Below are 72,089 nucleotides of genomic sequence, written 5' to 3'. Positions count from 1 at the left end.
ACAATGAAAATGTTAGCCTACACCTTCACTAAATAGGAGGCTATCTGGAGGATTTGCAGGCCAACACTGTGCTAATGCTCAAATTATTGCAGTTAGACTTTAACATATTTAATAGTAGACTATGAGTTTTGTGCAGAACTTCATCCTTGCTAGGTTGGAGGTCACTCACATGTGTGTGAAAGAGAAAGAGAGACAGAGAGAGAGAGACGGGGGGGGGGAATTGCTAATAATAACAATAATAATAATTAAGAATAAATTTTTACCAAGGTTATTTGCTTCCATGCAGGTTACTGTGGTTTAATGTTTGAAACAAAACAGTGAGCGTATCTATCCTTTGATGTGTCCTATGCCTCAGCATATTGTTTAAATAATCATGGTGGGCCGCTATGGCCAAAAATGCCAGGGCCGTTTTTTGGTCCCAGTCCAGCCCTGGATCTAACCCGTTATCGAATTGTGCATTTTGAACATTGGGAGATGGTACATTCTCCTCATCGACATCTATTTGCACATTTTGAACAACAGGGAGTGGTACGCTCACCTCAGCTTTAACTATTTGAGGGTTTGAAGTATTAGGGATGTGTTGATTATCAGTTACAGAGTTTTGTGAAACGTTGACAGGGGTATCGGTTAAGTTAACCAGATTGTCATTTAACATTTTAAGACTTTAAATAAGATCATGAAACAAATCTAGAGGAGGTAATGGTTCTTGAGATGTTTCTGGAGATGTGACGTTAATGATGCGATATTGAGAAGGTAAGGTCAATGTTTCGTTCAAACGATTGACGGCTTCAATTAAATCTGGGTTTAACTGTGTAGATGACGGTTGATCATTTAGGCTATTTTGCAACTTTAAGAAATTATGATTTAATTGGGTACATTTGGGACTGAGTTTTGGCTGAAATCTTCAGTCCAAGTATGAAATAGTAACTTTCATTTAGCTGGTTGACTGCATCGATTAAATAAGGGTATAACTGCATAGATAACAGTTGATCATTTAGAGCCTATTTCGCAACATTAACAAATTACAATTTAATTAAAAAAAAATATTTCCTGCTGCCTTGTTGGTGTATTGGGAGCATTTGGGAGCATTTTCTAATTTTTTTATTATTACTCTCTGCTACCAAAATGTTATTAGAACGCTTCTCTGCCATAGCTAATGATATTTCCTTAACAAATCTACAATACTTATAACACACCTATTCAACGATTTAAGATTATTATGCAACAATTAAACAATCTCCGCAGGTGAACCGTTATGAACCACGTTATGAAGATGATAAAAATTTTCATTCATAACATACATTTGATGTCGAAAATCATCCAGTGTTTTGTAAAGCCTGGATTTTTCTGGATGAAAATCCTCTTCTACATCACTGGCATGTCTGACACTGTTCGTACCTAAAATTAAATATTTAGAGTTTTTGCACTCAAAGGACACCTGACATTATATATTAAAGCAAAATATGTGTGATAGCAGCTCACCTGAAACACTTAATTCCGTCTCCCTGAAAATATCTTCAAATTCGGTATCATTGGGTATAACTAGAACAAAATATATTACGAGTAAACTAGACGGCTTTACAATGTTAAAATAATAGTATTATTTTCATCAAAGGTAGTTCAGAATGGTTGAACAAATTCTGTAACATCGGTACCACTTCGGTCCGGGGGAAAAAGATCTGGGTCTCCGGATTACTAGCCGTAGCTTTGTCACCCCCTAGTGTGTCTACATGTGTACTTGTCCCCCGGTATCTGTATTAGCACAAGACCAAGTTCACCTGTGTTTACCCCTGTGTGTCTCTATATATACCAGCCGAGCCCGTAGCCTTTGTCTGTTCACCGTTGTGCACTTGTGTTTTTTCATGTTCTCGACTGTGCCCATGCTGACGACTCTGTCCCCCTCCTCCAGGAGTAAAGGTGTAGTTAAGGACTGTGAAGAGTCACGGCCCGCCTGCAGACCCAGTGGGGGAAGCTGCAACAGATCGGGCTGAGCCTTAGTTTGTTTGTTGATTTAGTTAAGTTCTTTTGTTTAAATAAATAAATATTGGTTTCCTGCAACCCTGCATCTGCGTCTGTCCAATATCTCGACATGACAGATGAACAGACCTTCAAAGACGCAGCAGGGACGCCCCTGCCGGACGAGGAAACGCCCACACTGGATTATATTGTCAGGCAGCAAGGGCAGATTGACGCATTGGCACGAGCGGTTTGCGATATGGCACGCAGCGTGGAACGGCTCTCACTGAGATGGAACCAACCCCCCGCCGCTCGGCCGCGCTCCGCACACTCCCCACCACGCGCCGCCCCGCCGGAAAGGTATGCGGGGAATCCCGAGGGATGTAAGCGCTTCCTCCTGGCCTGTGAGCTCTACCTGGCTGATTATCCGGAGCTCGCGGACACAAAAAAGATCAGTTTCATCACCCAGCAGCTCACAGGTCCAGCGATGGACTGGGCGGCCGCAGTGTGGAGCGCTGGTGGGACCGAGATGGCGGATTACGAGCAGTTCCTCGAAGGCTTTCGCGCGGTGTTTGTTCATCCTGACCATGGAAAATCGGGGGAGCAACAACTGCTGAGGCTGAAACAAGGTAGTCAAACGGTCGCGGACTACGCGGTGAAGTTCCGCATTCTAGCCGCGGAGAGTGGCTGGTGTGAAAAGAGCTTGTTGGCCAGGTTCAGAGACGGGTTGCAACCCGACCTCCAACTAGAACTATCTTGTCGCGACACCGGCTTGTCCCTAAACGACTGTGTCAGCCTGGCCATCAAGCTGGACCAGCACCTCCGCGGTCAACGACGACTTCCCCCCGCGAGGAGTTCCACGGGACGAACTGACCACGGCCGCCGCGACAGCCTCAGCAAACCCCCCAGCGAACCGCGCGAAAGCAGCCATCCGGAGCCCATGGAGATCGGTACGTCACACCTCTCGGTCCAAGAGAGACGAAGACGGATCTCCGCAGGATTGTGTCTGTACTGTGGGGGGGGAGCGCACAGAGTCAGCAACTGTCCCTTGTTAAATGTAACCACACACACACCTCCTCGCACTCATCACTCCTTCTGTCTACATGCCAGTTTGTCTTATCATAATCACACTGTGTTTGTTTTTCCACTAATAGATTCGGGATCGGCTGGTAACTTCATCTCATCAGCACTTCTTTCCGAGCTAAAAGCTCCAGTGTCGAAGCTTCCATACCCGATCTCAGTCAAAGCTCTAGATGGCCGAAAATTAAAACAATCGCCTGTTGAATTAATGTCCGTGCCCCTACGTTTAACTTTCCCCGGTCATACCGAGGAGCTAAAATTTTTCGTGCTACCTCAGGTGGACCAGTCCGTCGTGCTGGGCCTCCCCTGGCTCAGTTATCATAATCCTAATTTTGATTGGGCTCAATCACGCATCACATCCTGGGCTCCTAAATGCGCTAAATTATGTACACCATCAGCTTTGACGGTCCAAACAACAACCATAGAAAGTCCAAGCGCCCAAATATCGGTCACTGTGCCATCGGAGTACCAAACATTTCAAGATGTATTTAGTGTTAGAGCCGCAGCACGACTTCCCCCCCACCGTCCGTGGGACTGCGCGATTGAGCTCCTGCCGGGGAAAGCACCACCTTGCTCGCGCATTTATCCATTGTCCGTGGTGGAAACCCGTGCCATGGAGGAATACGTGAGTGAGGCTCTCCAGCAGGGGCTCATCAGCAGGTCCACGTCTCCAGCTTCGGCCGGATTTTTTTTTATTGAAAAGAAAGGGGGGGGACTTAGGCCATGTATTGATTATCGTGGTCTAAATACAATAACAGTAAAGTACAAGCACCCACTGCCCCTGGTACCGGCCGCTATCGACCAGCTCCGCGGCGCCTCTATCTTTACAAAACTCGACCTCCGCAGCGCTTACAATCTCGTTCGTGTTCGTAAGGGTGATGAATGGAAGACTGCGTTTAGCACGACATCTGGGCATTACCAATACAATGTAATGGCATATGGACTGGTAAACGCACCTGCGGTGTTTCAGGGGTTCATGAATGACGTGTTTCGACATATGTTAAACCGTTATGTCATAGTATACTTAGATGATATCTTGGTGTACTCGCGGTCATATGCCGAGCACGTCCGTCATGTAACAGCCGTCCTTCGTCAGCTGCGCAAACACGGGCTCTATGCGAAGGCAGAGAAATGTGATTTCCATCAAAGGGAGATTGCATTTCTAGGCTATCGCATAGGACCACAGGGGGTCGCGATGGAGGCAGCCAAGGTCCAGGCGGTGCAACAATGGCCGGAACCCAAGTCAGTTAAGGCGCTACAGAGTTTTCTTGGGTTTGCCAACTTCTATCGGCGATTTATTCGGGGCTATAGCACGGTGGCAGCACCTCTCACAAGCTTGTTAAAGGGGAAACCACAGCGGCTGCGCGAATTCCCGCTGGAGGCACGCGCAGCCTTCCAGCGGCTCAAAACAGCTTTCACTTCTGCGCCTATATTAAAGCTACCCGACCCAGATAAGCCCTTCTTAGTAGAGGTCGATGCGTCGGAGGTGGGACTGGGAGCGGTGCTGTCACAACGCCACGGCAACCCAGAAAAACTCCACCCCTGTGCTTTTTTTTCACGAAAACTAAATCCAGCCGAACGCAATTATGATATTGGTAATCGTGAACTGCTAGCAGTAAAAGCGGCGTTAGAGGAGTGGCGGCATTGGTTGGAGGGAGCTAAACACCCCTTTACTGTACTCACTGACCATCGTAACCTCGAGTACATTCAACAAGCAAGGAGACTAAACTCTCGCCAAGCCCGATGGGCGCTGTTTTTCACGCGTTTCCAATTTATTATTACTTATCGCCCCGGCTCACGTAATAAGAAAGCGGACGCGTTATCCCGCTATTATCCGACGCCGGATCGAAACCCCGATCCAGAAACCATTCTGCCCGCGACACTCGTGGTGGCCCCGATCGTATGGGACATCGACTCGGAGATAGCCCAAATGACACGGTCCCATCCCGTGCCTCAGGGCTGTCCTCCGAATCGAACATACGTTCCGGAGCCATTACGAGAACGAGTGACGATCGAGGCACACACCAGTCTATCATCTGGCCACCCCGGCGTGTCACGCACCATCCACCTGCTGGAACCAAAGTTCTGGTGGCCAAAACTGCGGGAAACCGTGAAAACAGTAGTTTCGTCTTGTACAGTCTGCGCCGCAACCAAGAGTCCCCGCTGGTTGCCAGTTGGAAAATTAATGCCCCTGCCCACGCCGCACAGACCGTGGTCCCACATTGCAGTGGACTTTGTGACGGATCTGCCGGTGTCAAAAGGGTACACGACAATTCTCGTAGTGGTGGATCGCTTTTCTAAAGGAAGTCGTTTTCTTCCGTTTAGCTCTCTCCCATCAACCCTCCAGGTGGCAGAAACCCTATTCGAGACAGTGTTTCGTTACTACGGTATCCCGGAGGATATTGTTTCTGATCGTGGTCCCCAATTCATCGCAAAGGTCTGGAAAGCTTTTTTCCAGAAATTGGGAACCACTGTTAGCCTAACGTCAGGTTATCACCCCGAGTCTAATGGGCAAGCAGAGCGGACTGTCCAGGAACTTGGAAGGTTCCTCCGAGCATACTGCAGTAGTCGACAGCATGAATGGGCAGACTGTTTAATCTGGGCGGAATATGCGCAGAATTCACTACGTCACTCCGCGACCGGCATGACGCCGTTTCAGTGTGTGCTAGGGCATCAGCCGCCGCTCTGTCCCTGGGATGCCACTCCCACCGATATCCCCGTGGTGGATCAGTGGTTTCAAAGAGCGGAAAAAGTATGGGAGGAAGCGCACACCAAGATCTCCCAAGCAGTTCGCAGATTCAAAAAATTTGCCGATAGACGGCGAAGGGAAAGTCCGCCGCTCCAGGTAGGGGATCGAGTATGGCTCTCGACACGGGACCTTCACCTTAACCTCCCATGTAAGAAACTCACTCCCAGATACATTGGTCCATTCCCCATTCTCACACAAATAAACCCTGTCACATTTAAGTTACAACTCCCAAGGCATATGAAAATTCACCCTGTTTTTCACATTTCCCTTCTCAGGCCGGTGGTTCGGGGACCCCTGGACGGAGGTGTCGCAGAGCCTTCGATCCCCGGGGCTGTGGAAATAGCGGGCGCCCCCGCATTCAGAGTAAGAGAGTTACTAGACTCCCGGAGAAGAGCGGGCTCCCTCCAGTATTTGGTGGACTGGGAGGGGTATGGTCCGGAGGAACGGAGCTGGGTCCCGGCCCGAGACATTGTGAGTAAGGAACTCATCACAGATTTCCATCTAGCTCGGCCGGATCGCCCGGCACCGCGACCACCGGGCCGACCCGCCCGCCGGCATTTCCATCAGGCCGGTGGGTCCCGACTCCCTCCGGTCAATCGGAGTGAGCGCCCGCACCCCCCTCGGAAAGCCGGTCCTGGGGGGGGGGGGGTACTGTAACATCGGTACCACCTCGGTCCGGGGGAAAAAGATCTGGGTCTCCGGATTACTAGCCGTAGCTTTGTCACCCCCTAGTGTGTCTACATGTGTACTTGTCCCCCGGTATCTGTATTAGCACAAGACCAAGTTCACCTGTGTTTACCCCTGTGTGTCTCTATATATACCAGCCGAGCCCGTAGCCCTTTGTCTGTTCACCGTTGTGCACTAGTGTTTTTTCATGTTCTCGACTGTGCCCATGCTGACGACTCTGTCCCCCTCCTCCAGGAGTAAAGAGGTAGTTAAGGACTGTGAAGAGTCACGGCCCGCCTGCAGACCCAGTGGGGGAAGCTGCGACAGATCGGGCTGAGCCTTAGTTTGTTTGTTGATTTAGTTAAGTTCTTTTGTTTAAATAAATAAATATTGGTTTCCTGCAACCCTGCATCTGCGTCTGTCCAATATCTCGACATGACAAATTCATACCTGTGTTGTTTGGAAATACTGGATACGGGGTAGGGTTAATTGGCTCTACTCGGTCATCGACTTCCTCTTCTAGTACAATTTCTAAATAGGCAATAAATGAAAAATATAAATATGCAAAAGAAAAAAAGACATTATAGTATTGAATATTTATTCTTTTATTTGTAACTCACGTATAGGTCTCACAGTTGCTATGGGTCTTTGTAATGAAGAGGTATGCGCTGTAATTTCAACCTCGTCGTCGGAAATTACAACAATTTCATTTTCTAAAAGATCAGTAAACCTGGAAAACACCCTCACAGTAACCAATCAACAAGTTTTATTTCACTACACACATCTATGAGACAAAATAAATTACCTAGTAAGTTTGTGTTAATTTGTAACAATACCCTACAAGCAATCTTACTCTGTAATTAATAAATATATGAATTTAACAATTAGTTAAAAGTAAAAAGTACATGTAAATTTACAGCTATTTTAATAAGTCAACAGAAGATAGAAGTCAAATTAGGTTCTTATTGTAAAATAACTTGAATATCATTAAACAGGGAGAAGTGTTTCTTCTTACTGTTTAGAAAAAGAGGAAATGATGTTCTTTGGAGACTTGGTGAAAGTGAAGGCCTTGACTTGAATGGGTGCCGAGTTGACCAGCTCTCTACATTTAGAACATGTTTAGATTGGCTGTCGGTGGGGGGTACTGTACAGTAGATCACACCCACACACGCTTTTCCAAAAAGTTAATTTTATAAAATATATATCTTTATTACAACAGTTACAGGAACGAGCAAACCAGGTAAAATGATTTTTTTTTGTTAATTTGTATTGATTGTGTAATATTTAAGCTGAAGGAATATGGAAATGATTAATGTGTTATTAATGCATAAGAATTTGCTGTTTCAGTAACAGTGATCTATGATTATTCTCATTCCCTTACCATCATTAACTTAGTGGTGTAGTTTATCCTAACATAAATTAAATTTTGTGTTATGCTTTTAAAGAAAGTTTAGGAAACATTAGATTGTGTGTTAACATTAATGCGTTAATCTGTTTAATTAAGTTTGCTGTAAAGGAGACACCAATTTTCTTAATGACTTAAACATGTGTTGACTTAAATTGTGAAAATTAGTTTGACGTTTTTATATCTCAGGTGGAAAAGAAGTTAAAAACTTTTTCTTTTACGGGAAAGGACTCAACTACCCTTATTGGCCATTCCATATGTCACCTTTGACCTTTAGCTGTCAAAACTAGTTTGATGTTTTGTATACCCCCCAGATGGGAAACATTTACTTTTACAGGAAAAGAGACAACAATTTTCTGAATGACTAACACATGTGTAAACTTTCACAGGAAAGACACAACTACTCTTAATGACTTTTCCTTATGACACCTTTGACCTTTAGCTGTCAAAAATTAAATATAGTAATCGTAATATAAATAATATCACCTTTGACATGACCTTTGACATGACCTCTGACCTTTAAGCAATCAATCAAATTTATTATACTTTTGACGTTTTCACCCAGGTAGTCCTCTCTCCGAGGAGTTTAAGAGAGGAGAGGTTTAAGTGAAGTCGTCTAACAGTAGTAGACTAACTCCTGGTGTTGACGCCGAGTACACACCGCAGTGACGGGGTTTGATTCCTGATCTAACACGTTTATACCAGCTGATGTTATACACAACATAAAACAGTGGATCTGGACTGGTGGGTCGTGAGCAGCTTTAGGGTGGATGTTTAGTACATTCTTCAAACAAAAGAGTACATCTGCTTCTGTGTTCCAGCTGCACAGCCTTGAAATTCCTGTAAAAAAAAAAAAAAAACTCCAGTCTGGTTTGGAGCAGCAACAAAACAGGACAGGAACAGACTGCAGAAAAGAGTAAAAACTGCAGAATAAATCATTGAAGCTCCCCTGCCCTCTCTCCATGACTCCACTACAAGAACCAGGAAATGGGCAGAACAAATCTCTACAGACCCGTCACACCAGGACACAACCTCTTTCACCTCCTCCCTTTGGGGAAGCACTACAGAACCCTGAACAACAAAACTGTCAGACACAGGAACAGTTTCTTTCTGCAAGCAATCACCCTCATAAACAATTAAACTGGATCTTACAAACATCTGTAAATCATTGTTATTCCCACACATTGAACATCCAGTATCGTACTGTATGTTGTGTGTGTTCTACATGCACATTACATCACTAATACGTGCTTTTTTGCACTTCCCAGTATAGTACATATGATGCACACAGGGCTACTTGCCCTTTTTGTACACTCTACTGCACATACTCAGGATTCCCCCACCTTATTTAATTTGTAAAGTTATTGAATGTTGTGTAATTACTGTGTATAGTGTTTTTGTACAGTATGTTGGTCTTTACTCTAAAAGATACAAACAGCCAGAACCACATTCCTTGTGTGTGTCAACATATTTGGCAAATAAAACCTGATTCTGATTCTGATTACACTTTCAAAACTGAAATAGATGCTGAAATGAGTTTATTAAGAATAATTTTTTTCACCACATGATTTGATGAAAAAGATGCTCAGACAAAACTAATTAAATATCCTCCTGCTGTTGCTGAATACATGATTTAAAAACAAAATCAACAAAAGTGTAGAGTGAGATGATCTTCCTTTAGGTCAGACTTGTCCATGGTTCTCTCCTAATTGCAGAAGTCCGTCTGACAGCACTTGACGTTGTAGATAAAACTTTCGTGGCATTTCTTGGGTGGCATGCATCGTTTCCTCACGAGTACAGCTACAGCTGTAGGACATAAAGAGCATCCAGCTGTGATCCTGGTGTGATTAGCATGCTTTCATTTAGATCAGGTGTGTGTGTGTGTGTGTGTGTTAAATGTTGATGTCATGTAAAATAATAAAATGTGCTGCCTTAAGATCAGCTGTACCGTTGTGTTAAATTACTGATAAATAACCATAAGATAAAACATACGGTGATAAGAACGAACTTCATAATGGCCACAGACTTCGCCGGCATTGCACGCTACAGGAACGGGGTTACATTTTTCACGCACATATGGGATACACCAGTTGCATTGCAGAGCAGAACCTGCAACAGAGTGCAGAAGAACAACAAATATAAACTTTATATATAAAGTACTTCTAAAAAAAACTTGTTTGTTATGCATTCATTCATTCACCGACCACTTAATCCATTAAATCAAATCATGTATGTGTTTAAATCACTCACATTACGTTACCAAATAAACCTCAGCTCATTATAATACTGTGAATGTATAGTGTACTTTAAACTCACAGACATTGTAATGCATTTTTTTCTGGTTTGTGTAAAATTATTAGGAATATTACTAAACCAGTCTGTGGACCAGTGAGGTGAACTGGTTTAGTTTTAAGTCTCAGTTGAAATAAGTACTAGCTCGAGTGAAAGTGGAAAAAAGAAATGTGCATTTTATTGAGACATTTGAAAGAACACATAATTGTAGGAATATATAATTTTTTAAATCAGGAAAGACTATGGAGTTAGAGGGAGTGTACAAACTTTTGGCTGGTAGTGTCTATACACAATCAAATACAGCACCTTTACAGAAGTCAGGATACAGATTTAGATTCTTTATGTACATGTGAGAGGTGACAGTGCTGAAGAAATCATCTATGTGCTTTTACTTCACATTGACCATAACGTGTCCCAAATAAACAGAACAGATTGGAGTCAGCCTCGTCCTCTGATTGTTCACTACAGGTCGTTTTTATTTGAAATATGCATGTATAAAATTTTATTTTCATTTGATCTGAAACCCAGTCTACACTCACCGCTCATCAGCATCACAGCAAAAACCAGAGATAGGAACAGAATCTTCATCTTTATTCTACAGAATAAGAAAGATTTGATATTAAAAAAAACAAACATACCACAACAACAACAACAACTAAAAATCGAATGAGATGAGATTGTCCAAGAACTTACCCTTAGTGTTTGCGAGTGTAGTGAAGGGAAAAGGAGTCTCTGAGCTTCACCTGTCTATCAGTTCTGATCCCATTACATTATTGTCTCTTCTTTAAATCCATCTAGTGTGTGAGTTCCAGCCCTCCTGGTTTTCACAGTCACTACAGACTTTCAGACATCAATCAACTAAAGGATACATGATTTCACACTGAGGTACAAAACAAATCACGCTGTTACAGTTAATCATGTGGTTTCTTGCAGTCTGCTACACAATGTTATTCTATCTTTCCATAAGAATCACTCCCTTTTGTTATAATGTAGAGACTAAATGTCTACAGTAAAAACAAAACCATCTGTAACAAGTGTAACTATGATAACTTTCATATTCCAAATGTAGCCAACATAAGATATAAAACTAACTAACAAAGGGAATGGTGACTACAACTTCAAAAGACCCTGTACATCTGATGACTGATGGAAAAAGCTTTTTATGATATTATCTGGACATTTTGGTTCTGAGAGTCACATCTACTGGCACAGATTCACTGCTATGAAACTCTACATGAAACAGTCCGAAACAGTCAAATTCAAGGTCGAGTGAAGAACACATGCTGTGTTATCAAGTGTGAATGACGTTATCAAACTGATATCATGCCAAATTATTAGGCGTTCAAGTAAGCAGTTTGACTTTACTTTATACAATTAGTAATGAAGTAAGGAGGACTTTGTCCAAACCTTTAGTTATAGTTTAAGTATGAGAATATGAAAATATCAATATCAAAATATGAGACATGATAATGAAAAAATACATTCACTCTCACTCACTCATTGTCTGTACCGCTGTATCCTGTATTCAGGGCAGGAGCCTATCTCATGAGACTTTGGGCACAAGGTGGGGTACACCCTGGACAGGGTGCCAATCCATCGCAGGGCACACACACACTCACACACACACACACACACACACACACACACACGCACACACACACACACACACTATGGGCATTTTGGGAGAATGTAAACCCGTTGGACCAAGCACATAAAGGACACTCAGCAGTCAGTGCATGATTCTATACAGAACCTGATGTAATTAACATGCTTCTATTTAGATCAGGTGTGTGTGTTCGTTTGTGTGTGTGATTTAGTGCACATGTGCGATAAAAGGTGTTTTAGGATGAGAAGGATAAGGACTAATGTGGCACATTTTAACTCTGTTATTTTACAAATTTGTGCAATAAGATTTTGTGTGTGTGTGTGTGTGTGTGTGTGTGTGCCAAACAAACCTGTGCTAAAAAAAATTCTCTCCCTGCTCACTCTGAAGGCTCCCTACAGATGCAGCATCCCCTTGTGCAGGTGTGTGAACCTGCAGGGCCACCAGATTCAACACGGTGGTGAATTAAATTAAACAAATTATTTTAAATTAAGGGTGAATTCATGAATCTTGTGCTCCTGCCACATTATAAAAGCAGTGTGGGGAGCTTTATTCACGGTCCAAAGTCCAGAGTAACAAAATCACAAGTGTAACATCAGAATTTAAGGCTCAGAGTCTAATGTTGTTTGCGGCAAATGCTAAAGGTGATGTTTAGCATTTATCATTTTTCCTGTCTCACCTCCTTTTTATGAGTGCTGACATTGAACCCTGATAGGGATTCAGGTATTAATGAAATGGGCGAAAAAAAAAAATGTGATGGTGGTAACATTTGCATGATTGGTTTCATATTGCAATGAATAAATAAATCACCAGGTACTGAGTTTAGAGTAGGGATCCTCCAGTAGGGATCCTGACCTCAGCTAGGGATTGGCAGCTTTTGGTGGACCTTGAACGACAGCTGAAGTTCCCCAGCCACATTGCTGTTACCACCCTTCGACCAGACATTGTACTTGTGTCTGAGGCTACTAAGCAAGCTGTGCTGTTGGAGCTTACAGTCCCATGGGAAGACCGCTTGGAGGAAGCCTTTGAAAGGAAGCTATCCAGGTACGCGGGACTGGTCAGTGACTGTCAGCAGGCTGGGTGGAGAGCAAGGTGCCTTCCAGTGGAGGTAGGATGCAGAGGTTTTGCGGCCCGTTCCTTAGCCCGAGCTCTAAGTAGTTTAGGCATCATTGGAGAGCGAAAGAGAAGAGCTATCCGCAGTACCACCGAAGCGGCAGAGAGGGCCTCAAGATGGCTGTGGCTTAAGAGAGGCCAACCATGGAGTCATGGTAGCTAGTTAGCCATCTGGACACAAGCTAGGGTCTGATCAACCCTGGCTGGGTCACCTGGTTGAGGGTGTATGATGTTGAAAGACCCGAAACACCCAATGATTCCAGGAACATCACTGAAGATGTGTCCAGATGCATCAGCAGATGTATTTACATAGTGTACACCCTGAGACATCAGTGACAGCCAGGAAAGACTGGATGACAACCATGAATAGTGTGGTGACTACTGGAGAGACAGTGACAGCTTGGAGAGACAGCAACCAGGGCAGAGTGGGCTGGCAACCCATTCTGTGTCCACCGAGAGGAGGACACCAATCTAGCTACTACGAATTCATTAGGAAAATACCCCCAGGGGTGCCCGAGAGGGGGGGAGGATGAGCATCCCAAACTGATGGACACATTGGTAACAGACACAGGCAACGGACAAACGACAATGAGCAAACAGTGTACATGTGGTAAAGTCTGCAAGAACATCCATGGCTTAAAAATCCACCAAACAAAGATGAAGTGTTTGTTGGGAGCAGGAGCAACACAACGCACAGGTGCTCAACCTGGTGAGACGCAGGAGGAGCCTGGCCCGGAGTCACCCCACAGTGCCCGGAACCTCCAAGTGCTGTCGACTAATCCCTTAAACATCAAGTCAGGTCGGAGGCGGATTAAATGGCCTGCAGCCACCATGACGTCATTGTGGAAACAGTTTGACGATGATGTTGACCAAATGCTGGAGATAACAACAAAAGGAGAGGCTGACCGGAAACTTCAAGTTATGACTACCATTATTGTCAGCATTGCAGCTGAACGGTTTGGTGAGGAGGAGAAGCGAAGCTCCGGGACTTCTTACATAAAAAATCAGAGAGCAGCGAAGATACATGACATCAGGAAGGAGATGAAAGCTCTGAAGTCCCAGTATAAGGGGGCAGGGGAGGAAGGACGCATTGGACTTGCCCAGTTAATGTGTATCCTCCGGAAGAAGATTAGGGTTCTCCGCCGGGCAGAGTGGCACAGGAGGCGACGCCGCGAGAGGGCACGCAGACGAGCAAGCTTTATTGCCAACCCTTTCAAGTTTACTAAAGAGCTGCTGGGGCAGAAGCGCAGTGGAAGACTTGGCTCTTCTCAGGAAGAAATTAACCATCACCTCACGCAGATGTACAGTGACTCCTGTAGAATGCATGAGCTGGGAGAGTGTAATACTCTCATAGATCCACCAGAACCAGAGGTGCAGTTTAATACATCAGATTTGCAGCTAAAGGAAGTCAGAGAGGTTGTACACAAAGCAAGGGCGAGTTCTGCTCCGGGACCTAGTGGCACTTCATACAAAGTGTACAAGTACTGTCCCAAACTCCTACAGCGTCTGTGGAAAATTTTGCGAGTCTTCTGGAGGAAGGGAAAGATCCCAGATCAATGGCGAGTGGCAGAAGGGGTGTGGATTCCAAAGGAGGAAAACTCCACCCATTTAGATCAGTTCCGCATTATTTCCTTGCTGTGTGTGGAGGCAAAGATCTTCTTTAGTACCATTTCCAAGAGGCTGTGCACCTACCTTACAAAGAACAAATATATTGATACATCAGTGCAGAAGGGTGGCATATCAGGTATGCCTGGCTGTGTGGAGCATACTGGTGTGGTGTCACAGCTAATTCGGGAGGCCAGAGAGAACAAAGGCAACCTGTCAGTGTTATGGCTTGACCTGGCAAATGCGTTCGGCTCCATTCCACACAAGTTAGTCCAGCTCACTCTGATAAAACATCATGTTCCAAATAGGTGCAGAGACCTCATAGCTGATTACTACAACAATTTCAGAATGAGGGTCTCTTCAGGAACAACCACATCAGTTTGGCATAAGGTGGAGATAGGTATCATCACAGGTTGCACTATCTCTGTGATGCTGTTCTCCCTGGCCATGAATATGCTGACCAAGTCCGCTGAGTCAGAGTGCAGAGGGCCCCGAATGAATTCTGGACAACGGCAGCCATCCATCAGGGCGTTCATGGATGACCTAACAGTCACGACAGAATCGGTGCCAGGCTGCCGATGGATTCTAAAGGGACTTGAGAAGCTAATGGAATGGGCCCGGATGCATTTCAAACCTTCCAAATCAAGGTCTATGGTGCTGAAGAAAGGCAAGGTGGACGACAAGTTCCGGTTTTACATCAAAGGTATAGCCATACCAACAATCTCAGAGAAGCCAGTCAAGAGCTTGGGCAAGGTTTTTGACAGCTCTCTGAAAGACTCATCATCTATCCAGTCAACTTGTGCTGAGTTGGATGGCTGGCTGAAATCTGTGGACAAGTCTGGTCTACCTGGAAAGTTTAAAGCCTGGGTCTACCAGCATGGCATCCTTCCCAGAATCCTGTGGCCCCTCCTCATCTATTCTGTTCCAATTTCTACTGTTGAGATCCTAGAGAGGAAAGTCAGCAACCACCTGCGGAGATGGCTTGGGTTGCCAAAGAGCCTGAGCAGCATCGCACTTTATGGGCGTAACAACATACTGCAGCTGCCCTTCAAATCCTTGGAAGAGGAATTTAAGGTAACAAAGGCTAGAGAAGTGTTGCAGTACAGGGACTCTAGTGATCCAAAGGTGGCTAAGGCTGGGATCCAAGTGAGGACAGGCAGGAAGTGGAGGGCAGAGGAGGCAGTCCAGGAGGCTGAGGCAAGGCTACGGCAGAGGAGCTTGGTGGGAGCGGTCTCAAAAGGCAGAGCTGGCTTAGGATCCTTTCTAACTTCCCAAATAAACACCAGAGGGGAGGGTAGGCGGCGTCTTGTTCAAGAGGAGGTAAGAGCAGCAGTGGAGGAGACGAGATCCTGCAAGGCTGTAGAAATGAGGCTACAGGGGGCTTGGACAAGATGGGAGAATGCGGTTGAGAGGAAAGTGACCTGGACTGAGATCTGGAAAGCCGAGCCGCACCGCATTAAATTTCTTATTCAGGCAGTGTATGATGTGCTTCCAAGTCCATCTAATCTACACACATGGGGCATTGCAGAAACACCAGCATGCCCTTTGTGTTCCAAGAGAGGCACCTTAGAGCACATACTCAGCTGCTGCAGTACGGCACTTGGAGAAGGGCGATACCGGTGGAGACATGATCAAGTCCTGAAGACCATCGCTGAAGTTATCAGCACGGGACTGGTGTGGGCGAAGCAGTTTCGTCCCTCCAAGAAAACAATCGCCTTTGTTAGAGCTGGGGAGCAGGTAACCTCAGTCAAAAGAACTCCAGTAGGGATCCTGACCTCAGCTAGGGATTGGCAGCTTTTGGTGGACCTTGAACGACAGCTGAAGTTCCCCAGCCACATTGCTGTTACCACCCTTCGACCAGACATTGTACTTGTGTCTGAGGCTACTAAGCAAGCTGTGCTGTTGGAGCTTACAGTCCCATGGGAAGACCGCTTGGAGGAAGCCTTTGAAAGGAAGCTATCCAGGTACGCGGGACTGGTCAGTGACTGTCAGCAGGCTGGGTGGAGAGCAAGGTGCCTTCCAGTGGAGGTAGGATGCAGAGGTTTTGCGGCCCGTTCCTTAGCCCGAGCTCTAAGTAGTTTAGGCATCATTGGAGAGCGAAAGAGAAGAGCTATCCGCAGTACCACCGAAGCGGCAGAGAGGGCCTCAAGATGGCTGTGGCTTAAGAGAGGCCAACCATGGAGTCATGGTAGCTAGTTAGCCATCTGGACACAAGCTAGGGTCTGATCAACCCTGGCTGGGTCACCTGGTTGAGGGTGTATGATGTTGAAAGACCCGAAACACCCAATGATTCCAGGAACATCACTGAAGATGTGTCCAGATGCATCAGCAGATGTATTTACATAGAAAAGAAGGAAGAAAGAAGAAGAGGAGAAACAGGCAAAATATAGGTGTATACAGGTATTTTCTCTTTATGAGAATAACATTATGCATGTAATTAAATTTGCTAGAATATTATTCATTTACATTAAACTATGTTAAGATGTTGCGCAAAGTTTCATGCAGGAGAAAGTAAACACTGATTTCATAAACTTTCCCTTAGGTGAAAAACTTCCATTTATACAAAATTCCTATTTTTGCAATGATTCAAGATGGGCAGAACTGCGAGAAAACATCCTGCACTGTTTAGAATGGGCAAATCTTAAGGAGCCAGACGACAACGCCTTAAGCCAAATGAGTGTGTGGATGCACTGCCCTTGGCGGCAAGTTTATTTATGGGAACCTGATACCTGTGCATTTTGTGCAATCATTAAGTAGCACTGGTAAGGTATCAACGCCAAGAACAAAGACAAAACATGCATCAAGTTCAAGATAAACACAAAGGGCAAAAGACCCAGCCAAAGTCTCCTAAAGCAGCCAGTGTGATTGAGAGACAGAGAGCAGAACACCATCAGTTCAGCATGGCCTCTCAGTTTAAGTTAAAGGTGCAAAGCACAAACAAAAATCACACATAAACCCTTAGTAATGGTCGACTCGTCCAAAGTTTATTTTTAGTTTTCAGAGCCTCATTCAGTCTCAAGGAGATAGTGGAGCTCTGTTTATTTTGTGTTTCAGTTTTCTTAAGCTTCTTTTTAGTTCCTAAGTAATAATTTCATGCTATCTCCAAAAACAAGCAGCTAGGGCATTTATTGAACTAAAGAAATGATTCACCTCTTGCCAAATTCTTCTATAGTCTCACCCTTTCCTCCAGTTCATGGTCGAAGTGGATTCAACAGATTATATCGCAGTGGTCACCCGAAGACAGCAAGCTGCATCCATGCTGTTTCCTCTCTCACCGACTCTTCCATACAGATGGAAACTACAATATAGGTGTTCAGGTGCTATTGGCAGTAAAGCTAGCACTAGCAGAGTAGAGGCATTGGCTATAGGTTACAGCTATATGCTTCTGATTGGGACAGACCACAAGAACTTTAGATTCCCTGTGGTCCCTGTTTTTCTTACACTTAAATTTTCTCACCTCAATCAACCCTCTCTTTTTCTCTCTTAGATCTTTGCCTTTGTGTCCATTTGCTTTAAAACCAAGTGAACAAGAATAACAAACCCAAGACCAATTCAAACAAACCAAACGTGTGTTATACAAAACGTGTATTGAAACAAAAAGGTGCACCAACCAAGAAAACCAATAAAGAAAACAATATTTACAAAATATATACAGACGAAAACTGGATGTGTGTGAATGTGTAAAATGTCCAAAGTCTGTGTTATTGTAAGAGTGTGTAAGAGAGATGAATCAGTCTCAGCGGAAATGATGGAATGGATAACCCGCAAGGAACAGCCTTCGTCAGTCTCTTGTGTAAATCTGTGACAACAATATAAACAGCGCGCTGTATCTCCATAACTCTCCCTCCGCGAGTACTTACCCAGGCCGGCTTTAATATCCAGGTCATGTGATCCCGTGCAGCACCATCTTCTCATGCCGACCAGAAATGCAGCCTCGCGAGAGTGGGAGCGGGAACCAATACATAGGGGCAAATAAACCTACTCGGACACGATTACTATGGTACCGCAGCTCATTTTATCATTAGGCCGGTTTACTCTCGCCCTATACAAGTGTCTCTTATGTGGCTGCGCTACCAAATAAATCTTTGTTACCAAATTAATGTTAAAAATAAAAAACAAAGGTATGTCAAATTCTCGCCTCCACATGAGATCAGCGCCTGTACTCAGCGCTCAATTCACATGCAAGATTTCTGTAAACGTCTCTATTCAGATGTAAGTACAGTATTTAAACCCAATAATAAAGCTTTTTATCCTCAGGAGGGGACATTACATTGTTTTAGCATAGATCTGCTCCATCTAAAGCACTGTCACGCTAAAAAAAATCCGACAGTTCAGAAGCTTCAAATAGAATGAACGAACTAATAAATTTTCTCAAAACGTTATAAAATTAAGTAGAGCTAAATCCCTAAATCTCCTTATAAAATATTGCTGATTATCAATGCGGGAATGAATGGTGAATTGTCGATATTTCACGGAAGCATATATATATATATATATATAAACTGTATATATGGAATGAAACCTGAGATAGTTACATATACGCACTGAATGACGCATAGATATTATCCCTTGCCCCTTGAAAGGCAGGAAACGTCATGCCGCCGCGCAGCTGTCAGCAATTTCACGTAAATAAGAGCAAAATAGCTTTATACTGGCTTTTACTGATGCGATTTTGAAAATGTAAGCGTACAAGGTGATTAAGCTCACAGATTAAGGAAAAGTGATGAAAGGAAAGTCATGTTTTTTTTCCCCATAGCGGTCAAATGACCGCTGCTTGGCGCTTCTAGTGTTAATATTATCATTATTGGTCATAGAAAATGAAAAGAGCAGTTAAACACTTGATCATATGTATCTGTGGTAGTCTGTGATTATGTGACCCATAATCATTTTTTCTCAGTATATATAAATGTTTTGGGTTTTAAGAACTCCATCAAAAGAGCAAAGACAAACTTAGAAGGAGTGGAAGGTGAGAAACCTCAGTGGAGAGTACTGACTATGACATGGTGCTAATTGCTCTGTGTTTGTTTTTGGCGAGGGAAGGTGTTCTTTAGTCCTGTCTGTGCGCAAATGTGTTTGTGTTTAAAGCCAACGAAGAAATGCAGGAGCGCACACAGGCACCTCTCCATCCACAAATGCTTACATGTGACACTTTAACTGTTGTCTTGTAAATCGTTGATTAAACCTATGAACACAGCTGTTCAGCATCAGTCCTAAACACAAGCGCAGGGTCTGTTTTTGTCCTTAACTAAAAGACATTAATACGTTAATAATTTACACAATCATAACATTGTTTATTTTGCTGAATAAGGTAATAAGCAATATTTAAAAAGTATGTGCACTGGTGGGGATTGGAAGATGAATGAGAAAACCTCATTTACAAGACAAAAGACAGTCAGAGGTGTGAATGCGCATCTCTGCTTTGCTCTTCTGTGTGTGTTTGTGTTTTAGGTTTCTAGGGGTGTATTAAATTCAGTCTGTCTGAATCTTTATAAAAGTTGGGAAATCATGTTTAAGAAAACATGACTTGATCATTTGTCTCTCTGCTATTTTGTGCTTAAGTGACCCATATTTTTTTTCCGCAGTTTAAAAATGCTTTGGGTTTTAAGAATTACATTAAAAGAACAAAGAGAAACTTAGGAGGAGTGGAATGTGAGAAAGGTAAGGTGAGAAATCTCAGTGGAGAATGTACTGACTCCACCCACTACTGACTTAGATGGTGCTAAGACGGGTTCTTTCGACCTGCCGGCGCGCATATGTGTTTGTGTTAAAGCCAGCTCAGACAAACCTGATGAATGCAGGAGCACAACGTTGTCTTGTAAATAGCTGATTATGAACACAGCTGTTTAAAAGAAATATTAAACAGACATATTGTCTATTTTGTCGGCAAATGAAATACATCAATACGTTAAAAATTTACATCATGATAACATTAGTGCAGAAGGATCTAAAAAGATTTGTCTCTATTACATCATGACTTTGAGACGTTCAAAGTATATTCGAACCGTAGACAGTGTTTATTTTGCTGAACATTACAAAACAGCCATGTCCAATAAAACAGTGCGGGCTATGATGTGGTAAAAAAAAAAAAAAAAAAAAAACGATTAATAAAAGATTTTTTTTTAATCACACAATACACAACCCACTTATGCTATTTAAAATAATGAATTAAAATCACGTGATTGCAACTCAGTGCAGCTAAATTGCTGGCTTGTGTTAACGTGTTCTTGAGTACAAAGCACCATCTAGTGGTGGCACCGGGTAAATGAATAAATAGGGCTTGAATGGGCATGTTTACTGTGAAATCTTGACACGCCTTACTGGCAGGAGAAGAAGGAGGGCAAAGGGCAGCCACATGCCATTCACATGGCCACGGCTATTTGAGGTGTCTCACACTGTAGAAATTCGAGCAACACACAAGGCAGTGTTCAGAGAGGCATCCAAAATTTTAATGCACAGACAGAGGTATATAGAGAGCAGTACAAACAAGTATGTGCGTCACACTGTTTCTGGGCAGATAATGTAATCATGAGTGTACTGTACGTGCAGGTGATACAATGTCCGGGGTTCACAGAAATAAAACGGACATGTTATTCGCGGAACTACTGGTTCTGCTGCAGAGAGAGGTCCTGTCACAACCTGTACAACCTGTAATTGCACGCACATGAGAAGACAACGTCTGATACTTTGGGGGAAACAAAGAATTAAACTGTTCCATCTTTAATAGTTTTTAAAATTTATATTTTTAATATAAAAGAACCAGATAGAGACTGATAAGCAGCTGGTGTTATCCGGGTATTTTAATGACCTTTAAGCTAAAATTAAACATGTATTCACCTGTTTTATACAAATTACTGTTTTTCGGTATAAAATTTTTGGGGGGTTTTAAAAAGGCCATCAAAAGAGCAAAGACAAACTTAGGAGGAGTGGAAGGTAAGAAACCTCAGTGGAGAATACTGACTATGACATGGTGCTAATTGCTCTGTGTGTGTGTTTTTGGCGGGGGGAGGGGTTCTTTAGACTTACTTGTCTGTGCGCAAATGTGTTTGCCAAGAAAACCAATGGAGAAATGCAGGAGCGCGCGCGCACACACACACACACACACACACCTCTCATACACAAATGTCTTAACTGTTGTCTTGTAAATCGTTGATTAAACCTAAGAACACAGCTGTTCAGCATCAGTCCTAAACACAAGCGCAGGGTCTGTTTTTGTCCTTAATTAAAAGACACCAATATGTTAATAATTTACACAATGATAACATTGTTTATGTTTAATGTTTATTTTGCGGAATAAGGTAATAAGCAATATTTAAAATAAAACAAACCAGGAAGTAAGTGTTTCATACATTAAGGTGCTGTGTATAACCAAGTGCCCCAACAGACATAGCAACAGTGTGTGCGCTGTGGGGGATTGGAAGGTGAACGAATATAATCATTTACAAGACAAAGGACGTTCAGAGGTGTGTTATACCCTAACCCCCCCCCGACCCCCCCCCCCCCGGATTGCCCCCATTACACAATCGCTATCTTCAAAGAAAAGCCGCCGCCCCTTTTCATTCAAACGCGTTAGCGAGTGTTTTTCTTTCCCTCAGTCGCGTTCAGTAACACGATGGAACCAATCACCTAAACAGCAGCAACAACAACCATTATGATCACAGTTTGTTGAATGTATATTGCTTAAATATTTCGCAGCTCTGTCCTCTATGCATTGCTACGTGTTTATTTACTTCCTTTTCGTATCGCACGTATAATGCACTCTAAAATCGACACTATCAAACTTGGAAATTATATAATATTCAATCAAACATCACGTTATTAAAAGTAACGAATTTGTCACTACTCTTCTCTCATGCAGCACGGCTAAAAATATAATAAAAATTACACCAAAGTGCTGCAGGTTTGGTGTCTGTGAGCTTTTCCTAATCAGAGTTAGACGGGGGGCATTTTGTGGCTGCTCCAGTTACACTCTACTTAGATATTACACAGAGGAGAGTTCATTTCTGTTCTCTTCATCCTAGCTTAATTTCATCTCATGAAATAATAGTTAGTTTTGGAAAGTCTGAGTTCATCTCCCCAGCCAGTGTTGTGTATGGGCAGGGTAGCATCATGGCAGGATTGGTGTCATTTTTATTATCTTTTTAGTCGTGCTGCGTAAGAGAAGAGTAGTGACGAATTCGTTACTTTCGTTACTAGACTATTTTGTCTGCAAGTGAAATACATCGATACGTTAATAATTTACACCACGATAACATTACTGCAGAAGGATCGGAAGAGACGTGACTTTGAGACGTTCACAGTATATTCGAACCGTAGACATGGTTTATTTTGCAGAACATTACAAAACAGCCATGTCCAATAAAACAGTGCATCTTTAATAAGCCACATTGGTTTCGAGCCAGTAGTAAAATTAACGGAAGACTAAGAAGCCCCGTAAACTTGACCCTGACAATAATAGTCGATTGTTTTTATATTTATGGGTTTTTTATATATATTTTTAAATGTTCAACTTAATGTTTCAGAGTAGCCTATATCATTTGTCTTGTCATCCGTTTTCAGCGTTGGCTGATTTTGTGATTGAGACCCATGAGTTACATTTAAATATTTTTATTAGTAGTAGTAAGCCAGGCTTTAGTAACCTCGGATAAATCACAATATAAGCCCTCTCCCGCGCACACGATCTCTTTCTCTCTTTTACACACACACACATGAAATTGTGTAAAACCAAATGCAACTATGGCAAAAATATATAAGCAGTGAAAAATCCAGTAGTATCCTGTAGGTGATTCCTGTCCTGATAACAGGCGCTGACCCTCTGGAACTGTTTAGTTCTGTTAGTATTGTGTTCAAGTGTGAATGTTTGTGGGGATTTAATCTGTTTCTGCAGCCGCATCTATTCACCGTAGTGATAAGTGATTAATGTCCCATCAGATCTTTAATGGGAGACGTTATACTGGTTAAATGACTAAAGACATACTGATCCGTATGGACAGATATTTGTTCCAGATATTATGCGCCATTAATCGATTTGTTATGCCAATTTTTTACTATCTGCGAAACAAAACATCAGCGAAAACATAAAAAATATAACAAATACAAACCCAAGCAGAAGTTAAATTTTAAGCTTTACTTTGCAGCAAAATATTATCTACCAGTGTATTAAAGGGAAATAAATAAAATACACCGTAATGTAAAATACTGTACATACTGTATCCCGCACTCTTTTTTATTGATTGTTTTTTCCCTCTTTTTTTACCACATCATCTATTTATAAAACTATGTTGACGTAAGTTATGTCATATATATATTAAATATAGTAACCGGCTGCTTGGACACTGCAGTTAACTGAAGCAGTCAATGCTCCATCTGGCGGAATTATACAGCATTGCAACCATCTTTTTAGAAAGCGCAAGGGGGCGTTTATGGGGCGGGGCATCGTTAACTACGTCATCGCGGGGGATCACATTCCGTGCACGGATCGAGCATGGTCCTGTCATGGTCCCGTCATGGACCTGTCATGCTCCAGGTGGCTGTTTGACGTGGCTTCCACTGTACATTCATAAGAAGACTATAAGGTAAGGTAATTAAAAATTGTTCCTACAAAAGGAACTGATGCATCCGCGTGCAGCGATAGTGAGAGTGGATTAATTACCTGGTAAGGGTCTTGATGATGTTAGTCCCACAGCTGAAGGGAAATGTTGACAGACATAAGATTTATTTGTGTATTGTCTCGCGGTCCAATTAGCGAATTGCCAAAAGACATTATTGTGTTGTTGCGGCTGTATTATGTGTACGCTCAGGATCATTACGGCGAAAAGGCACTTCATTCAGAGGTGGCTCATAAGAACTACTACGGATGAACTATTTCCTTTCTTGACGCTACGGTGCTCAGAGTGCGGGCATGCCCAATCAGCACTCGTCTCACCTCACGAGACACTAAGACACCACCAAAACCAAAACTAAGGTTGAAAGAGAAAAGACACAATTCACAGTTGGACTGACTGCTATCTGTAGAGTTTCAACAGGAAGCCGCGGTCTCAGCAACAGGATGCTCGTACTTCCTCTTATGGCTTAAACCTTGTGTGTTGTCATAAAACAACACACAAGGCAGTGGTATAGATATAGAGCAGTACAAACAAGTATGTGCATCACACTGTTTCTGGGCAGATAATGTAATCATGAGTGTACTGTACGTGCAGGTGATACAATGTCCGGGGTTCACAGAAATAAAACGGACATGTTATTCGCTGAACTACTGGTTCTGCTGCAGAGAGAGGTCCTGTCACAACCTGTACAGAGTCTTCTTTTACCCTAAAAGGAAGAGGATCATAGTTTGCAAAAGTATGTACAGGGGTGCATTAGAATAATTGTACACACACACGAAGACACATTATGAATCATCCTTAGGAATGCTACTCATATTCCCTATATTTCCAACATCGACCAACTCCAGAAACTGTCTAACCTGCTTTAAAGAGACTAAAGTTAGTGTAGTTTTATCACTTTAGGGCTGCATCTGCCCTAAGATGCTTTTCACAATGATCTTTTGTACATAGTCATTGTATAATCTGCAAAGGAAAAGTGAAACTGACATTTCTGAGTCACACCTAGTTTTGGGTTTATATTCAAGACTTTAGTGACTTAGACTCACACAGCAGGAGCAACAGTGAACAGGTACAACTCTACAGGCTCTACTCGGTCATCGACTTCTTCTTCTAGTACAATTTCTAAATAGGCAATAAATGAAAAATATAAATATGCAAAAGAAAAAAAGACATTATAGTGTTGAATATTTATTCTTTTATTTGTAACTCACGTATAGGTCTCACAGTTGCTATGGGTCTTTGTAATGAAGAGGTATGCGCTGTAATTTCAACCTCGTCGTCGGAAATTACAACAATTTCATTTTCTAAAAGATCAGTAAACCTGGAAAACACCCTCACAGTAACCAATCAACAAGTTTTATTTTACTACACACATCTATGAGACAAAATAAATTACCTAGTAAGTTTGTGTTAATTTGTAACAATATCCTACGAGCAATCTTACTCTGTAATTAATAAATATATGAATTTAACAATTAGTTAAAAGTAAAAAGTACATGTAAATTTACAGCTATTTTAATGAGTCAACAGAAGATAGAAGTCAAATTCTTTCAAACTGTTTTACATCTCCATTAGGTTCTTATTGTAAAATAACCTAAATATCATCAAACAGGGAGAAGTGTTTCTTCTTACTGTTTAGAAAAACCATGGTCTCAGAGGAAAAGATGATGTTCTTTGGAGACTTGGTGAAAGTGAAGGCCTTGACTTGAATGGGTGCCGAGTTGACCAGCTCTCTACATTTAGAACATGTTTAGATTGGCTGTCGGTGGGGGGGGGGGGGGGGGGGGGGGGGGGGGGTACTGTACAGTAGATCACACCCACACACGCTTTTCCAAATAGTTAATTTTATAAAATATATATCTTTATTACAACAGTTACAGGAACGAGCAAACCAGGTAAAATGTTTTTTTTTTTGTCAATTTGTATTGATTGTGTAATATTTAAGCTGGAGGAATATGGAAATGATTAATGTGTTATTAATGCATAAGAATTTGCTGTTTCAGTAACAGTGATCTATGATTATTCTCATTCCCTTACCATCATTAACTTAGTGGTGTAGTTTATCCTAACATAAATTAAATTTTGTGTCATGCTTTTAAAGAAAGTTTAGGAAACATTAGATTGTGTGTAACATTAATGCGTTAATCTGTTTAATTAATTTTGCGGTAAAGGAGACACCAATTTTCTTAATGACTTAAACATGTGTTGACTTAAATTGTGAAAATTAGTTTGACGTTTTTATATCCCAGGTGGAAAAGAAGTAAAAAACTTTTTCTTTCACGGGAAAGGAGACAACTACCCTTATTGGCCATTCCATATGTCACCTTTGACCTTTAGCTGTCAAAATTAGTTTGATGTTTTGTATACCCCCCAGATGGGAAACATTTACTTTTACAGGAAAAGAGACAACAATTTTCTTAATGACTAACACATGTGTAAACTTTCACAGGAAAGACACAACTACTCTTAATGACTTTTCCTTATGACACCTTTGACCTTTAGCTGTCAAAAATTAAATATAGTAATCGTAATATAAATAATATCACCTTTGACATGATCTTTGACATAACCTCTGACATTTAAGCAATAAATCAAATTTATTATACTTTTGACGTTTTCACCCAGGTAGTCCTCTCTCCGAGGAGTTTAAGAGAGGAGAGGTTTAAGTGAAGTCGTCTAACAGTAGTAGACTAACTCCTGGTGTTGACGCCGAGTACACACCGCAGTGACGGGGTTTGATTCCTGATCTAACACGTTTATACCAGCTGATGTTATACACAACATAAAACAGTGGATCTGGACTGGTGGGTCGTGAGCAGCTTTAGGGTGGATGTTTAGTACATTCTTCAAATAAAAGAGTACATCTGCTTCTGTGTTCCTGCTGCACAGCCTTGAAATTCCTGTAAAAAAAAAAATACTCCTGTCTGGTTTGGAGCAGCAACAAAACAGGACAGGAACAGACTGCAGAAAAGAGTAAAAACTGCAGAATAAATCATTGAAGCTCCCCTGCCCTCTCTCCATGACTCCACTACAAGAACCAGGAAATGGGCAGAACAAATCTCTACAGACCCGTCACACCAGGACACAACCTCTTTCACCTCCTCCCTTTTGGGGAAGCACTACAGAACCCTGAACAACAAAACTGTCAGACACAGGAACAGTTTCTTTCTGCAAGCAATCACCCTCATAAACAATTAAACTGGATCTTACAAACATCTGTAAATCATTGTTATTCCCACACATTGAACATCCAGTATCGTACTGTATGTTGTGTATGTTCTACATGCACATTACATCACTAATACGTGCTTTTTTGCACTTCCCAGTATTGCACACAGGGCTACTTGACCTACCTTACAATTCCTTTTTGTACACTCTACTGCACATACTCAGGATTCCCCCACCTTATTTAATTTGTAAAGTTATTGAATGTTGTGTAATTACTGTGTATAGTGTTTTTGTACAGTATGTTGGTCTGTACTCTAAAAGATACAAACAGCCAGAACCAGATTCCTTGTGTGTTTCAACATATTTGGTAAATAAAACCTGATTCTGATTCTGATTACACTTTTAAAACTGAAATAGATGCTAAAATGAGTTTATTAAGAATTATTTTTTTCACCACATGATTTGATGAAAAAGATGCTCAGACAAAACTAATTAAATATCCTCCTGCTGTTGCTGAATACATGATTTAAAAACAAAAGCAACAAAAGTGTAGAGTGAGATGATCTTCCTTTAGGTCAGACTTGTCCATGGTTCTCTCCTAATTGCAGAAGTCCGTCTGACAGCACTTGACGTTGTAGATAAAACTTTCGTGGCATTTCTTGGGTGGCATGCATCGTTTCCTCACGAGTACAGCTACAGCTGTAGGACATAAAGAGCATCCAGCTGTGATCCTGGTGTGATTAGCATGCTTTCATTTAGATCAGGTGTGTGTGTGTGTGTGTGTGTGTGTTGTAAATGTTGATGTCATGTAAAATAATAAAATGTGCTGCCTTAAGATCAGCTGTACCGTTGTGTTAAATAACTGATAAATAACCATAAGATAAAACATACGGTGATAAGAACGAACTTCATAATGGCCACAGACTTCGCCGGCGTTGCACGCTACAGGAACGGGGTTACATTTTTCACGCACATATGGGATACACCAGTTGCATTGCAGAGCAGAACCTGCAACAGAGTGCAGAAGAATAACAAATATAAACTTTATATATAAAGTACTTCTAAAAAAAACTTGTTTATGTTATTCATTCATTCATTCACCCACCACTTAATCCATTAAATCAAATCATGTATGCGTTTAAATCACTCACATTACGTCACCAAATAAACCACAGCTCATTATAATACTGTGAATGTATAGTGTACTGTACTATAAACTCACAGACATTGTAATGCATTTTTTTCTGGTTTGTGTAAAATTATTAGGAATATTACTAAACCAGTCTGTGGACCAGTGAGGTGAACTGGTTTAGTTTTAAGTCTCAGTTGAAATAAGTACTAGCTCAAGTGAAAGTGGAAAAAAGAAATGTGCATTTTATTGAGACATTTAAAAGAACACATAATTGTAAGAATATATATATTTTTTTTAATCAGAAAAGACTATGGAGTTAGAGGGAGTGTACAAACTTTTGGCTGGTAGCGTCTATATACAATCAAATACAGCACCTTTACAGAAGTCAGGATACAGATTTAGATTCTTTATGTACATGTGAGAGGTGACAGTGCTGAAGAAATCATCTATGTGCTTTTACTTCACATTGACCATGACGTGTCCCAAATAAACAGAACAGATTGGAGTCAGCCTCGTCCTCTGATTGTTCACTACAGGTCGTTTTTATTTGAAATATGCATGTATAAAATGTTATTTTCATTTGATCTGAAACCCAGTCTACACTCACCGCTCATCAGCATCACAGCAAAAACCAGAGACAGGAACAGAATCTTCATCTTTATTCTACAGAATAAGAGAGATTTGATATTAAAAAAAACAAACATACCACAACAACAACAACAACAACAACAACTAAACATCGAATGAGATGAGATTGTCCAAGAACTTACCCTTAGTGTTTGCGAGTGTAGTGAAGGGAAAAGGAGTCTCTGAGCTTCACCTGTCTATCAGTTCTGATCCCATTACTTTATTGTCTCTCCTTTAAATCCATCTAGTGTGTGAGTTCCAGCCCTCCTGGTTTTCACAGTCACTACAGACTTTCAGACATCAATCAACTAAAGGATACATGATTTCACACTGAGGTACAAAACAAATCATGCTGTTACAGTTAATCATGTGGTTTCTTGCAGTCTGCTACACAATGATATTCCATCTTTCCATAAGAATCACTCCCTTTTGTTATAATGTAGAGACTAAATGTCTACAGTAAAAACAAAACCATCTGTAACAAGTGTAACTATGATAACTTTCATATTCCAAATGTAGCCAACATAAGATATAAAACTAACTAACAAAGGGAACGGTGGCTACAACTTCAAAAGACCCTGTACAGCTGATGACTGATGGAAAAAGCTTTTTATGATATTATCTGGACATTTTGGTTCTGAGAGTCACATCTACTGGCACAGATTCACTGCTATGAAACTCTACATGAAACACTTCGAAACCGTCAAATTCAAGGTCGAGTGAAGAACACATGCTGTGTTATCAAGTGTGAATGACGTTATCAAACTGATATCATGCCAAATTAATAGGCGTTCAAGTAAGCAGTTTGACTTTACTTTATACAATTGGTAATGAAGTAAGGAGGACTTTGTCCAAACCTTTAGTTATAGTTTAAGTATGAGAATATGAAAATATCAATATTCAAATATGAGACATGATAATGAAAAAATACATTCACTCTCACTCACTCATTGTCTGTACCGCTGTATCCTGTATTCAGGGTCGCAGTAGGGGCAGGCGCCTATCTTATGAGACTTTGGGCACAAGGTGGGGTACACCCTGGACAGGGTGCCAATCCATCGCAGGGCACACACACACACACACACACACACACACTATGGGCATTTTGGGAGAATGTTAACCCGTTGGACCAAGCACATAAAGGACACTTAGCAGTCAGTGCATGATTCTATACAGAACCTGATGTAATTAACATGCTTTAATTTGGCACATTTAATCTCTGTTATTTTACAAATTTGTGCAATAAGATTTTGTGTGTGTGTGTGTGTGTGTGTGTGTGTGCCAAACAAACCTGTGCTAAAAAAAATTCTCTTCCTGCTCACTCTGAAGGCTCCCTACAGATGCAGCATCCCCTTGTGCAGGTGTGTGAACCTGCAGGGCCACCAGATTCAACACGGTGGTGAATTAAATTAAACAAATTATTTTAAATTAAGGGTGAATTCATGAATCTTGTGCTCCTGCCACATTATAAAAGCAGTGTGGGGAGCTTTATTCACGGTCCAAAGTCCAGAGTAACAAAATCACGAGTGTAACATCAGAGTTTAAGGCTCAGAGTCTAATGTTGTTTGCGGCAAATGCTAAAGGTGATGTTTAGCATTTATCATTTTTCCTGTCTCACCTCCTTTTTATGAGTGCTGACATTGAACCCTGATAGGGATTCAGGTATTAATGAAATGGGCGAAAAAAAAAAATGTGATGGTGGTAACATTTGCATGATTGGTTTTATATTGCAATGAATAAATAAATCACCAGGTACTGAGTTTAGAAAAGAAGGAAGAAAGAAGAAGAGGAGAAACAGGCAAAATATAGGGGTATACAGGTATTTTTTCTTTATGAGAATAACATTATGCATGTAATTAAATTTGCTAGGATATTATTCATTTACATTACACTATGTTAAAATGTTGCGCAAAGTTTCATGCAGGAGAAAGTAAACACTGATTTCATAAACTTTCCCTTAGGTGAAAAAATTCCTATTTTTGCAATGATTCAAGAGGGGCAGAACTGCGAGAAAACATCATGCACTGTTTAGAATGGGCAAATCTTAAGGAGCCAGACGACAACGCCTTAAGCCAAATGAGTGTGTGGATGCACTGCCCTTGGCGGCAAGTTTATTTATGGGAACCTGATACCTGTGCATTTTGTGCGATCATTAAGTAGCACTGGTAAGGTATCAACGCCAAGAACAAAGACAAAACATGCATCAAGTTCGAAATAAACACAAAGGGCAAAAGACCCAGCCAAAGTCTCCTTAAGCAGCCAGTGTGATTGAGAGACAGAGGGCAGAACACCATCAGTTCAGCATGGCCTCTCAGTTTAAGTTAAAGGTGCAAAGCACAAACAAAAATCACACATAAACCCTTAGTAATGGTCAACTCGTCCAAAGTTTATTTTTAGTTTTCAGAGCCTCATTCAGTCTCAAGGAGATAGTGGAGCTCTGTTTATTTTGTGTTTCAGTTTTCTTAAGCTTCTTTTTAGTTCCTAAGTAATAATTTCATGCTATCTCCAAAAACAAGCAGCTAGGGCATTTATTGAACTAAAGAAATGATTCACCTCTTGCCAAATTCTTCTATAGTCTCACCCTTTCCTCCAGTTCATGGTCGAAGTGGATTCCACAGATTCTATCGCAGTGGTCACCCGAAGACAGCAAGCTGCATCCATGCTGTTTCCTCTCTCACCGACTCTTCCATACAGATGGAAACTACAATATAGGTGTTCAGGTGCTATTGGCGGTAAAGCTAGCACTAGCAGAGTAGAGGCATTGGCTATACGTTACAGCTATATGCTTCTGATTGGGACAGACCACAAGAACTTTAGATTCCCTGTGGTCCCTGTTTTTCTTACACTTAAATTTTCTCACCTCAATCAACCCTCTCTTTTTCTCTCTTAGATCTTTGCCTTTGTGTCCATTTGCTTTAAAACCAAGTGAACAAGAATAACAAACCCAAGACCAATTCAAACAAACCAAACGTGTGTTATACAAAACGTGTATTGAAACAAAAAGGTGCACCAACCAAGAAAACCAATAAAGAAAACAATATTTACAAAATATATACAGACGAAAACTGGATGTGTGTGAATGTGTAAAATGTCCAAAATCTGTGTTATTGTAAGAGTGTGTAAGAGAGATGAATCAGTCTCAGTGGAAATGATGGAATGGATAACCCGCAAGGAACAGCCTTCGTCAGTCTCTTGTGTAAATCTGTGACAACAATATAAACAGCGCGCTGTATCTCCATAACTCTCCCTCCGCGAGTACCAACCCGGGCCGGCTTTAATATCCAGGTCATGTGACCCCGTGCAGCACCATCTTCTCATGCCGACCAGAAATGCAGTCTCGCGAGAGTGGGAGCGGGAACCAATACATAGGGGCAAATAAACCTACTCGGACACGATTACTATGGTGCCGCAGCTCATTTTATCATTAGGCCGATTTACTCTCGCCCTATACAAGTGTCTCTTATGTGGCTGCGCTACCAAATAAATCTTTGTTACCAAATTAATGTTAAAAATAAAAAACAAAGGTATGTCAAATTCTCGCCTTCACATGAGATCAGCGCCTGTACTCAGCGCTCAATTCACATGCAAGATTTCTGTAAACGTCTCTATTCAGATGTAAGTACAGTATTTAAACCCAATAATAAAGCTTTATATCCTCAGGAGGGGACATTACATTGTTTTAGCATAGATCTGCTCCATCTAAAGCACTGTCACGCTAAAAAAAATCTGACAGTTCAGAAGCTTCAAATAGAATGAACGAACTAATAAATTTTCTCAAAACGTTATAAAATTAAGTAGAGCTAAATCCCTAAATCTCCTTATAAAATATTGCTGATTATCAATGCGGGAATGAATGGTGAATTGTCGATATTTCACGGAAGCATATATATGGGCATATGGCCCTCAGAACAGCAAGGGCCAAACTATCTCGGGCCATCAGAGAGGCAAAGCGCGCACACGCCCAGAGAATCCACAATCACTTCAGGGACAGCGGCGACACACGGCGCATGTGGCAGGGCTTACAAGCCATCACTCACTACAGGACGACATCACCTGCCTGTGACGGTGACGGCTCCCTCCCAGATGCGCTGAACAACTTCTACGCTCGGTTCGACAGGCAGAACGACATGGCGGCGAGGAAGTCCACCCCTCCTCCGAACGACCAGGTGCTGTGTCTCACTACAGCTGAGGTGAGGAAAACTCTACGCAGAGTCAACCCACGTAAAGCTGCTGGACCAGACAACATCCCAGGCAGAGTGCTCAGAGAATGTGCTGAACAGCTGGCAGATGTTCTCACCGACATCTTCAACATCTCTTTGAGCAGCGCCGTCGTTCCCACGTGCTTCAAAGCCACCACCATCGTCCCCGTGCCCAAGAAGTCTACTGTGTCCTGTCTCAATGACAACCGTCCCGTTGCACTTACACCCACCATCATGAAGTGCTTCGAGCGGCTCGTCATGAGACACATCAAGACGCTGCTGCCCCCTTCACTGGACCCACTGCAATTTGCGTATCGTCCTAACCGCTCAACGGACGATGCCATCTCCACTACACTCCATCTTGCCCTCACACACTTGGACAAGAAGGACGCATACGTTCGAATGCTGTACATAGACTTCAGCTCAGCATTCAACACTATCATCCCCCAACAACTGATCGGGAAGCTGAGCCTGTTGGGCCTGAACACCTCCCTCTGCAACTGGATCCTAGACTTTCTGACCGGAAGGCCTCAGTCAGTACGGATCGGGAACTGCACCTCCAGCACCACCACATTCTCCTCTGTGGGAATCGTCGAAAACACTAAATTCCTGGGTGTCCACCTGGAGAAGGACCTCAACTGGTCCCTCAACACCAGCTCCCTACACAAGAAAGCCCAACAGCGTCTCTTCTTTCTGAGAAGACCGAGAAAGGCCCAGCTTCCACCACCGATCCTGATCACCTTCTATAGAGGAACTATCGAGAGCATCCTGAGCGGCTGCATCACTGTCTGGTTTGGGAATTGTGCCATATCGGACCGCAAAACCCTACAGCGGATAGTAAGGACAGCGGAGAAGATCATTGGGGTCTCTCTTCCCTCCATTGAAGACATCTACACCACACGCTGCATCCGCAAAGCCAACAGCATTGTGGCTGATCGGACACACCCCTCTCACACACACTTCACACTCCTGCCATCTGGAAAAAGGTACCGAAGCATTCGGGCACACACATCCAGACTGTGCAACAGCTTTTTTCCACAAGCCATCCGTCTCCTCAACAAAAAGGGACTGAACTGATTATCACTATCATTATCACTCAGCTTAACTACTACAACTCAACTACATCAATACATCAAAACACTGTGACTGGACTGACAAATCAACACAAGCGCAGACACACTGACCCACACAAACTATCCTACACACATCTGTAAATGCCTCACTGTTTATCTCTTCTGCACAATATTCATTACTTTTTGCACAAATACCAATTCTTGCTGCTATGTTTTTTACTACCTCAACACCATATTTTATGTCTTATGTTTTATGTTCTGATATGTCGTTGTCGTCGCACTGTCACTTTGTTGTTGCTCGTTTTGCACATTTGCACGTGCACTTTATGTTGTTGTCTGTTGTCTGGGAAAAAAAAACCTGTAGATAGTCTTTTAGTTAGTTAGTCTTTTTTTTTTTTTTTTGTTAATTTAATTTATGTTGTAATTTATGTTAGGAATATCTGTCTTGTCTCTGCTAGCCAGCTAACTAGGCCTCCTAGCTAGCTAGTTTAGCTTCTCTGTTAATTTATGTTGTAAGTTTATGTTGCATGTAGCACCTTGGTCCTGGAGGAACGTTGTTTCGTTTCACTGTGTACTAACTGTATATGGTTGAAGTGACAATAAAGCCTACTTGAACTAGAACTTGAACTATATATATATATATATATATATATATATATATATATATATATATATAAACTGTATATATGGAATGAAACCTGAGATAGTTACATATACGCACTGAATGACGCATAGATATTATCCCTTGCCCCTTGAAAGGCAGGAAACGTCATGCCGCCGCGCAGCTGTCAGCAATTTCACATAAATAAGAGCAAAATAGCTTTATACTGGCTTTTACTGATGCGATTTTGAAAATGTAAGCGTACAGGGTGATTAAGCTCACAGATTAAGGAAAAGTGATGAAAGGAAAGTCATGTTTTTTTTCCCCATAGCGGTCAAATGACCGCTGCTCGGCGCTTCTAGTGTTAATATTATCATTATTGGTCATAGAAAATGAAAAGAGCAGTTAAACACTTGATCATATGTATCTGTGCTAGTCTGTGATTATGTGACCCATAATCATTTTTTCTCAGTATATATAAATGTTTTGGGTTTTAAGAACTCCATCAAAAGAGCAAAGACAAACTTAGAAGGAGTGGAAGGTGAGAAACCTCAGTGGAGAGTACTGACTATGACATGGTGCTAATTGCTCTGTGTTTGTTTTTGGCGAGGGAAGGTGTTCTTTAGTCCTGTCTGTGCGCAAATGTGTTTGTGTTTAAAGCCAACGGAGAAATGCAGGAGCGCACACAGGCACCTCTCCATCCACAAATGCTTACATGTGACACTTTAACTGTTGTCTTGTAAATCGTTGATTAAACCTATGAACACAGCTGTTCAGCATCAGTCCTAAACACAAGCGCAGGGTCTGTTTTTGTCCTTAACTAAAAGACATTAATATGTTAATAATTTACACAATCATAACATTGTTTATTTTGCTGAATAAGGTAATAAGCAATATTTAAAAAGTATGTGCACTGGTGGGGATTGGAAGATGAATGAGAAAACCTCATTTACATGACAAAAGACAGTCAGAGGTGTGAATGCGCATCTCTGCTTTGCTCTTCTGTGTGTGTTTGGGTTTTAGGTTTCTAGGGGTGTATTAAATTCAGTGTGTCTGAATCTTTATAAAAGTTGGGAAATCATGTTTAAGAAAACATGACTTGATCATTTGTCTCTCTGCTATTTTGTGCTTAAGTGACCCATATTTTTTTTCCGCAGTTTAAAAATGCTTTGGGTTTTAAGAATTACATTAAAAGAACAAAGAGAAACTTAGGAGGAGTGGAATGTGAGAAAGGTAAGGTGAGAAATCTCAGTGGAGAATGTACTGACTCCACCCACTACTGACTTAGATGGTGCTAAGACGGGTTCTTTCGACCTGCCGGCGCGCATATGTGTTTGTGTTAAAGCCAGCTCAGACAAACCTGATGAATGCAGGAGCACAACGTTGTCTTGTAAATAGCTGATTAAACCTACACTGTAAAAAAAAACCCCGTTGTTTTTACAGGAAAACGCTGGCAGCTGTGGTTACCAGAGAATTCCTGTAAAAAATACAGCAACACGGTAGAAAACTTTACTGACACAATATGTAAATTGATTTACAGTGAATGAAATCACAGCTAAAATCACATTAAAAACTTGTTAAGTCTACAAAAAAAACTTGTTTATTTATATACAACACAGTTATGCAAACTTGACTTTTCCTGTATTTTTTACATGTAATAATTGCTTATTTTGCATCAATAAATTATACAATTAACAGGAAAATATCAAACAATACTCATTTTAACCGGTAAAACAACAGTAAAACTTTGCATTTTAAATGGAGATGTTCTGTACATTATACATTAAATCTATTTATAATGTTCTGTATTCCTATTTTGTTTTAATAATAAAGTTAATGTGGAAAATTTCAAACACACATCTTGAGAAAAGACACGAGAGCAAAATATAACTTGAAAAAATTTATTTAACAGCCATCGTCAATAGTTGTAAACAACTTGATGAATTTGTATTCAAACAAAGTTTTTAAAGTTTGAAACAAAGTTTATGTGCCAGGCACATAACAACAATCCACACTTTCCCTGTCTGGAATGTTCCACAGTATGGCATGAAACTTATCTCCATGGAGACAATCAGGTGATACCAAAAGGCATAGTTACAGGTCAGATGTACAGGCGACGCCCCTCACATTTTTTACAAGTATTTTTTTCAATAAAAACAGTCCTAATTGAATAAATGCAAGATAGATAAGTTATATACCACATTGTGAAACATTCCTGCAAAGAAAGAGCATCTTCATAAAACAAGCAGGTGGCGGACTCGCTACCAGAAAAAGTTGGTGCACCTTCAAGCCTAAAAAAAAAAAAAAAGTATAATAATTGTAAAGTGCCCTTTTAACCATACTGTGAATTTAACAAAGAGAAAACTAACAGTACCTTTTCTCAAACAAACAGAGAAAGTTATTGCACCTTTAAAACTTAAATTATATAGTGCCTTTTTAACCATAATCCACACTGTGGATTTAACAAAGTGAAAAATAACAGTACTTCAAACAAACAGAGAAAAAGTTACTGCATCTTTAGGACTTGAAGAAAAAAAAAATAAGAATGATGTGCCTTAATAAACATAGAACACATTGTGGATTTAGAGTGCAAACTAACAGTACCTCTTCTTAAAGTCAGAGTCCACAGAAAGAGTCCATATTTAGGCTTAACACCACTCGTGATCGGAGAGTTCCTGTATCAGGGTGAGGACTCGAGGGTTCACACTGAGACGACGCTTTGAGTTTTTATTCTCTACTTTGGTTCCTTTTTCTGGGTTAATCGAGAAAAAACACCTGTAGAACAAAAGCATATTAGGCATTTCAATTTATTAAAAAAAAAAAAAAAAGACAAGAAACAACATACAACTAACAGTTAAAAATTTGGAAAGTGTATTATTCTGATTGTTTTTGAAGTCTCTTCTGCACAACAAGGCTGCATTTATTCATTCAAAACACCAAAAAAAAATTATTATTGTGAAATATTTTTACAATTTAAAATAACTTTCTATTTAAATGCATTTTGCAGTGCAAATGCAAGAAACACGTATTACCCATGTTAAAAACAATTGTGTACAATTTTTCAGGATTATGTAATGAATAAAGTTTAAAACAACAGCATTTATTTGAAATATAAAGCTTTTGCAACATTATAAATGTCTATACTGTCACTTGATCAATTGAACGCATCCTTGCTGAAAATATATGTATTAATTTAGGTTAACAATTACAAAATTTGTAAAAATAATCTTACCGACCCAAAACTTTTGAAAGGAATTACAAATGTTACAAAAGCTTTCTATTTCAGATAAATACTTTTCTTTTGAACTTTATATTCAAAGAATGAAAAAAATAAAATAATAATACATATAATTTAACACTGATAATAATCAAATGTTTCTTGAGCATAAAAATTATATTAGAATGATTCCTGAAGGATCATGTGACTCTGAGCATTTTAGTAAAGCTCAAAATTCATTTTTCCCCAAAAAACTCGTGGCTGGATTCGATCAAAAGGGCGCTTCTTTCAAATACTGAGCAAAGGGTCTGAATACTTAGGACCATGTGGTATTTCAGTTTTTCTTTAATCTGCAAAAATGTCAACAATTCTGTGTTTTCTGTCAATATGGGGTGGTGAGTACATTGACCTCTGAGCCAGACTCCAGGTCCCAGGGTCCCAGGTATAGGATCGTATATCGTACGATATATTATGCGCATCTTGTCACTGAAGCCGGTTCTTTAATTAGCTGTAAATCTTCATCAGCGGTTTTAAAATGCAGCGTCAGCTTATGAACAGAGCTGTAGATCACTGAGAAGCTGCGCGTTAAGTTCGCGGGTGATTCAATGGCGCAGCTTCTCAGTGATCTACGGCTGTTTATAAGCTGCCGTTCCTTTTGAAAACGGCTGATGGAGATTTACCACTAATCAAAGAACCGGCTTTATTGACGAGATGCGCATAATATATCTTTCGATATATATCGCCTAGCCCTAGTCCCAGGTCTGACAAAAGAGTAAGCCATGTTTACTCACCTTTGAAGAAACTCCAGAGTTGAAGCCAGCTCAGATGGATAGTGAATATTAAAACAGTAATAGCTCCCGAACATGAGGCACAATGCAGAAATGAAGGAGGAGATGTTCGTGTTGATAAGGTTTCGATCCAAACTCAGCATGTACCTTGTGGAGGAATAGCAGGACTGTCCTATGAACAAATTATTTAACAGGTTATGTTAATAACCTGCAGCACTCACATGACAAATTCTGTAAACAGTACAATAAAAAAATATATTAAAAAAAAAGGGTATGAAACAGACTTACCACAAACAATAACAACAGGTGTCAGAGGCACTTGCTCCATTTGGACCTCTTCTGCCAGGCACGTATCTTCTACATGGAAGAACATGGACTCCTCCTTCTCATCAAAGTAGCTGAGCAGAAGCAGGACCATCTCTATCAAATCATCTGAACAGCCACTCTGCAGTCCCCGCATCCTCTATATCCTTGCATAATTCTGAATGAATTTCTTGCTCTTGTTGACACAAACTGTGGTCATGTAGTCGAGAAGCCTTTTTCCTTTTAAATCCAAATTTCGTGTGAATGTCTCTTTGAAGTCAATGCCAGTGAGTTCCATAAAGTGGACTGACATGCCAAGTTCATCAAACCAAAACGGCCACTCCTCTCGAAGGCATTTGATACTTTTCCCCTGGTTGACATGTTGAGGATGAGTGTAAAATGTGGACTTCATTAAACATTTTACCTCCTCTGGATTGAAATCAGAGTGTTGGAACATTACCTTGAGTTTTTCCATCTTTTGCTGCTGGCTCTCTTGAGTTTCTTCAAGGGGCAGAAATTTCACGTTCCATTTAATGCATCCATAAGTGTCCTGCATTGCTGCTCTCTCTTCTAATGGGATCTCGTCTGTCTGGTCAGAATCATCGGTCTGATGTTTTCTCTTTCTTATTTTGGGTGTTGAAATGCGCCTCACATTCTCAATTCTGTTTTGCAACTGTTTGACAAGGGAATGGTAGCCTGTTCCAACAATATCACCATCTATTACATCTTGGAGAGAACTGGGATATTTTGCCACCATTTTTGTTGCAACATCAGTTGCATGCTTTTTACCTACATGAGGGCATTTTTGCATCATCTCAGTCACAACAATCCGGACCATTTGCCTCCTTAGTCTTGGGCCAGGCCTTTTTCCCTTCTCTAAAGCCTGCATCACTTCCTCAGGAAATTTACTCCATGGTATTTCAAAGTTGACATCCCACCGTGTGTCAAGTCCTAGGCTACTGGAGGAGCTTGACGATGAACTTTGGGGTGAAACAGAGCGCGATGGCAGCGATTGGGTAGGTGAGGCTTCCAAAGATGATAGTGAAGTCTTCTCGGGAGTGTGGTCTTTAAATGGCAAAAGATTGATTCACACTGTAAAATTCACAATGAACCTGTCTGCTTTTGATTTTGAAAAGTTGTGTGGATAGTGTAAAGCGTTTTTATTTACATTTCTGTTTCCAAGCAGAAAGAAGCTTTCTGGCTTCTACAGGTCTTAATGCGGTCATCAAATCAGTCTCTGTTACAAAGCGTAGATCATCATATGTCTCGACTCCAATGGACTGCAAGTGCTCTTCCAGGATGTTTTTGTTTAGTGCTTGAAGTTGTGGTAGGACTTCCATGATGGCATCATCTAGGAAGGTTCGCTCCGAGTCAGTCATGTTTGCACTGAAGACAAAATGGCACCTTGAAACAAAACAGAAAATATAAAGAGTACAACTTAACAGAGCAGGGACATGTTTCAAGTAACACAAATTAAATGTCAAATTATTTACAGTAAGAAGTGAGCTTTAATTGGACTTTATTTTTCCACAATACTGTGTTTTAGTGGAATGACTTGGTATCCATCAAGAATGTATGATACCAAAGGATAGAAATCGAGCAGGTAATTAATGTTGATTAACTGCAACCCAAGACTGTCCTTTGTCACAGAATACAGATGGTATTCTGAGAGGAAGGTGCCTTTGTGGATATCCATCAAAACATACACAGATGTTTCATTATGAATCTCCATATACTCATCATTTCTGTACACAAGAAACTGTCCTTTTTTATATGCAGTGCCCTTGTACTGAATGTCTGTGGTAACTGTGGTATTGCTTTCTGAAAAGGCTAACTCCCTGACTGCATGTTTAATGGTGTTACTGTACAGGCTGGGATAAAACGCACAGCTGTCCTTCACTTGCAGTAGTTTACTGCATTCTTGACCAGCTAAAAGATATGCTTGATACATCTGATGACGCTCTGACAAAGTTTGACAAATGTTTTAAAAGTTTTTCAAGTGTCTGGCACATCTTTTAAAATAACTGTGCTTACTTTCAAACCTAAGCGTCCATAACCTAATCAATGGACCAAATTTCAAGATCAGTGCTGAATAATGGCGCAAATAGTGGTGCTTGGGTTTTAGTTGCACTTCAGGAAACAACATCTTTCTTAACTCCAAATATTCTTGGATCAAAACGTCAAGATATGTTATCTGGGACAAGGAAATGTTCTGAGCACAAATAAGATCCACAATGTCTTTGAGCTGGAGAGCTAACTGCCATACGTCATCCTCATGATTTTGTCACCAATCAAAACTGGTAGCAATCTCAAAAGGTTCCAGTTTTGAATGGCTTGCCCTGATAACTTGGCTCCGTCCGGGTTGACAGCACATGGCTTTGTGAGTGTTTCAGATCCTTTGTACTTTAACTGTTTGATGCGCCTGTTTAAGAGAGAGTATGTGAACCATTTTTTCTTTTTTATAATGTTCTTTAGGTACAGTGTTAGATCATATGACAAGACACCTTCAAAGAGGTCATGACCTAAACATGGCGGGAGACCAGGCTGGGATACTTGAAAAGACTCAAGGACATTAAAGATAGAGTTTACCTTTATCCCCCTGATTCCTTGGATGTTTTCAGCCTGGAGATCCGCAACAGCTGCGTCATACGTCTCTGGGGTGCGTAGAGGACCACAGACATTCAGATCAGCCACAAACTCACTTCTTGTGATTTCACAGTACCTGCAAAAATATTGAGAGCGGCTGAAGTTCTCGTTAAACCCACCTATGCAATGAGAACCCAAGTTATCCCCAGCAATGCAGTAAAGACCTCCTTTTACTGTTTGTCCATCTACATTTATTCCATCTGTCTGATTTCAGATCTGCCAACAACTCTGAGAAAACTTTGGCTACTCCAAAACGCTTAAGGTCATCCTCAACACACAACAAGACTAAAAACATATTATCAGTATTTGAACGCAAATGAATGGGTAAATTTGCTAATGAAATATAAACTGCAAGAACTTTGTGCGTCTTTTTAGCAGAACCCAGGGGATTCACAATTTCAAATGAATCTTGGTACAAAATCAGTTTGAGGCTTTCAGGGTTTTCATTGAAGAATTGGTGACATTGGAAATTTTGTCCATCATATAAATCCGTAAAAACCTCTACATCAGGATCTCCAAAGTGTTGTGACTGTGTATTCCTCCCTAAATGTGACTGTAAAAAGCTCTTCAAAGTTTCTGCTACTGGTATGTAATAAGCAAATTTTTGTGTCATGTTTTCATCCATTCCCAGTGCCACTTTTTGGGGTTCTGTGTAATTAAACATTTGTGTGAATGTCTGATTTCTTGAGTATGTAGTTCTTAATTGTCCCTGATGACAAGCAGAGAATAAATCTGACTCTTTAATGCAGTCACAGATTTTAGAGACTGCTTCATCTGATAGGCTGATATCATTTTTTAAAAAAGAACTTACTCTAGCAATTGTATAGGCTTGACCTAACTCGTGCACATTCTGCATTTCCTCAACAATAGTCTGTATAGTTGAGGCTGGAATTAGCAGCTGTCCTTGCAGTTTAAGGTAAAAGAGACACATGTTTCTGACATAAGACTGACTATCATTCTCTGGCATGTCACTGGCTGCACTAGCTGTAGGCATGGCTTCATGCGTGTTTTCTGAATCATCTGTACTGGCAATGATATCTGGGGGATGAGGGCGAGTTTCCCTGTACATGTTATCGATACCATCTGGGGAGCATGCTTTATGCTTTCTAGACATGTGAGAAGTAAATGACGACTTTTTTGTAAACACGTGTTTATAACCACTTATTGGACACGAGACAGACCTGCCCTCTTCAATATGATCATTTAAGTGAGACAAGAGCTCTTTCACCGTGTGAAAATGGCGGGCACATAATGAAATTGCGCATTTTAAATCCGCAACAACAGCTTTAGGAGCAGCTTTAGGCGCATTGTGCACACGATAAAAATGGCCCTTGAAAGCGGAGTAAGTGGTAAATGTTTGACTACAGTTAGCGCCAACACATTTAAAAAGACAACGGGGCTCATTCCGATGCACTTTGCAATGTAGAACATAGCCTCTTAATGTATCCAATTTCTTTTTACAAAAAACACAGGTGATCATTTCTGGGATTTCAAGTGTTTGCCTGTGCTTTTTAGTTGAACCAAGTTATCACGCATTGATCTATCTAGCTAATTTACATCATGTGCTTTTAGCACACATTTTCGTTTCATCTCGAAAAAAGTAGGCTAAACACTGTGAATCTTACTGTGCAGACTTTTAATTTTTAAACTGAACAGCAGCAGGCCCTCTAAAAACTTCTTAAAATCGTAGATTAAAAGTTTTCCGAAGACTTCTGCTGTGCCTCTGTTTTCTTCCAAACGAACGCTGCTCTGGCTCACTCGTTACTGACGTCAGCCGCAGGTGAGCGTCTCCCGCTCCTCATGTCATTATCCAATCAGAGACAAGCTTATCTGCGAACTATGAAACTCAAAATTAGCAGATTATGCAGAGTACAAAGAGAGAGGAAATCTGGAGGCACTGGTCACAGCACAGGAGCCTGTGATAATGATACATTGCTCAAAACAATGCTGAAATAATTTATCAATATAAATAGAAAACATGTAGGCTAAGTGTAACATTACAATGTAAAGACTAAAAGAAACAAAGCATACAAGGATCATGGTTATGGCTGAACACCATGCACAGGCCTCAGTAATTGTAATTCCTTATACACTATAAATAAAGTAGGCTACAAATAAATCATAAAGCGATGTTAGTGAAGGCACTGTTTGGTTGTTTAGCCTGTGATAATGACACAATGCTCAAATTATTACTATTGTATCAATATCAATAGGCCTATGTAGGAAACCTGTAGGCTAAGAATTGCATAAAAATTTAAATACTAAAGGAAACAGGGCATATAAGGATTAGGACTGAACAGTACCTATTACTTTGCATATCAATAAATTTAATTTCTTATACACACTCTACAATATGTTACCAATAGCCTGAATTATAATGTTATTATAAAAAAAACAATGTTATTATAATTGTAGCCTATATTTTATATATATATAAATACAGACAGGTAACCTCTCAGGTTCACAATGAATTTTTTTGTAAAAACATTTTTATTACCTTAATTTCCATCAATCATGTTAAAATTACAGCATAAACTTTAGTGACTTACTTTAGTTGTATTATTAAGAAATACTGACTAAAACTTTAGTTTTTACAATATTTGCAAGTCAAATGAACAAAGTTGTTTTGTTATGAGTATTACAATATTTCTCAGTTTTTTATACCAATCTTTGTAGTTTTGACAAATAAATTTGATTATAATGGCATATTGTTGTTGTAAATATAACAAAACATTCTGTTTAATAGTTTACAAAAGTTCACTGTGATTTAAACAAAAAAAATATGCTTTTGGATTTACAGTACTTTTCTGTAGGAAATTTACATTGTTTTCCTGTAAATCTCACAGTCATTTTTTACAGTGTATGAACACAGCTGTTTAAAAGAAATATTAAACAGACATATTGTCTATTTTGTCGGCAAATGAAATACATCAATACGTTAAAAATTTACATCATGATAACATTAGTGCAGAAGGATCTAAAAAGATTTGTCTCTATTACATCATGACTTTGAGACGTTCAAAGTATATTCGAACCGTAGACAGTGTTTATTTTGCTGAACATTACAAAACAGCCATGTCCAATAAAACAGTGCGGGCTATGATGTGGTAAAAAAAAAAAAAAAAAAAAAACGATTAATAAAAGATTTTTTTTTAATCACACAATACACAACCCACTTATGCTATTTAAAATAATGAATTAAAATCACGTGATTGCAACTCAGTGCAGCTAAATTGCTGGCTTGTGTTAACGTGTTCTTGAGTACAAAGCACCATCTAGTGGTGGCACCGGGTAAATGAATAAATAGGGCTTGAATGGGCATGTTTACTGTGAAATCTTGACACGCCTTACTGGCAGGAGAAGAAGGAGGGCAAAGGGCAGCCACATGCCATTCACATGGCCACGGCTATTTGAGGTGTCTCACACTGTAGAAATTTGAGCAACACACAAGGCAGTGTTCAGAGAGGCATCCAAAATTTTAATGCACAGACAGAGGTATATAGAGAGCAGTACAAACAAGTATGTGCGTCACACTGTTTCTGGGCAGATAATGTAATCATGAGTGTACTGTACGTGCAGGTGATACAATGTCCGGGGTTCACAGAAATAAAACGGACATGTTATTCGCGGAACTACTGGTTCTGCTGCAGAGAGAGGTCCTGTCACAACCTGTACAACCTGTAATTGCACGCACATGAGAAGACAACGTCTGATACTTTGGGGGAAACAAAGAATTAAACTGTTCCATCTTTAATAGTTTTTAAAATTTATATTTTTAATATAAAAGAACCAGATAGAGACTGATAAGCAGCTGGTGTTATCCGGGTATTTTAATGACCTTTAAGCTAAAATTAAACATGTATTCACCTGTTTTATACAAATTACTGTTTTTCGGTATAAAATTTTTGGGGGGTTTTAAAAAGGCCATCAAAAGAGCAAAGACAAACTTAGGAGGAGTGGAAGGTAAGAAACCTCAGTGGAGAATACTGACTATGACATGGTGCTAATTGCTCTGTGTGTGTGTTTTTGGCGGGGGGAGGGGTTCTTTAGACTTACTTGTCTGTGCGCAAATGTGTTTGCCAAGAAAACCAATGGAGAAATGCAGGAGCGCGCGCGCGCGCACACACACACACACACACACACCTCTCATACACAAATGTCTTAACTGTTGTCTTGTAAATCGTTGATTAAACCTAAGAACACAGCTGTTCAGCATCAGTCCTAAACACAAGCGCAGGGTCTGTTTTTGTCCTTAATTAAAAGACACCAATATGTTAATAATTTACACAATGATAACATTGTTTATGTTTAATGTTTATTTTGCGGAATAAGGTAATAAGCAATATTTAAAATAAAACAAACCAGGAAGTAAGTGTTTCATACATTAAGGTGCTGTGTATAACCAAGTGCCCCAACAGACATAGCAACAGTGTGTGCGCTGTGGGGGATTGGAAGGTGAACGAATATAATCATTTACAAGACAAAGGACGTTCAGAGGTGTGTTATACCCTAACCCCCCCCCCTGATTGCCCCCATTACGCAATCGCTATCTTCAAAGAAAAGCCGCCGCCCCTTTTCATTCAAACGCGTTAGCGAGTGTTTTTCTTTCCCTCAGTCGCGTTCAGTAACACGATGGAACCAATCACCTAAACAGCAGCAACAACAACCATTATGATCACAGTTTGTTGAATGTATATTGCTTAAATATTTCGCAGCTCTGTCCTCTATGCATTGCTACGTGTTTATTTACTTCCTTTTCGTATCGCACGTATAATGCACTCTAAAATCGACACTATCAAACTTGGAAATTATATAATATTCAATCAAACATCACGTTATTAAAAGTAACGAATTTGTCACTACTCTTCTCTCATGCAGCACGGCTAAAAATATAATAAAAATTACACCAAAGTGCTGCAGGTTTGGTGTCTGTGAGCTTTTCCTAATCAGAGTTAGACGGGGGGCATTTTGTGGCTGCTCCAGTTACACTCTACTTAGATATTACACAGAGGAGAGTTCATTTCTGTTCTCTTCATCCTAGCTTAATTTCATCTCATGAAATAATAGTTAGTTTTGGAAAGTCTGAGTTCATCTCCCCAGCCAGTGTTGTGTATGGGCAGGGTAGCATCATGGCAGGATTGGTGTCATTTTTATTATCTTTTTAGTCGTGCTGCGTAAGAGAAGAGTAGTGACGAATTCGTTACTTTCGTTACTAGACTATTTTGTCTGCAAGTGAAATACATCGATACGTTAATAATTTACACCACGATAACATTACTGCAGAAGGATCGGAAGAGACGTGACTTTGAGACGTTCACAGTATATTCGAACCGTAGACATGGTTTATTTTGCAGAACATTACAAAACAGCCATGTCCAATAAAACAGTGCATCTTTAATAAGCCACATTGGTTTCGAGCCAGTAGTAAAATTAACGGAAGACTAAGAAGCCCCGTAAACTTGACCCTGACAATAATAGTCGATTGTTTTTATATTTATGGGTTTTTTATATATATTTTTAAATGTTCAACTTAATGTTTCAGAGTAGCCTATATCATTTGTCTTGTCATCCGTTTTCAGCGTTGGCTGATTTTGTGATTGAGACCCATGAGTTACATTTAAATATTTTTATTAGTAGTAGTAAGCCAGGCTTTAGTAACCTCGGATAAATCACAATATAAGCCCTCTCCCGCGCACACGATCTCTTTCTCTCTTTTACACACACACACATGAAATTGTGTAAAACCAAATGCAACTATGGCAAAAATATATAAGCAGTGAAAAATCCAGTAGTATCCTGTAGGTGATTCCTGTCCTGATAACAGGCGCTGACCCTCTGGAACTGTTTAGTTCTGTTAGTATTGTGTTCAAGTGTGAATGTTTGTGGGGATTTAATCTGTTTCTGCAGCCGCATCTATTCACCGTAGTGATAAGTGATTAATGTCCCATCAGATCTTTAATGGGAGACGTTATACTGGTTAAATGACTAAAGACATACTGATCCGTATGGACAGATATTTGTTCCAGATATTATGCGCCATTAATCGATTTGTTATGCCAATTTTTTACTATCTGCGAAACAAAACATCAGCGAAAACATAAAAAATATAACAAATACAAACCCAAGCAGAAGTTAAATTTTAAGCTTTACTTTGCAGCAAAATATTATCTACCAGTGTATTAAAGGGAAATAAATAAAATACACCGTAATGTAAAATACTGTACATACTGTATCCCGCACTCTTTTTTATTGATTGTTTTTTCCCTCTTTTTTTACCACATCATCTATTTATGAAACTATGTTGACGTAAGTTATGTCATATATATATTAAATATAGTAACCGGCTGCTTGGACACTGCAGTTAACTGAAGCAGTCAATGCTCCATCTGGCGGAATTATACAGCATTGCAACCATCTTTTTAGAAAGCGCAAGGGGGCGTTTATGGGGCGGGGCATCGTTAACTACGTCATCGCGGGGGATCACATTCCGTGCACGGATCGAGCATGGTCCTGTCATGGTCCCGTCATGGACCTGTCATGCTCCAGGTGGCTGTTTGACGTGGCTTCCACTGTACATTCATAAGAAGACTATAAGGTAAGGTAATTAAAAATTGTTCCTACAAAAGGAACTGATGCATCCGCGTGCAGCGATAGTGAGAGTGGATTAATTACCTGGTAAGGGTCTTGATGATGTTAGTCCCACAGCTGAAGGGAAATGTTGACAGACATAAGATTTATTTGTGTATTGTCTCGCGGTCCAATTAGCGAATTGCCAAAAGACATTATTGTGTTGTTGCGGCTGTATTATGTGTACGCTCAGGATCATTACGGCGAAAAGGCACTTCATTCAGAGGTGGCTCATAAGAACTACTACGGATGAACTATTTCCTTTCTTGACGCTACGGTGCTCAGAGTGCGGGCATGCCCAATCAGCACTCGTCTCACCTCACGAGACACTAAGACACCACCAAAACCAAAACTAAGGTTGAAAGAGAAAAGACACAATTCACAGTTGGACTGACTGCTATCTGTAGAGTTTCAACAGGAAGCCGCGGTCTCAGCAACAGGATGCTCGTACTTCCTCTTATGGCTTAAACCTTGTGTGTTGTCATAAAACAACACACAAGGCAGTGGTATAGATATAGAGCAGTACAAACAAGTATGTGCATCACACTGTTTCTGGGCAGATAATGTAATCATGAGTGTACTGTACGTGCAGGTGATACAATGTCCGGGGTTCACAGAAATAAAACGGACATGTTATTCGCTGAACTACTGGTTCTGCTGCAGAGAGAGGTCCTGTCACAACCTGTACAGAGTCTTCTTTTACCCTAAAAGGAAGAGGATCATAGTTTGCAAAAGTATGTACAGGGGTGCATTAGAATAATTGTACACACACACGAAGACACATTATGAATCATCCTTAGGAATGCTACTCATATTCCCTATATTTCCAACATCGACCAACTCCAGAAACTGTCTAACCTGCTTTAAAGAGACTAAAGTTAGTGTAGTTTTATCACTTTAGGGCTGCATCTGCCCTAAGATGCTTTTCACAATGATCTTTTGTACATAGTCATTGTATAATCTGCAAAGGAAAAGTGAAACTGACATTTCTGAGTCACACCTAGTTTTGGGTTTATATTCAAGACTTTAGTGACTTAGACTCACACAGCAGGAGCAACAGTGAACAGGTACAACTCTACAGCCAGAGCAGAACAAACAGTAAGTGACAGAAACACATTTTATGTAATATATAGGAATACCTTGATTGTGTTTCTGCCTTGGCCAGGGATTAAACTCACTGAAAAATAAGGCACAGTGATCTCTCTAGATTTTATTCTGCAGTTTAGCTGATAGACCCTCCACCATTCACTAAGTCGAAATAAAGCAACATGTCAGGTTCAGTTTATTTAATTATTAAAATTTAGTTTATCTTCAAGATTATCAGGTAAGGCCATGGCTAGGCCTTTATTTTATAGAGATGTTTCATATTTTCCACATGCCGCATGAATTGTTGATTACAACAGTTGTATTGCAGCAATTCTTACATATGTTTTGTCCTTTACTGCGTTTGTTTTTTTCCTATTATAGCACAGTTCTGTTTATGATGATTCACAATTACTTAACATGCTTTTGAACAAAATAAATGTGAAAAAAAATTATCTATTCGGTCATATTTATACACAGAACTTGAGCAGCAACACATTTGAGGTGACCTTCACAGAGGAGCAGTGTCATGAATTGGGTAAGAAAATTGAGAACTGAAAGAATAAACAGTTCACAAAACAATAAGTTAAGCTTTATTAAAATTATCATCATAATGTATGTGCTTGTCAGAATATATTGACAGTATTATGATGTTACTTATTTAAGTTTAGTAAAAGATAAGCAAAATATATTCTCTATTTATGTGGATTGGAATTTGATTTTATATTGCATTGACTTTTATAGCAAAGGAAATTTTTAGCTCCCCACAAAATCCCAACACCGAACCCAGACCCAATACCAGATCCTGGTGAGTTACTGTTGGAACATAATTGATAAGCAAAATCATAGAAAAAAATATGTATGATGTCATGAAAGTGTTAAAAATATTTATTTAATCTTGCTTGCTTTTTTTTTTTTTATATAGAATTGGATCGTCCATGGCGGCCAGTGACATGGAGGTAATACCAGTGACTACAAAAGGACAGAAATACAAAATCATTGTGTGCTTAAATCTGTAATTAATAGATTAAGAAAATATGTTAATCTCTTGGTTTACTTTTCAAACAGTGAAGATAACAAGATTCAGATGTTGAGGACAGTGAAGGATTTCCAGCCAGGTGCTGCAGAAGTCAGTGAGCTAAAGATTCTGCTTCATGGTCCAATTGGAGCAGGAAAATCAAGTTTAATTAACTCCATCAACACCGTCCTCCAAGGACGCAATACTGTCGGTGCACTGGTGGATTCATCAACTGGTACAAGTACGAGCTTCACTTTAGAGGTAACCAAACATCCATTTCAGATATTGTTTGTAAGAATATTATCTGTAATGCCTGTAAGTCTAGACCTTGTTTACTTGAACTTGTTGTTGTAAATATTTTAGTTCCAGTAAATTATCTTATTTATGATACCTTTATATATATATATATATATATATATATATATATACAGTGGTGTGAAGAACTATTTCAAATTCAAAATTCAAATTCAAATTTCAAATTCAAATTTTATTTGTCACATACACAGTCATACACAGTACGAAATGTAGTGAAATGCTTACACGACCGCCAGTGACCTTAAAAAGAGAATTTAAGTTTATAATAGTAATAAATATGAATAAAAGAAATACTATAGAAAATTTAAATAAAGAAATAAAATAAATAAAATAAAATTTAACTAGGAAAAATAGAACTAAAAATTGAAACTGAAAATAGAAATATACTGTACAGATAGAAATATAATGGTGTGCAAATATGCATAGAAAAAGTGACTCTGTGCCAAGGTTATTAAAGTGTCTTTGTGCAATGGTCCAGAATGTAAACGTAAACATAGTCCATAGTGTCCATGGTCCATAGTCCATAGTGTCCATGGATGTATAAAGATTGATTGATTGATTGTGAAAATTGTGAAAATATTGTGTTAGTTTTGCCTAGTGGTGTGGTTGAGAGACCTTATCGCCTGCGGGAAGAAGCTCCTCCTCAGTCTCTCTGTGTTGGCCCTCAGGGAGCGGAATCGCTTCCCAGACCGCAACAGAGTGAACAGTCCATTGTTGGGATGGCTGAGGTCCTTCACGACCTTCCTGGCCTTGGTCCAGCACCGCTTGGTGTAGATCGAGTGCAGGTCAGGGAGCTCGGTGCGGATGATGCACTCAGCTGATCGCACCACCCTCTGTAGAGCTCGTCTGTCCTGCATGGTGCTGTTCCCGAACCAGGTTGTGATGTTTCCCGTCAGGATGCTCTCTATGGTGCAGGAGTAGAAATTCCTGAGCACCTTGGAGGGCAGTCTAAAGTCTCTCAAGCGTCTGAGGTGGTACAGACGCTGCCAGGCCTTTTTTACCACGGTGTTGATGTGACAGGACCATGCCAGGTCCTGCGTGATGTGAACACCGAGGTATCTGAAGCTGTCCACTCTCTCCACTGGGCTCCTGTTGATGATGGGGGTCTGGTAGTTCCTCACCTGCTTTGTACTGAAGTCCACTACCAGCTCCTTTGTCTTGCTGACGTTCAGGAGGAGATTGTTTCTCTGGCACCAGTTCTCCAGATTTCCAACCTCCTCCAGGTAGGCCGTCTCATCGTTGTTGGAGATCAGGCCCACCACGACAGTGTCGTCAGCAAACTTGATGACGGTGGTGGAGTTGGTAGTGGCCACGCAGTCATAGGTGTACAGAGAGTACAGCAGGGGGCTCAGAACACAACCCTGGGGGGCTCCAGTGCTGAGAGTGAGGGAGGCTGAGACATGTCCGCCCATCCTTACTGCCTGTGGTCTGCCAGTCAGAAAATTGGAGATCCACTGACACATGGATGAGCTGAGTCCCAGGTGCTCCAGCTTGGTGGTAAGTGTGGAGGGAATCATGGTATTAAATGCAGAGCTGTAGTCGATGAAGAGCATTTTCACATAATTCCCCCTCCGAGTGTCCAGATGAGTGAGAGATGTATGGAGGAGATGTGAGATTGCATCGTCCGTGGAACGGTTTGGACAGTATGCAAACTGTAGTGGGTCCAGTGTGTCTGGTAGTGAAGAGATGATGAAGTCTCTGACCAGGCGTTCAAAGCACTTCATCACTACTGAAGTGAGGGCTACAGGGCGATAGTCATTAAGAGAAGCAGGATGAGGTTTCTTTGGAACAGGAACAATAATGGACTCTTTGAAGCATATGGGGATCACCGACTGAGATAAAGAGATGTTGAATATCTCAGTGAACACAGGTGCTAGCTGGTCTGCGCAGGCTCTGAGAATACGGCCTGAAATGCCGTCTGGTCCTGCTGCTTTCCTGGTGTTCACTCTCTTGAAGGCTCTCCTCACGTCATGCTCGGTGATGATGAACGCGCTTCCGGTGCTGGCAGTGACTTAGCTGCAGCCTTGAAGCGAGCATAGAAAGTGTTCAGCTCGTCTGCCAGAGTCACGTCCGCGTTCATCATACCGAATGTTGGTGCTTTATAATCCGTAATTGTCCTTAATCCCTGCCACAGGCTCCTAGAGTCACTCTGTTGGAGCTGTGACTCTGGTTTTCTCCCGCAGCACTGCTTCGCCTCTTTCACCGCCTTCCGGACGCTGTATGACGCAGCCTTGAACGGTTCCATGTCCCCCGACGCGAGTCCCGTGTTGTAGGCAGCGGTGCGAGATTTCAGAGCGTCGCGGATGGTTTTATCCACACACGGCTTCTGGTTGGGAAACGTTTTAATAGTATTTTTTTCCACGGTATCATCCGCTAGTTTCCTGATGAATTCCACAACCGCTTCCGTAAACACGCTGACGTCACCATCGGAGCTGTTTCTGAACATGTCCGTCCAGCGCGCGACCTCCCTCTGAACCGGAACCTCTTGCCCCCTTCCTGATTTCTTATTCTTTTGCATGTTTGTCACACTTAAATGTTTCTGCTTATCAAAAACCGTTAACTATTAGTCAAAGATAACATAATTGAACAGAAAAAGCAGTTTTAAAATTAAGTTTACGTTATTAAGGGAGAAAAAACACTCAAAATCTACATGGCCCTGTGTGAAAAAGTGATTGCCCCCCTTGTTAAAAAATAACTTAACTGTGGTTTATCACACCTGAGTTCAATTTCTGTAGTTACCCCCAGGCCTAATTACTGCCACACCTGTTTCAATCAAGAAATCACTTAAATAGGAGCTACCTGACACAGAGAAGTAGACCAAAAGCACCTCAAAAGCTAGACATCATGCCAAGATCCAAAGAAATTCAGGAACAAATGAGAACAAAAGTAATTGAGATCTATCAGTCTGGTAAAGGTTATAAAGCCATTTCTAAAGCTTTGGGACTCCAGCGAACCAGAGTGAGAGCCATTATCCACAAATGGCAAAAACATGGAACAGTGGTGAACCTTCCCAGGAGTGGCCGGGCGACCAAAATTACCCCAAGAGCGCAGAGACAACTCATCCGAGAGGCCACAAAAGACCCCAGGACAACATCTAAAGAACTGCAGGCCTCACTTGCCTCAATTAAGGTCAGTGTTCACGACTCCACCATAAGAAAGGCTCGTCTCAATTTTGCTAAAAAACATCTCAATGATTGCCAAGACTTTTGGGGAAATACCTTGTGGACCGAACTTTTTGGAAGGTGCATGTCCCGTTACATCTGGCGTAAATGTAACACAGCATTTCAGAAAAAGAACATCATACCAACAGTAAAATATGGTGGTGGTAGTGTGATGGTCTGGGGTTGTTTTGCTGCTTCAGGCTCTGGAAGGCTTGCTGTGATTGATGGAACCATGAATTCTACTGTCTACCAAAAAATCCTGAAGGAGAATGTCCGGCCATCTGTTCGTCAACTCAAGCTGAAGCGATCTTGGGTGCTGCAGCAGGACAATGACCCAAAACACACCAGCAAATCCACCTCTGAATGGCTGAAGAAAAACAAAATGAAGACTTTGGAGTGGCCTAGTCAAAGTCCTGACCTGAATCTTATTGAGATGTTGTGGCATGACCTTAAAAAGGCGGTTCATGCTAGAAAACCCTCAAATAAAGCTGAATTACAACAATTCTGCAAAGATGAGTGGGCCAAAATTCCTCCAGAGCGCTGTAAAAGACTCGCAAACACTTGTTGCAGTTATTGCTGCTAAGGGTGGCCCAACCAGTTATTAGGTTCAGGGGGCAATTACTTTTTCACACAGGGTCATGTAGGTTTGGATTTTTTTTCTCCCTAAATAATAAAAACCATCATTTAAAAAATGCATTTTGTGTTTACTTGTGTTATCTTTGACTAATAGTTAAATGTGTTTGATGATCAGAAACATTTTGTGTGACAAACATGCAAAAAAATAAGAAATCAGTAAGGGGGCGAATAGTTTTTCACACCACTGTATATATATAGTACAGTTTGATTTACCTGGACATATTAGTAACATTTTAAATGTGTGTTAGAAAATCTTAACATTATCTTTAAATATTATCTTGTATTTTATGTTAAGTTTAAAACTCACAAGCTGAAGAAAGCTGGACCTGGATCTTTCTATCCATTTGTCTTTATGGACATCATGGGTCTGGAACCAGATAAGTCATGTGGAGTACAAACCAAAGATATAAAGAAAATGTTAAAGGGTCATGTGAAAGACGGCTACACTGTAAGTTCATACTTTACTATAATTTTCTGGTATTTACAAGATGCTTTTTTATGTAAAACTCAATAATGAAAACTAATAAATATGATGAACACATAAAGAAGCATTTGAGAGCATCCTTATATGTTAATCCAGTGCACATCTTCTTATTCATGCTCCACCAGGGAGTAAATATAAGTGGATCTCACCCTAATAGGGATCAGGACTTTAAATAAAAGGAATATTAAAGGTTTGAAGTGGTAACATTAGATCGTCGTATATGTAAGTACTGTACATGTAGTGCATCAGGAATATCACAGTGGTAATACTACAGTAATACTTAAGTTCAGGTCACAGCACACACCATGTTGCATGACCATGAATACCTGTATTATGTTTTGGTCCAATTACCATGCCTATTTAAGTCACACATGGTACAGTATGGTCCTCTGTTTGTGTTACATGTCCATGTTACTATCTTGCCTTATTCATATTTCATGGTTTTCTGTTATCTTCCTTTCCCTGTAAATAAATATAATTGCCTTTGCTTCCATCTATGAGAAAGTGTAAAGAATTTGACAAGATAGTACTATGAGCACTCAGCTAAAATATATACATGGCAAAACATCACCAGTTCTGCAAAGAAAATGCCCTGAAGCCCAAAAGGTTCAGCCTTACAAATTTTGATAATATGCTGACGGCTTCTTAATTCCAGTCATTTCAAATCTCTGTAATTATTTTTGGTGCTTCTTGCAGGACAATAATTTGACCGTTCTGAAATGGTAATGTTTTGGCCAGTGTGTATACACAGTAAAATCACTAGGTGTGCAAGGACTATACCTGGCATAGGCCATTTTGTACTTAGTCTACTTAATCATACAACCATTTTAGTGACACTAGTGATTCTTGTGAATTCAGCAGTAATTACATTTTCTTCCTAAAGCATACTGTATTAACATGACTTATTGTTATAACTAATTTTTATGCAGTCGAACCTCAGATTACGAGTAACGCGGTTTGTTTTAATGAATTTTGACTTGGAAAACTAGCAAGTCTTGGTTTACGAGTACCGAGTATCATGCATCACGGATCATGCTTGTTTTGACGCTGAGCGTCACGTGATCACAACTGAGCCAATGGTTTTTCTCTCTTTTGTGCTGAGGAATTGTGGGTAATCGTCTCCCCTGCTGGGTCCTAGTGCTTGTCTCTTACTGGTATAATCAACATCTGTGCACGTGTGTACTGTTTACTATAACACTGTGACCACGTGTGTGTGTGTAAAACATCTTTTATTTTGTGTCTGTATGTGTGTGTGTACAGCGTGCGTATAAAGCAAAAGCAAGTCTCAATAGAGACGTTAAAGATCCATTTTCTCTCTCTGTATCAGCTGCTCTTTGTGTCCGTGTGCGCGCGTCATTGGACACCATGAAAACTGCAAAGAAAAATACCCGCCTACGTATGTCCAGAGAGAGAGAGAGAGCGATTACTCTGTGCAATGCATTTTTATTTTTATTTTATATTTTGTGTTAATTATTTTTATGTATTTTTTTTGGGGGGGGGCGGGGGCTGTGGAAAGAATAATTAGCGTTAACATTATTTCTTATGGGAAAATTTGGTTTACGAGTGTTTTGGAATACGAGCTGCTTCCGGAACGAATTATCCTCGTAATCCAAGGTTCCACTGTAACTTTTTATAACTCAGAACTTCTACAAAATACTGTACAAGTTATCATTTTAGCTCCTGAATAATTCATAAGTTAATATTAGTACACTGTAATATTTAGTTTAATGTATTTTTAAATATGATTTGAGGTGTTCTCTGCTCTAAACATTAAGTATGTCACTCTTTCAGTTTAATCCAATAAAACCAATTGATAAAGGTGATGTGAAGTACAACAGTGACCCTAGTCTGAATGACAAAGTGCACTGTCTGGTGAGTGTTCTACCAGCTGACAAAATCTCCCTCATGAGTGATGAAGTTATCAAGAAAATGAGAGATATTCGGGAAAAGGCACGTGATTTAGGTAAGTTAATACATACACTATAGTGCCAAAAGTATGTGCACCCATTCACTAGGGTCTGGGAACCATTTCGAAGAACACTTGACCCCAGGACCAGTTGATTTTGGTCAGTGAGAATGCATTCATTTCACGCTCGAGAACCGATTCTTCTTTTTATTTAAGACAACTGAAACAAAACATATACATTTATAATAGTATTAACAAATATGAATAAACATGTGTCAAACAGAGCACAAACAGTGAAAAACACTCTCAATTACAAATACAAAAAGGGTCTCTTTATTCCTCTTCTAATAAACCAAGATCTCTTCCAGTAATTTTTTTGCCTTTTTTACCTTTTATATGCTCCAAGGATGGAAAGTAACTACAAATAAAATATTCTTATTAAACCGGTGTCTTAAAAATTCAGATGACAGATAAATACTATTAAATGTTTAAAGTGAGTGTAAGGATTTCTTGAATTTTGGTAGACCTCCTTTTGTCTACTCAGTGCTCAGCCTGTATTCTGCTTGTCCCGCCTGGTACCAGGGAACCCCTCAATGATACACACAAGTCAGTGCTCAGTGAGACGTTCAAAGTTTATTGTGGGAGACAGGAGTATATATACGCACACACACAAAGAACCAAAGAAAAGGTGGATGCAGGAGTGTTTACATCCAGTCTAGAATGCTTTTAACAGATAAGGTAAGGAAGAACATAAATTTAGGAGTAGCTCTCAATTTACGAGCGTTTAACAGTTTTACGACCTTTAACATAAACTTCCATAGGATGTGTTTTTGAAAGCACAGCTTATGTCATGAGAACAGGACGAAAATCACTCTGTTCTCATGCACACAGAATACAATGAAACATACTAAAAATCAAATATTCCCTACAATTCCCCCCTTTTATTCATAAGAAATATCGTTGAATAAAACTCAGAGCTTTCAAGAAGTCGCTGGCGGATAATAGGTCATCGGACGCGGCGCAGGAACATAACCTGAAACATATTTGTACAAAAGATTTTGCACATAGCGAAAAATACACAGATTTGACAGGTTGAGTGCAAACTCATAAATAACTACTAGTGGTGAACTATTGCCTTTCTTGACGATACAGTGCTCAGAGTGCGGGCACGCCCAATCTGCACTCGTCCCACCTTACGAGGCGCTAAGACACCACCAGAAATGCTACACTAATAGCAGAAGTAAAGTCATTCAGTGGCAACCCCAGGCGATCCCTCTGTGTCACGTCACTCTCTCTATGTCACATCACGGGTTGAACATCACTGCAGCACGTCTTTAGTCTAGGAAACAAAAATCACAGAGACAGAAAGATAATAATACACACGCATTTATTCATCCTTTGGTCTCACGCCGACAGGACATCTCTTCAGCCTAGTAGCATGGATCCACTGTGGAAAAAGATCAGTTAAGACAGCAGTACGAGTAATTGCGATTATTTCTGCTGGTCCATCATATTTACAATCTCCCAGTTTTCTGGGGGTCAAAGATTTTACCAGAACAGTATCTCCCACATTAAAAGGATGTGTGGGTTTTGTTGAGGGTATTGGAGTCACATTAGCAATTTGTTCATAATGTTTAGTTAGAGTATCTATTAGAGCAGCAGAATATTCAGCAATATGTACATCAAGATCAGTTGTTCCTATCGCGGGTTTACCTTTCCTCCATGGCACGGGAAAGGGTCTGCCAAATATAATTTCATGTGGGGACATGTGCACGTCTTTTCTTGGTGTCATTCTCATTTCAGCTAGAACAGCAGGTAACAGATCAACCCAGTTTTTACTTCCCATGGTTTGCATTGCTTTAGTCAATTTTTCTTTCAGTGTCCTATTTGTTCTTTCTACTATACCTGATGACTGTGGATGATAAGGAATGTGAAAATACCAGGACAGTGAAAGATATTTACACAAATTCTGTGTTACCTGAGATGTAAAAGGTGTTCCTTTATCTGAGTCAATAGCATGAGGCACGCCATAACGAGGTATTATTTCTTTCGCTAAAACTCGGGTCACCACCTTTGCATTCTCATGAGCACACGGGAAAGCTTCCACCCACCTAGAAAACTTGTCTACCAAAACCAGAAGATATTTGAATGTGCCACATGCAGGCATATGCGTAAAATCAATTTGCCACTCTGCAAACGGGGCAATAGGTAATGGAAGACTTTCGTGTTTACCTAAACCCTTTGTCACATTATTCTGAGCACACACCAAACATCTAGATATTAATGAATCAATTGTTCCAAGCATGTTGGCTATGCAAAAGAGTTTTTTCATATCTTCCTTAACCCCCCTTCGTGCGCGATGTGTAACACCGTGGAACTCGCGCACGAGGAACGGAAGACAATGAGATGGCAGGCACAAACGACCATCAGCACAATACCATAAACCATCAGAAGCAACATAGGCACCTTGAGCTTGCCAAAAAGAGGAATCATTCGGCGTGGCTGAAGCTTGCAAAGACCATAAATCTACATCAGGAATCAAAGAGCTAGCAAGAAAGGATGTATTGATCAAATCAGAACCAGAGTCAGGAAAGAAAATCTGTTTTTGAGCTGCTTTTTTAGCAATACAATCAGCTAGAGAATTACCTCGCACTTCCATAGAGTCCCCAGAAGAATGACCCTTAGTTTTTACAATAGCGAGAGTACTAGGTAGATGACATGCGTCTATCAAATCCTGAACTAGAGAAGAATGAGAAATTGGCTTACCCTCAGCAGAACGAAAACCCCTGGATTGCCAGATGCGGCCAAAGTCATGAGCGATACCAAAAGCGTAACGAGAATCAGTGTATATAGTAACATCTTTTCCCTCAGAAAGAACACACGCACGAGTTAGAGCAAAAAGTTCAGCTGCCTGAGCAGATGAGAAAGGGAGAGAGTAAGCTTCAATGGTTATATCTGGCAATGCACACACAGCATAACCACAAAGAAATTTCCCATCATACGGTTTTGAACAAGAACCATCTACAAACAGAGTGTCACCAGTTGCTAATGGAGTAGAAGACAGATCAGGGCGTATACTAGTGGAGTGAATGATCTCTGAACAGCAGTCATGATCTGTATCTACTAACGTGTCGTCCTGTGCATTGATCAAGCGTGCCAGAGCATATCCAAGGGTGTCAAAAGAAGAGGTGGATTTTATCTCTAAGTTACTTGTAGAACAAAGGATAATCTCATACCCAGACCTTCTCTGAGCCGTCATATGTTGTGTTTGAAGGTTCTGTAGCACTTGTTTAACCTGATGTGGAGAATACAAAATTAAAGGATGAGAGAGAACAATCTTCTCAGCATCTTGTACCATCACCGCACAGGCAGCCACAGCCCTGAGACAGGCAGGCAAACCTTGTGCCACAGCATCTAAAGTTTTAGATAAGAAAGCACATGGTCTCATCCCCCCCCCATGCTCCTGTGCCAATACAGCAGAAGCGGTGCCCCCGTGCTCACACGCATATAGATGGAACGTTTTCTGATAGTTAGGCAGGCCCAGTGCTGGAGCGGAACATAGGGCCTTTTTTAGTTCCTTGTAAGCCTCAATCATGTCAGCAGTCCATGTCAGAGGTTGTTGGAGCGGATCGTTGTGTGAGATAGCCGTCCTGATGCGTTTATCATGAAATGAGCAGTCAGGAATCCACTGACGACAGTAGTTGATCAGTCCCAGGAAAGCCATGAGAGCATGTTTAGTGCTTGGACGTTTAGTGTCGAGAATAACCTGGATTCGTTCCTTTGAGAGCCTTCTTTGGCCTTGGGAGAGCTCAAAACCCAGGTATTTTACAGTGTCTCTGCAAAACTGTAATTTAGTCTTTGATCCAGGTGTTTCAGGAGACAAATGGTGGCTTCTTCGCAGACAGCAGGCTAAGCGGCGGACACCAGTAGATCATCCGCGTAAGATAGGACAACAGAATCAGTGGGGAGAGTTAGATCACCAAGTGCATCTCTTACTACAGCCGAAAAAACAGCCGGAGAGTCAACACAGCCTTGAGGAAGACGCGACCAGGTGAACTGACGCCCCCTGTGGGTGAAGGCGAACAAGGGCTGTGTCTGCTCTTCCACAGGAACACTGAAGAAGGCAGAGCAAAGGTCAATAACAGAAAAATGTGAATGATGACAAGGTATAGAAGAAACAATGGACAGCACATCAGGCACAACAGGTGCTACAGGGATAATTATGTCATTTATTTTTCTTAGATCTTGTGTAAATCTCCACGTACCATCAGGTTTCAAGACTGGGTTAACAGGTGTGTTATAAGAACTTACACATGGTTTAACAACACCCTGCTTGAGCAGTGAGCTTAAAATCTCATCTATTCCTGAAGCCTTGGCCTCAGAGAGTGGATATTGTTTGATGTACACAGGTTGCAAGTGTTTTAATTTAGCTTTATAAGGCACACAGTGAACTAACCCCACCTCATCCTTATGTTCAGCCCACAGACTGCTTGGCACACATTCAAGGGCAGCAGGAAGAGAGCTGTTCTGTGAAGAAAGGAAACAATTATTTACACGCATATTTGTAAGGTGGGAGAAAGAAACTGAATCAGGCACTTCAACAGTGAGTTTCGCTCCAGAAAAAGTCAGGGACATGTGTAGCCTGCTCATTAAATCACGACCTAACAGATTAAAAGGACAATCAGGCATGCAAACAAAACGATGAGAAAGATGAATTCCCTTATCTAAAGGACATGTTACAGTTAACTGGGGAGTAAAATAATTCCGTTGAGAAACCCCTTCAATTCCCACAGAGCTGATACTTTTATTCGAGAGCGGCCCCTCGTAATCACGACCCAAAGACGACATTGTGGCTCCCGTATCAACCAAGAAAGAGAATACGGAACCATCTATACATAATTCTATAAAGGGCAACTCATTAACCTGAGGTGACTCGAAAGTACAAAGTAACATTGCGGGGCTGGAACTCTGCGGGCATCCCTATGCATCATATGCTCCTACCTGCATCCCTGAGAAGGGATTGGGTCTATATTGCTGTTGTTGTTGTTGTACTCGCTGTGGTGGCTGCTGGGAAGGATTAGGAGAAAACACCTCATTAGCATCATTCAATTGATTATACACATTTTGTCCACTACGTCCCTCATCTCGGGCCTTCGTGTGACATTCACGAGCCCAGTGACCTTCTTTATAACAATAATAACAATAACCAGATCTACGGGGTACACTCTGACCCTGCAGACCTCCTCTACCTCTTCCACGGCCTCTTCGGCCTCCTCTACCTCCCTTTTTTCCACCTCTGTATCCTTCACTTTCCACAAACAAACATGCCACTTGTTTATTTTCTAAAATACCATCTCCTTCTAGTGTTCTCACACGCTCACCTAATTTTTTAATAGTCATTGTAGAACGATCTGACAATTGAAACTTTAAAATTTTCACAATTTCTGGTCGACAATTATTCAAGAAGGTTGTAAGGAAAAGTGGGTTAGGATTTTCTTCAGGGAGGGGCATACCACCCAAAAGGGTCCAGGTCTCTCGAAACCGCTCCAGAAACCTGGATGTAGTCTCACTCTTTTCTTGTCTACAATTAGTTACCTGTGACAGATCTTGACTAGCTTGTTGACGTGCAAGAAGATAAGTAGTTAGCTCATCTTTTAAAAGTTTCATAGCCTCATTAGAATTACCCCAATGAAAGTCATATTCCTTCTTTTTCCGTCTTCCCCCACCCTCTACATCTTCCTGTTTCACCACTACAGTCCATGTGTCTTTTTCAGGGTCTAAGCATTTTACTGTTTTTATCAAATCAGCCTCATCGTACCCATCTCCCAAAACCGATTGCAAAATAAAGCGGTAATCCGCACCCACGAGCTGACAGTGCCTAGAAGCCTTTATCAGCATATCAACAAAATGCAAAGGTTTGTTGGGAGAAGGGAGCATCTTAATAATGTCCTTCAGCGTGCTTACGGATGGTGGAAGGATTTTTGGACCCTTTGGTCCCATAGAGAAAACAAACGCAGTATTTTCTTGTCGAGGTTTGGGGCGAGACCTCTCATCCGGACCTTCATCGTCCGAATTATCATCATCCTCACCATCAGTATCCTCGGGATCATCCGATAGAGGGCTGTCAGAAGTTCGTCCTGACACCTTCTTGGGAGTCTTTCCCTTTCCTGAGGCACACACTTCCGACGAAGGTGAGCACGGTTTTGTGGGTACAGGGGAGACAGGCACAGATGGGCAGCTCACAAAAGGATTAGTGGGATTCAAATTAGGATAGATTTTCTCAACAATTAGTTGGTTAGATGCTGACGTTACTATGTCAACAGGATATGGAGGAGGAATCGGAAAGGTTGAGTGAACAGGTGGCTTGAATTTGGTTTCAGATGTAACCTTTGGAATCTTTTTCTTCTGTATTTTAGTTTCTTTTATGTCTAAATATTTATCCCAAAGAGCTTTCATTTCTACCCATTTTTGATAACATGAACCCATATAAGGATAATCCCAACCTGGATCACCCATACCCTCATATATCTGAGAGTAAGCAGAGGCTAGATATTCAGGCTTAAAAGTACCTCCTCGTGGATAGGTTAAAAATTGAGATTGTGGTTCAGTCCACCCTGATAAATTATCAAGCCAAGGTGTGGTAAAGTAAGTAAGTCCACACCTATTCATCCAGTCACGCGGAACCTCTTCTGGGTCCGGCTTTGGATAAGTAGTTGTGTTCTTATTACCCATTTTATAAATGTGAATAAACCCGCGACAGAAAAAACCAATATCTTCAACAAACAACACACAACACTTTAACAAAGACAACAACAAAGAGCTCAACAAAGACAATAACAAAGAGCGGGCAACAGAATACAGCTTCCACACTATGCTTCAGTTCAAGGAACCTTTCAGAAGCGAGCGCGCGCTAAACAGGCGTAAAAGCCCCAAGACAATCCTCCCCCGTACTGTATATGGTCCAGATACCAAAAACCAGGGAGCGTGCTTGCTCTATGCTTATAGAGAAAAAAATTTAAAAGCAGCACTCACCTGATTAGAGGTATCCCGGACAGAGCCCCCAAATTGTAAGGATTTCTTGAATTTTGGTAGACCTCCTTTTGTCTACTCAGTGCTCAGCCTGTATTCTGCTTGTCCCGCCTGGTACCAGGGAACCCCTCAATGATACACACAAGTCAGTGCTCAGTGAGACGTTCAAAGTTTATTGTGGGAGACAGGAGTATATATACGCACACACACAAAGAACCAAAGAAAAGGTGGATGCAGGAGTGTTTACATCCAGTCTAGAATGCTTTTAACAGATAAGGTAAGGAAGAACATAAATTTAGGAGTAGCTCTCAATTTACGAGCGTTTAACAGTTTTACGACCTTTAACATAAACTTCCATAGGATGTGTTTTTGAAAGCACAGCTTATGTCATGAGAACAGGACGAAAATCACTCTGTTCTCATGCACACAGAATACAATGAAACATACTAAAAATCAAATATTCCCTACAGTGAGTTTCCTGTGCTTTAGGAGCCACTGGAAAGCTAATCTAGTGTATTGTATCTGCAATATTATAATAGTTGGTTTATCACAAGTTTGTTAGATATTGTTATAATATAATGATGCTGGATGCTTTTAAGACACATTAAAATTGCTAATGTAGTACGTTGTATTTAGAACAGAAACCACTGAATGACAACAAGCTCCCATCCTCATTTATCAAGTGAATTGACCCAACCCCTTTTTTAAGCCAATGCACTGTCACGACCCGTCAAGCTATAGCTCTGCCATGATCATATGAGCACTCCTGTTCCACATTCCCAACCACAACTTACATCTCACCACCTCACTTTCCGATCTCCACACACCTGTGCGCTATCAACAATCATCCTCCTTACCTATTTAAACCGCTCTTTGTCACAGTCACATCGCCAGATTATTGAGTGCTCTCCTTAGCCCAATTTACGCTCACGGACTATTCACAAAATTGTTCGACCATTGCATGTGTTTAATGACTACGAACTCGGATCACGGACTCTCTCTTGCCTCTTTGGCTTTGAATCCGACTCACATTCAACCACGAGTGAATGCTGTGTAACCAGCCACTAACCTGTGCAGTTTCTCCTCGCTGCCGCCGGTTCTCCTTGCGTCCGCATTTCTGCACGAGCCACGCCGCACACAAGGCTCTCTCGCCAGCTCTTCTCGATTCTGCATTTCTGCACGAGCCACGCCGCACACAAGGCTCTCTCGCCAGCTCTTCTCGATTCTGCATTTCTGCACGAGCCACGCCGCACACAAGGCTCTCTCGCCAGCTCTTCTCGATTCCGCATTTCTGCACGAGGCACGCCGCACACAAGGCTCTCTCGCCAGCTCTTCTCGATTCCGCATTTCTGCACGAGCCACGCCGCACACAAGGCTCTCTCGCCAGCTCTTCTCGATTCCGCATTTCTGGATCCATCATGCCCTCTAGTGAGCCTGACAGAATAATCTGGCCAAAAAATGGATCCAGCAGAAGCAGCTCACCTTAGGGGGCACTGGAGAGTCAAGGAGCTCTCCTAGGCACCCACCAGCAGAAAATAAGACAAATTACAGAAACCCTCCAAACTATCACAGAAACTCTACAGTCTCTTTCCACCCAGGTTCAGAATCAACCACCCCCTGTGCCCATTCCTCGACCCCCCGTCTCTCCTAGCCCAGAGTCCCGCTTGCCTACCCCACCCACCTATGATGGAGACCCAGCCCCTTGTCATTCCTTTTTATCCCGGTGTTCCCTCGTCCTAGAACTACAGGCCACGTCATTTCCCACGGAGCGATCAAAGGTCGCATTCATCATCACCCTCCTTTCAGGAAAGGCGAGAGAGTGGGGAACAGCGTTATGGAATGCCCAAGAGCCATGGGCATGACCCATGACCTTCACAGATGAAATGAGAAGAGTCTTCGACCGCTCCTCTACGGAGCATCAGGCGGCAAGTCAAATAGCTACGTCAGGGAATGAGAAGAATGAGAAGGCATTGTTTGATTGTTTTCTCTATGGACTCTTGGACTCAATTAAGGATAAGCTTGCGGCCCGAGAGTTTCCCTCAGATCTCCAGGGGCTCATTGAACTAGCTGCCCACATTGATGGCCGTAAACGGGTACGACGAAACGAGCATCAGACCTGTCACGAACCACTCACCTCTGCACGACCTTGGCCACCTCCCTGAGCCCATGCAGATAGGCCGTGCGCGAATCTGTTTCTTGCCTGGACCAGCGATCATGCTTCTCCGTAACCCTGACCCATGACAACCAATCCTACGTCACTCATGCGTTGGTGGACTCCGGGGCTGATCAGAATTTAATCTCCTCTTCCACTGCCTCTGAATTCAATATTCCTCTCATGCCCTTGCATCAGTCCTTCACGGTTCAGGCTCTTGATGGCAGCAAACTAAACCCCATTACCCACCGCACTGCCTCCATCACCCTACAGTTTTCAGGAAACCACACAGAGATCATTTCTCTCTTAATTGTTCAAAAGGCCCATGCACCCATTGTTCTAGGCCTCCCTTGGTTAAGGCTGCATAATCCACACATTGATTGGGTTAAAAGAAGTGTCCTGGATTGGTGTTCCACCTGTCTCTCTTCATGTCTACGCTCCGCCCCTATGGGCCGAACCTTGTCCACATCATGAGAGGAAATCACCGACCTAACCAAGGTACCCACAGAGTATCATGACCTACGTGAGGCGTTCAGTAAGTCACAGGCTGTCTCCTTACCTCCACATCGCCCTTATGACTGTGCGATTGACCTTGTTCCTGGCACCTCTCCACCCAAGGGGCAACTTTATTCCCTCTCTTGCCCTGAGAGAGAGGCCATGGATCAATACATAAAAGAGTCACTTGCCTTGGCAGTATGTTAGGTGTCATTGTCATGCTGAAAGACCCATCCACAACCCACCTTCAGGAGGTTCTCATCCAAAATTTTACAACACATGGCCTCATCCATTGGACCCTCAGGGCAGCAAAGTAAATCTGTACCTTAAGCAAAGAAACAGCCCCAAAGCAAGATGTTTCCAGCTCAGGGCTTGACTGTAGGAACTGTATTGTTCATAGTGTCATAGTCAGCATTTTTCTTCCTCCAAAAACATCAAGTAGAGTTAATGACAAAAAGCTCAATTTTGGTCTCATTTTACCACAGCACTTCTAGTCTAACCATCCTAATCATCCTAATTTCACTAAAGGTGAAATCTTGCATATAGCTCCAGACTAAGGGCCATTAATGGTTACTTTGTATTTCTTCTATTTGTGAATAATCGCTCCAGTAGTTGTCTCCTTTTCACCAAGCTTCTAGCCGATGGTCTTGTCGCCCATTCCAGCCTTGTGCAGGTATAAAATCCTGTTCCTGACTTGCTTTGATAGCTCTTTGGTCTTGCCGATAGTGGTGAGGTTTGAATGAAAGATAGAGATTTTGTGGACAGGTGGCTTTTATACACATACCACATAGCATAATGTGTACCACAAGAGCACATAACCAGTCTGTGGGAGGCAGAATTATTGTTGGTTTGTAGGGGATTAAATACTTATTTCCCTCATTGAAATAAAAATCAATTTATAACATTCGTATCATGTGCTATTTCTGGATTTTTGGTTGATATTCTGTCTCTATCCATTACCATAAACCTATGACAAAAATTAGAAACCCTTTATTTCTTTGTAAGTGGGCAAACTTACAAAATCTGGAGGCGATCAAATACTTATTTCCCCCACTGTAAATAGAATAAATCTATTGTTCCACTCTGAGGTTTGGTGTGGGGTGAAGTTATGATTGATTGTATAATAATTTCCATTTCATTACACTTTAGTCAGTATATTGTCTCTGTAACCAGTATAGTGGTCTCTAAGACCCACGCTCATCTTGGACTTTACAGTGTACAGTGTTACAAAAATACAATATAAACACCAGACATACTGTTAAAGACAAAACATTGATTGATGCATTGTAAGTTATCTGACTGAATAGTTCTAACAACTTAGCCACTGTAAGTTTGAAAAGCTACACATAACAAAGGCAGAAAAAAAGAGCACAAGCATCCCTCTTATGTTGTCTTCTTGATTGGAAACTTTGGCAGCCATTCCTGGTCTCTCCAGGCCACAGGGACATGCTGCAATAACACACCAAACCTCACTTCGGAGAACCGAAAATACATGATTAAATTTTTAATGTATCTATGCTATTCTTTGTACTTTATTATAGCAGGTATTATATTTATTTGTAGCATTTCTTATATTTCACTGTACTTAATTGTTTTTCTTGTATTTACTAATTGTATTTTTTTATTTTAATGTGTAAATTTGTATAATAAATTCACAGTGTACATTAACAATAATATTATATTGTAATAAAAAAGTATATTTTTTAAACAAACAAATGAATATATAAATAACACTCATGTTCTATGACCAAACAAATTAATGTTCAATGAGCACTTTTTCAATGTCCCTTTGGAAATCAGAAAAGTAGAGTTGTAAAGTCATTCCTCAGTGCCTCCTGTCATATCCGTTAAGCGCACGCCCATTTCACCCTCTAAGCTGCGCGATAGATGTAGCAGTAGGAATGACACCCCTGTAAGATCAACAAAGCCAACTTCATGGAGACAGGGTGAGTTAAGAGTGTGTTGAAGTGGAACACAAAGCCTGCAAACAGCCCTGACTGGAGCCTCCTGTACCCCTTTTCCACTGCTTTGTTTCCCGTGCCAGTTCCGTGCCGGTTCCCAATTTTGGAAGCAGTGCCGCACTTTTCCACAGAAAAAAATTGGTGCCAGTGCCCTAAAATAAGCACCGGACCGGCCCCTAAACAGGCCCCTAAATAGCCCAAAGTCTGTTAATGTGAAGTGCGGACGAAACAAAAAATGCTTTAAGCAATTTGAACATCCGCCGAGATTCAGCAGAAATTGGAAAGTGCTTTTAGAAAAAAAAAACGGTGTAGCGGAAATGAGGTACTGGAGCCTCCTCCATCAGCTCCTGAGCTCATTAATGCTCCTGAAGCGTGGGTAAATCAACACAAACCCACACACACAATCCAACATCTAGTGGAAATCTGAAATAGAATTTTCATCCACCACATACTGTATGTCTGATGGTAAGGTGTCCACATACTTTTGCCCATGTACTGTAATTAGGTAAAAATATCTCGTCATTTATACAACAGTTTGTACCACTGTCATGATGTCTATTTGTTTGTTTGTTTGTTTGTTTGTTTCCATGAAACATGCCATCTTTGTAAGTACAAGCTCAATATGAACTAATAGTTTGTGTTTCTGGTGGTTTAAAAGGAATTCCTCAAGTTGTTGTCATGCCGATGGTTGATAAAGCATGCCCTCTGGTTAACAAGAACCTGAGGAAGATCTACACCAGCAAAAAAGTTAAAGAGCAGGTAAAAACAACAGCAGTATCCATCTCTTCCTCTATTATTTCCTGGCTTTAGCTCTTGTATCACCTTTTTGGTATTTTACAAGACTAGAGAACATTTTATCAGCCATGGGAATTTTTATATGAACCTTTACCTTCATTGTAATAGTCATATACAAATGAAACTGTTTGTCTCTGACTTCTAACCCAATCTGACCGTTTATCTTTATCTTAGATGAAACAGTGCAGTGACAAACTGGGAGTCCCGATGAACTGCATCTATCCTGTGCAGAACTACCATGAGCAGATTACCAACGACTTGGACATGGATATTCTGATTCTCATGGCCATGACTGACATCGTTAGATTTGCCAACGACTATATTGAAGACCAGGTCTACAGCAAAAGTAAACCCGAATGAAGATTCCCATGTGTCTTGTTTAATTTCGACCATGCAAACAGATTGTTTCAAAAATGCAAAGATGTATTATTTTCATAGGGAATCAACTTATATTACTTATATTATTGTTTTAATGAAGGTCACTTTAAGCATGATTCTGATTTTAATATGTACAATATGACAGATTTACAAGCGAGAAACAGTAGACGTAATTATTTCATTTAACTTTATCAGGTTTGTACCCCTTTTATTTTGATGCAAAGATTACATGTACTTTACTTCTGATTCTGATGATTTCACTACATAAATAATCATCTTCATTTATATCAACAATCAACTTTAAGAAATAAGTCAAATAAATTGCTCATCAATTACCAAGCAAACTTCTCACAAGTGCTTTCTTCTCACCTCATTTGTGACTGCTTTACCAATCAGCTCTTCACACAAAGAAATACAACAGTAACTCAGCATACGAAATTTGCAAGAAATGTGCCTTGGCATGCAAAGCATTTTCGACATATGTGTCCGGGAACCGTTCAAAACTCAATTGCATCAGTGGAAAGTCAAGCAAAGCGAGTTACATATTTTTTGTGGGTTTCTTTCATTTTGTTTTAGATTTTGTTATATTAGTAATATTTTGGGGGGCTGGAACGGATTATCTGCATTTACATTATTCCCTATGAGTGCAAAATGTATCAGACAAACATTATTGTTAACATAACAATATTTGCTGGCTGTTGTTGCTTCACTGTAATTAATGTTAGTCCTGTTAGTACTATTATCTACTCCATAGTAAGAGTTTAAATATAAAACCAGATGTTATGTCTATAGTTTATATTCACACATGAAGAACGAGAGTGTAGAAAAAACTATAAAACAACTTCACTGGATAGATGCAGTTCATCAGGACTCCCAGTTTGTCACTGCACGGGTTTATCTAAGATAAACAGAAATAGACAGATTGGGTTGGAAGTCAGAGATAGTCAAAGATATAAGAGCTACAGGCAGGAAATAAAGGAATTCAGTGTGTAATGTGTGTAACGCTCTGCTTTTGGCTTTCTCTGCTTTAATTGTGCATTACATTATGTGTCACAGACACAGATCAGCTATATCAATACTTAAGGGTTAATAAAATGATTTAAAGAGAGATAAGGAGTCATACACAGGAGTGTAGTCGTTTTAATGTGGACAAAATTCCCAACGCATTCTCCACCAATAAATGTAGGGTTTACATAATAATGACAACGAATAACTGTTGCATTCTTTAACATTAATACGTAATGTTTAGCTCTGGGTCAGAGGAATCTTTAGTGAATCAGGGTAATTTGTTTAACTGAATCAAAATTTATAATGTACACTTTATCGACTACCCGACCCGCGTTTAGCACAATTTAGTGTATCTTACCAGTTCTGCTTATCACGTGGCCAAGGATGATAACACAAAATCTAGTATTTAGCAATTATGAGCAAGGTAACAAGATCTGGGCAAATGTTTAGACTTTAAAATACATGACCAAGACAACAGTTCCTTATAAAGAAACAAGCATTTATTAGACTAATCTACGACACATGAAACTATGCTACTTGAACGCACACACACACACACACACACACACACACACACACACATACAAACAGTTTGGAAGGTGAAAATTAATTAATTCTTCTAGTATTGTTTACTAGATTACAGAAAGTCACAAGAGCAGAGTCTTGGGTTTAATCTTACGGTTCAGTTATGAAACGAGCACCAACTTCAGTAAGGTATGCAGCTTTGTTTGTTTACTTGCGTTAAGTTTCGTTCTCATCCGTTGGTTCGCCTCCAGTGAAGGAAAGCATTGCTGATTGGTTGGTGCGCTGTTGTAGAGATGACGTCTTTCGGGAAAGCCCTTCGGTGAGAAGATGGTTGCCTGGTTACCGATGGCTCGCTCTGGAACTTCTCCTGAGGGTTTCTTTGTTGAGGGACTTTGTAGTTCTGGCACGTAGTCTCGTTGATAGTTCTTGAAGAGCGGATGACGCCAGCAGCGGCAGCGTAGCGCCCGCAAGGGTGGAAGCCCGAGCTGCTTGGACAAGGTTGTTGGAGGTTGCAAGTTGTAGTAGAGGTTGTTATCGTAGATGCTGCTTGAGCATGCTGGTTTTGCCCGTTCAAAGTCTGTCCATCCCACGGTTGACTGGTTCATTCGGATCTGGTTGCAGGGCTTAGCCACGCCTCACGTGGTTAACCGTTTCATGCATACATTAGCCCGGTGTTTCGGCTGTCACGTGG

At 40.9% G+C, this 72,089-nt stretch overlaps 4 protein-coding genes and 2 long non-coding RNA genes across 7 annotated transcripts; 2 read left to right on the top strand and 4 right to left on the bottom strand.

Annotated features, from left to right (window-relative positions):
- Positions 1-9,436: 9,436 nt before the first annotated feature.
- Positions 9,437-10,734, bottom strand: LOC128506398 (uncharacterized). The gene is made up of 3 exons (XR_008355706.1): positions 10,688-10,734; positions 9,849-9,965; positions 9,437-9,662 (listed from the first exon to the last, which is right to left on the bottom strand). It is a non-coding gene; the product is annotated as an uncharacterized LOC128506398 (long non-coding RNA).
- A 2,673-nt stretch (positions 10,735-13,407) lies between these two features.
- On the top strand, positions 13,408-16,665 carry LOC128506382 (uncharacterized). The gene has a single exon (XM_053476800.1). It carries the CDS (start codon positions 13,411-13,413, stop codon positions 16,663-16,665), a length of 3,255 nt encoding a protein of 1,084 aa, XP_053332775.1. The 5' UTR covers positions 13,408-13,410.
- Positions 16,666-27,680: 11,015 nt separating this feature from the next.
- On the bottom strand, positions 27,681-29,336 carry LOC128506397 (uncharacterized). The gene is made up of 4 exons (XR_008355705.1): positions 29,142-29,336; positions 28,979-29,034; positions 28,131-28,247; positions 27,681-27,938 (listed from the first exon to the last, which is right to left on the bottom strand). It is a non-coding gene; the product is annotated as an uncharacterized LOC128506397 (long non-coding RNA).
- A 7,422-nt stretch (positions 29,337-36,758) lies between these two features.
- LOC128506392 (uncharacterized) lies at positions 36,759-48,715 on the bottom strand. The gene is made up of 7 exons (XM_053476811.1): positions 48,498-48,715; positions 41,769-41,901; positions 40,348-40,583; positions 39,165-40,244; positions 38,880-39,048; positions 37,476-37,646; positions 36,759-37,162 (listed from the first exon to the last, which is right to left on the bottom strand). Exons 3-4 carry the CDS (start codon positions 40,556-40,558, stop codon positions 39,340-39,342), a joined length of 1,116 nt encoding a protein of 371 aa, XP_053332786.1. The 5' UTR covers positions 40,559-40,583; positions 41,769-41,901; positions 48,498-48,715; the 3' UTR covers positions 36,759-37,162; positions 37,476-37,646; positions 38,880-39,048; positions 39,165-39,339.
- A 776-nt stretch (positions 48,716-49,491) lies between these two features.
- On the top strand, positions 49,492-70,233 carry LOC128506396 (interferon-induced protein 44-like). The gene is made up of 9 exons (XM_053476814.1): positions 49,492-49,550; positions 50,016-50,073; positions 50,296-50,343; positions 50,461-50,494; positions 50,604-50,814; positions 54,961-55,113; positions 56,941-57,112; positions 69,351-69,451; positions 69,662-70,233. Exons 5-9 carry the CDS (start codon positions 50,623-50,625, stop codon positions 69,845-69,847), a joined length of 804 nt encoding a protein of 267 aa, XP_053332789.1. The 5' UTR covers positions 49,492-49,550; positions 50,016-50,073; positions 50,296-50,343; positions 50,461-50,494; positions 50,604-50,622; the 3' UTR covers positions 69,848-70,233.
- On the bottom strand, positions 57,574-64,441 carry LOC128506394 (uncharacterized). 2 transcript variants are annotated; one of them, XR_008355704.1, is made up of 2 exons: positions 64,088-64,441; positions 57,574-58,394 (listed from the first exon to the last, which is right to left on the bottom strand). XR_008355704.1 is itself a non-coding variant. In XM_053476812.1 (2 exons), the coding sequence occupies exons 1-2, from the start codon at positions 60,777-60,779 to the stop codon at positions 58,390-58,392; spliced, it is 963 nt and encodes a 320-aa protein (XP_053332787.1). In that variant the 5' UTR covers positions 60,780-60,885; the 3' UTR covers positions 57,576-58,389. The 2 variants fall into 2 exon arrangements, 1 of the variants encoding a protein (XP_053332787.1); XM_053476812.1 differs by lacking the exon at positions 64,088-64,441 and adding an exon at positions 59,822-60,885 and having other exon boundaries at positions 57,576-58,394.
- Positions 70,234-72,089: the final 1,856 nt, after the last annotated feature.

Source organism: Clarias gariepinus, chromosome 18 (assembly GCF_024256425.1).
Source record: "Clarias gariepinus isolate MV-2021 ecotype Netherlands chromosome 18, CGAR_prim_01v2, whole genome shotgun sequence".
NCBI classification, from domain to species: Eukaryota; Metazoa; Chordata; class Actinopteri; order Siluriformes; family Clariidae; genus Clarias; species Clarias gariepinus.
Note: the sequence above shows the minus strand (reverse complement) of the source record. Positions and strands in the feature narration are given on the sequence as shown.

Coding starts and splice junctions, on each gene's coding strand:
- LOC128506382 (XM_053476800.1), top strand. CDS start 13,411: ATGGACACATTGGTAACAGACACAGGCAACGGACAAACGACAATGAGC.
- LOC128506392 (XM_053476811.1), bottom strand. CDS start 40,558: ATGACTGACTCGGAGCGAACCTTCCTAGATGATGCCATCATGGAAGTC. Junction 40,245..40,347: donor TTCTGCTTGGAAACAGAAAT/GTAAATAAAAAC, acceptor TGCCATTTAAAG/ACCACACTCCCGAGAAGACT.
- LOC128506396 (XM_053476814.1), top strand. CDS start 50,623: ATGTTGAGGACAGTGAAGGATTTCCAGCCAGGTGCTGCAGAAGTCAGT. Junction 55,114..56,940: donor ATGTGAAAGACGGCTACACT/GTAAGTTCATAC, acceptor TCACTCTTTCAG/TTTAATCCAATAAAACCAAT. Junction 57,113..69,350: donor GGAAAAGGCACGTGATTTAG/GTAAGTTAATAC, acceptor GTGGTTTAAAAG/GAATTCCTCAAGTTGTTGTC.
- LOC128506394 (XM_053476812.1), bottom strand. CDS start 60,779: ATGGCTTTCCTGGGACTGATCAACTACTGTCGTCAGTGGATTCCTGAC.